The sequence below is a fragment of the Pinus tabuliformis genome, chromosome 6 (assembly GCF_031772625.1).
Source record: "Pinus tabuliformis cultivar Carrire ecotype Pingquan chromosome 6, CPIR1, whole genome shotgun sequence".
NCBI lineage: Eukaryota > Viridiplantae > Streptophyta > Pinopsida > Pinales > Pinaceae > Pinus > Pinus tabuliformis.
Genome location: NC_142292.1, coordinates 1,483,771,908 through 1,483,843,996, shown reverse-complemented (window position 1 = coordinate 1,483,843,996; position 72,089 = coordinate 1,483,771,908). Strand labels below are relative to the sequence as shown.

Sequence of the window (72,089 nt, the reverse complement as noted above, 5' to 3'; positions counted from 1 at the left end):
TAGGGAATTCCAGGGTGGAGAGAGAATTCTCTCCCCTTCCTTCTACTCTGCGACCTCCACCGAAAAGTCCTTCATTGTTATCCTCCATTGGTTGTTTTCCTGATGTGCTTGCCCGGTCTTCGGAGTTTTCTGTTGGAATTTCAATGTCCTGCACTGGTTCCTCCACTTTAATTTCCTCTATTGGCTCTTCCCCTGGTCGTTCATCTTCTTCCACCGGTTCCTCAGTATATTCTGATGGTTCTATAACCCTCTCTGGTCCCACTACTTCCTCTGTCTGATAGTCTGTCTAGGAAGAGTGTTGGGTTTGTGGCCTTCGAGAGCTTAACCTCTAGGATGTCTCAGCTTTTGAAATAATATCATCAATAAAAGTTTTTCTTCCTCCTCTTTTGTCGTTGCCGCCTGAATGGTTAGCCTTTTTGCGTCCTCTCATGCATCATGCATCTCTAAAATAAAATCGTTAATACTTTTAAAATCTTCAGTCGCATTCCCCGGCAATGGCGCCAAAATGTTGGTCACTTTAATTGTTTATTAATAAAATAGTCGAGTGCCACATAAATTATCAACCCGGGAAAGTCTGATTATTCCAAAGGTGACCACGTACTGTATGTACTCAATCTTAATAGTATTAAAAGCTGTAGTATAAACAGTTCACTATCTATTAAACCCCTACTCTGTGTTACAGTAGTTACAGCAGTTACAGCCTATTGCAGGAATGGAATAAGAACAGATAATTAAAGGAAACAAATCTGCAAAAGGGAGTGATGGCTGTCCTGTAACAAAGGATCAGGACCCTATCCTCAGAGTAAGGACTTTCAGCACCTGCCTCTGTTATCCAGTTCACCAATACACTCTGTAAATCCTAATCACCGGTGAGGCACTCATATACAGCATCAATTAGTTAAAAGGAAAACAGAGTTTCAGCAAAAGTAAAATATCATTAGAAGCAGCACTCGTAAATAAGATATAAACAGAAATCACACACATGACACACAACAGAAAGAAGATGGGTGAATCTTGTGATGAAGGTGGGCCCTGTCCTTCTCACAAGATTCCCCAGGACACAGAAACTAAGATAAAATACTCAGAACAGAACTTTATTCCTCTGTCAATATACCATATTACAAGAAAGATTCAGTCTCATCCCTTCACTACAGTTTCTGTGTTACAGCTTGTTCCTCCTCTCTCTATTTGTCCCCTCTCTAATGTAGATGTCTCCCCTTTATAGAGGAGACGTCTATTACAAAAGATTTTCGTTATACATTTTGGTTCAACCCTTTGTACCAAAAATAGGAAAATCAGTTCTCATTAACAGAATGTTGTTACAGTCATGTGGATCATGATCATTACGACCAATATAGTAATCGGCCGGACTCCTTTGCCGATGCAGATTTATTACACAAATCTCAACTGTTTCCTCGAAGTTCGCATGCTATTCTTGTTGTTTTAGCTTCGAGGTTCATGCTGTTCTTGCTGTTTCAGCTTCATGGTTTGGGTTGTTTCCGTTGTTTCAGCAACTGCAAAATGTGGTCCTGCCAGTTAGGCAGTTTCAACAATTGTTCAACAACTTAATCAAATTCAAGGATCAATTATAAAGATAGCATGATTACATGTTGAATAATTAAACATATAGCAATGAGGAGAGTTACTATATACCTTTTGGAATGATTAAGTCAAAACACTAGCAAAGGCTTTCAACTAAGGGTTGAAGAGGGCAATATAATGACAAAATATAAGGTCAAAAATAGGCAATATGGGATCCTAACAACATCCAAGAGACATTTGACAATAAGCTAGATTTTTGAGTTCACCCATGGTTTTAGGGTCGAGGACTTAAATTTTAGAACTCTTACTCACACCACCAAGTATTTTTGGGACATTTCCTTAGTATTCTAAATGACAACGTCAATTCCCAACACCAAATAAAGGAGGAACATATTATTCTTCTTGAGACTATGATTTCTTCTCCTCTTCCTTGCTTTCTTAGATACCTTTTTAATCACAACCCTTTCTTGTCCATAAGAGGGTTTCTCCTCAAAAGCCTCGACACCATTATCAACATCAGTTTGACCTTCCTTCACCATTGAGGCAAGGCTTTCCTTCACAAGTTTTTCAAAGGAGGGTGAGGCCAATGGCACTTGAGATGAAGGACAAGGAAAAAACCAAAACAAAGAAAGTCGTAACTTTTGAAACTTATGGAAACCGTAAGAAAGTCATAACACATTGTATGCATTTCTCTAATCTCTAGGATGAAAGGGAAACCAAAATCAAAGCTATAGAACCCCAGGAAGATTTTTGTATCCCCTGAAAATTGGCCTCAATCCTTGGGCTAGCCAAAACTAGAGGACCTAAACAATGTGAAATTGGATCAGGGGTTAGCGCCTCTGAATTGCTAGATGATTGCCCTATCAAATTCTTTTCTTTCTAAAGACCTAGCGAGTCTAAAAACTAAGACATGGTGACCTTTGGATCTAACCTCTAAATGAGAATGGATTAAATCCTTGGGAATAGCCCAAATTTGTTGAAAACCCCCTCCTTCAATGCATAATCCACCAACTCCTCCTCCTTCATGTGGGTCCGATAATAAGAAACCAACATCTCATCTTAAAAACATATTTGATGAGTAGTTGTGTGTATTCAAAGGGTTTATCACGACGACCATATCTATACATAAAAAATATACATCATGTGAATAAAAAATTCATGGTTATCATTTAATTTGAGTTTGCATTTTGACAAGGATATCAAAGCCTGACATTGTCTAAAGCCCATACACTCATCGTCAAAACTATGCCTCATTCTAGTAGGAAACACCACACCCCTTTATCTACCTACAATTTTTCCATGGCCCTATAGGGTTTCTCCATTATTGAATTCATCTCCCATGGTAGAGAGGTTGTAATTTCCTCTTTGACATTTTGATTACATTAAAAAATTAAAAAAATTATAATGATAATGATAATTAATAACTAAACCAAACTAGATCCATCTTAACTCTGGATCTACCAAGCACCGAGATGGAGGGATCAAATCTCTTAAGGTGCAAACCTCTCTTTTATAGGTGAAAGAGATTTGAATCCTCTCAGTCCAGAGTTAAAATTAATCTAGACTCATCATATACAATGAAAAAAATAAAAAATAAAAAATGAGAAGACAAAATGGCTGGCAAATTCAATTACTGTTCCTTTTGAAAAGCATTAAAACATTTGTTAACTTTTAAAAAAATTAAAATATCTGCTATATTCAAATAATATTTTTTTACATTATGGTAAAAGTTTTGGGGCCTTCAATTAAAATTCTGTTGACTCATTTGGAATTTCATTTTCCCACTACATTTAAATTTAAGAAGGTATGGCCAAGGAGGATTGGTGGGATAACCAAACCGATAACATTCCATTAACAAAAAAATAGAGCAGAGCTCTGAGAGGGGAGCCTTAAGACTCTATCCTAGATACAAATGGTGCATTGTATAGTTCGACTCTGGAAAAGATTATGAAGCAATGAGAATTGACTAAGTAGTTGTGATGGAATCTATTGTGTGATTTATTTTTTGGTTGGGGTAAATGAACAAGAGAGGTGAAGTGAGTAGCTCAAGAAGACCCAAGTCAGTCCTTCTCAAAATGTTATCAAAGCACGGGCTATGCACGTCCTCAAGCAAAAAAAAATGTATGTATATATGCTCTGCATCAATTTGTTCAAGGTTACTATGTTTTAGTCACAGGAAACAAAATTATTCACAATTTAATATTAGAATTTGGATACAAACTGTAGAATTGGTTGGTGCTTGAAGTGTTGTTTGGTTGGTGGGGATTTCTAACCAGTAGGTTTTGGGATTCGAATATTGTTGGCAAAAAAATAGAACTCATAAGCTAAGGAGGGTGTCTGAGGCTGTGTTATGTGGGGGGTGTTGGGAGTTTGAATCCAACTGGAAAAATATGCATATACTCATAAGATAAGGTGGTTATCCATGCTTTTATTATGCAGTGTTGAATATATCAAATGCATCATAAATGGGTGAGAAACAAGTGGAATTGGAAAATGGAGAGAAGCCTAACTTACTTGAGAAAGTAAGAGGTACAAAGCTTGAAGATTTATCTTCAACAAGGTGTTCTAGAACTTCTTCTATAAAAGAAGACGAGTTTCTGATACATAGTGGAAGAGGAATATGCAATGGAGTGTCCAAGAAGGGAAGATGTAATTCCCAGGGTGAGATTGAAACTGAATGTAAGAAGACTAATTTTCTATCTAGTTTCAATGATATAAAAAATGGCCAACCATCTAACATGGAAGGCCATCAAATGAGAAGGGCATCTGCGAGGAAAAACAATGTCCTAGCCAGTGTTTCTTATGATATCATGAAAAATGATTCATGTGCTCAAGGGTCTTCATGTAATCAAACAAAGGGTTATTCTAACAAGAATGTTTTAGGGATTTGTGGGGTTGAATACATTTCAAAAATTGATCAGATCAAACTAGCTGAAAGTCCTGCTTTTACAATCTCAATGGCAAAGGGTGATGGAAGTTCAACCAATTTGGGAGGATGTGATTTGTAGCCCCAAAACTTTAGGTCAACTGGGAAAGGATGTAATTGTTGGCATTATGGTACAGGTTTTTTCCTTGATGGCAACCCAATCACAGGTTAGTTAAGATTTGATAAAGGGAAACTCACATTATAACAGGTCAATTCAGAGGTAACAGGGTGATGGTACAAAAGAACAGGATGATGGGACAAAGGACTATAGATTAGAATCAATAAATTGAAGAAAAAAATGTTTTAATTTATTTTAAGTTGTATACGTGGGTTCACCTAGTATAAGTAGCATATACAAGCAAGTTCATGGAACAAAAAGAGCGTATACTTATGCATGCACTTTCACAAGAGGAAAAGCGCATATGGGATAGAAAATTAAGGAAAATTAAGGTGAAATAATACCAAGGGTACATACCATGGTATTAGCCTAGAATATTGATCGGAATAACGGCTACTTGATCCCATCCAAGTAAACCACAAGCTCTAAGTGTTTTCTTGGTCCAAGGTATTGAAAAAGTCTAAAGTTATATAAGGAGGAGAAGATCAAAGGGATATGTGTGCAATTAAAAGGGTTTTTCATGAATACTTCTATATGAAGTATATTTTATGTTGTAAGGGCTATGGTTATTATATGATCTAAAATACCTTGTGCACCTTTGGATACAATGTTGGATCAGGATCATGAAACCTGAAATGACTTATCATTGTATGATCTAATAATTGTTGGGCTGGATCTAAATGTTATCGCATGTTTTATCCTGTAAATGTTATGATATAGGTGTTATCACTCAGATTTTTTCCTCAGAAGTTATCAAAGAAGGAATAGTCCGAGGTAACCACAAACCTAATCTTTTAAACTTGGGTTCTAGCGAACCTAAGTTCAGAGAGGGCTCTCTCTTTATAATTTAACTTTGTTTTGAATAAGATTTCAGGCAAGTTCTTAGTGTTCATGATTGTTTTGTTTTGATTGGGTAGTGGAATTAAGGAAACAGACGAGCAGAGCAAGTATTCAGTCCATTGGGATATGGAGTCAATCAAGAGTGGCTAAACTGGATCTGATCAATCACTAAGGTAAGAGTTCACGGGGCAGGCTAGCACAACAAAAGCAAATCTGCAGGTTCAAATGGATGAAGTAGTCCTAACCAAGGCAAAGGGCAATGAAGAATCCTTAACCGGGATTAAGATGAAGGAAGGAAGGATGATCAGTAGCAAAGGGAAATGAAGAATCCTTTACTATGGACCAAAGAGGGGGTAAAATATGGAAGTAGGGGAGCAATTAAGAATTCCCAGACCAAGACAATTTAGGAGAAAACAAATAGAAAGAAAACAGTTAAAACAGAGAGCATTTAAGCTAATTCTGATGATATGATTCCTTGTTTGCTTTTAATATTTCATAAGAGACACATATGAATATTTATAACATGAAGAGAAAACAATATTTAAACATGAAGAGATAATACTTATTTGTTCCAATTGTGCACAAGAATCCAGTAAAATGTCCTCAATTTTATTTCATATCCAGCAAAACTAGTCCAGTCTTGAGTATAATAGCTCCTTGGCTCAAAATAAAATTTCTACAGAAATTTATTTTAATCCACACTAATTAATTCAATTTTTGAAGTATTTATACAAAAAAATGATACAAAATATCTCATAACAATATGAGAATTATTCTAGGAAACCGAAAATATCTTCAACACGAAGATAGAGACAAATGGAGAACTGTCTTCTTGTTGTCCCTTTTATTGTGACTGTGATGGTTGTTGTAATTCGGATTTGGCTCTTTTAGTTACCTTGTAGTTGTGTGTTGGAATCACTTTCTATCTTATACCTACTGATACTCTTTACCTATTCTGCTTTGACTCTGTCTTACTTGTTTTACCTGGAAACCATGTTTTACCATGTAGATTTACTATAGTAACTTTATAGTAAATCTGTAAGTTTTTTCCACCATTCACTATCAGGTAACTTCATTATTATCATCTTTCTATAGATTTCATCGGCTTGTATATACTTAGCAAAATTTGGCCTGCTGGTAAACAAGTGGTATACCTCATACTCTATGTAAATAAAATTTTCAAGACCTTCATATAGTACCTTCCCAGTGGGCAAAGATTTCACCCCTGAAGTACTAGCTTGGTTTATGGCCAGCTTGTTTAATCTCTCAATATAATCCTCTTGAGTCATCAGTTTGTCATTTATTACTAGAGAACTGGGAAGTCCTTTTTCTCTTAAGATGCCATACTTTGTCATAAAACTATCAATGTCTTCTTGGATGCTTTGACACCTTTTCTCTAGATTTAGCATCAGGTTCCTTTTGGTGAGAACCTTCTTTATTTCAATGATGGTCATTGTTCTATCATCAATTTCTAGTTCATCAAGTTTGTACCCGTTTCTGTTGTTCAAAAATGTGATCAATAGGTTGGTTGCTTTAGGCATATCCCCCAATTCTTCTCTTGTCTTGTGGACTGCTTCTATAGCCACTTTTACTAGTTCAGTCTGTTCAAAAATAACTTGAATAGAAGGCCAAACATCATTGATGGAATCAATGATGTTGGCCCAAAAAATTTCTATCATGTCTCCCAGTGGCTCTTGCAATGTCAAGTCCTTTTCAAGGACTTTTATTCTTTCTACCATTCTTTCGTTCTTCTGAACTTCTTCCTTTTTTTGTATCTGGGCAAGTTTACAGTCAGTCTCTAGATTAGACACTTTTTCTATGAGTTTCTTAAGTTCAGTGGCCTAGATGCTCATTTCCTCTATAGCCTTTACCAATTTAGTTGTTTGTTTTGTGGAAGTACCTACTCTTGTAGATGCCCCTATGCCTGCTGATGTACGTGTAATTGCCAAAGCTGTAGCTGGTGGAACTGTGGGTGCTAAGACAGTAGCCAATGTGGAGGGATTATAGTCTGAGTGGTGGCCAACTCACTCTGCTTAAACTGTATCAAGTTATCCAACTCCTTTTATGTCTCTTTTAATTGTTCATTCAGCTTGAGGACTAAGTCCATAAGCTCTTCATCCTTCTGTGTTTCCAACACTTCAGATGTCTGAGGATAATGTAGAGGAGGAATTTTAAGTTGCTTCTTCAGTGCAGCTATGTCATCGTTTTTCTTCTTGATAAGATTTTCTGCAGCTTTCCCATCCTTGGCTCTGGCCAGTAGGAGCCCTGAAGTAGGATACTTCCACGCTCTGTTACCTTTCTCGTATTTAAGCCTATGAGGTGGAAGGCTCTTGTGTACCTCCTGAAGGTGTGGTCTGCCCACTTTCTATTCTTTTTGCACTTGTAGTTCCTGATGTCTCCTCGGTATACTCCTGTTCTGAAAATGGGTTCAACCTTTGCCTTTTGACATGAGTTTGGGCAACATGTCTACTAGAAGGAGTGGCCTCCTCTCTATCTCTTTTAAGGTTCCTCTCCTCATTTAGAGGAGTCTGCAAAATAGGAGGATTGCTCATGATTTGTTCTGGTTGAGAAAGTTCTTCTGAAATCTCAGGTTGTTTTGATGGCCCTTCTTCTGTTGTTTTCCCACTATGTTCCTGTGATTGCCTTTGAGATTGAGACTCTCTTGGAACCTGTACAAATGAATTCTCATCAAGTCTTCTATCTAAGTCAATCAATACATTATTGACAACAGTTTCTTTGCTATCCCAGTCTACCAAAGTGTTTTCCACCCATTCAAGCTGATTAGCATACTATTCAATTTCAGGGATTCTATGGTGGATGTAAGGAGATAATTTATTCTTCTGTCTCCTATTGCAAATGAAGTCTAAAGGGTCATAATTCCAGATAAAACTTTTTTTCAGTCTCAACCTTTGCAGGATTTCCTCTGCTTCCTTTCCTGTTTCTCTACTATTACATATAAATGGGCCAAGCTGATCTTTTATCCTAAGTTAAGATTTCTTCTTGGCTTTCACAAAATGCACCTCATCTCAATCAATCATTTACCTGTAGTACTCCAGAGCAAACAATCTCATAGGGAGGTATCTGGGCAATTTATAGGGAGCCAGCTCACATCCATAGATTCTAATTTCAGTGTGGTTTTGGTACAAGTACCAATCCCCCACTCTATATTGTTTTGATAACTGAAGGATCCTCCTGATGTCTGCACTGATTCTGGGGGGGGAGCTTCCTAGTAGCATAGTTGTCACTGGTTACACAAAGAGATTTATGAAATCATTATAAGAATATTGAGAGTCAAATGGATGGATTAATGAAGTCCAGAAGATCACTGATCTGGGGTTGCCTCTGGTATCAAGCTTTTGGAGGGTGATTAGAAGTCTATCAGCTTGATAATACAAGAAAAATTGATATAGAACTAAAGAATATTTAAACACTCTTTCATTATCCAACCTCATGAATTGATCATACATTTTATCATCAACGAACTTAGCATAGTCAAACATGATGGCTGGTGGTTACCTAGGAGAGTAGATGGACATAAAGGCAATAATGATTTCATCAACAAATTCACTTGTAGTATAGCCTAGCACACTAGATATCATGTCTATGATGTCTCATCCAAGGTTAGAGAATATAGTCCACATGTAAGGGGGAGAGTCCTTTGGGGTGTATTGTTCTTCTCTGATGAAGGCCTGGTATAATCAAGCAAGTTTGATTGAGGTGAGTGTAGGGTATCTATTCAGCAAATCTCCAATAGAAAGAGGAGTCAGGCTTTGGCTTGGTTGTAATTGCAGCATTTCATTTATGGACTCAGCAGTGATGGTAAATAATACAGACTGGTCAAGGGTTCTCACTGCCCTTTGGCTGGGATCATAGCTCATGTGGCAATAATGTACAATCTTTGGGAATATGTTAAATCTTAGGAATTGGTACTTGGGTAATCCTGATTCCCAAAGTACAATGTAGTCTACATGGTTTAGGTACTAGTCTTTGTACCTGCAGAATAGTTCCAAAGGGGATTCTTGGATAGAAGTATCTTTAATCTAGAAATCTTTGTCTGCTAGTGGGAGATGATCTAAATCCCTGTGGGGAGTAGAAATGGGCATGACATTCAATGCAATTGGGGCATCCACCATTGGTTCTTGTGGATTCAAGGATGGGGATGAAGGGTTTTCAGTGAATTTTGGGAAAAAATGGTCTAATTCAGGTATTTTGGAGTCACCAGGCAATTTTCTTACTAAATTACTTAGGAATTGGAAGAAATTTAGTCCAAGTTGTAGAACAAAATAGGGTTTTTTCAGTGAATTGGGATAAATATCTGGTTTCGGCTTTTGGACTGAGTAATGGCGACTGTGCTCTATTTGCAAGAAGCGCATAGGCCCACAAGGTGGTATGGAGTTCAACAACTTTGATAAATTGGTAGTTGGGCGTAGGTTGATGGTTGCATGTACTCTAGTGCTTGCATGGAGGTCAGAGTGCTCCTTTTCACGATAAAACAAAAAACAATGTGTTTTTTGGTTTTATTCGTAAAGTCAATAATTTTGGCAGGTACACTAGGAAAAGGACACTTGGCATTTAGGTGGGAAGTGTGACCGTTTGTCATTTAGTGGGAGGCAGTAAGCAGGATCCTATCGCACTGCTTTTGGGATAAAGTGGTTTTGGGGGGAGGCCAACCGATGCCATTCATCAAGTGCCACGTAGTGGCAAGGTGAACAGTGAAACCACTCACATCAGGCGGGTAAAGGTCGGCCTTTGGAGGCCGCCCGATATGAGTGTCGACCTTTGGATCTGAAGGGGTCAGATCACATGATGATCGGGGCCATGATTTGATATGAGGTTTAATGGATGGGCCCGACAGGGTTTTAATGCACGGAGGGATTACTTAAATTGCGGATTAGGGAGGCTTAATGACGTCGGGAGGGATTTTATTGGCAGGAATAGATTATTAATTAATCACTGATTGATTAATTAATTTCTTTATTTGGCGGTGGGTCATGGTTATTAATTAGTCGTTGATTGACTTAATTAATCCCATTAATTAGTTTATTAATAAGTTTATGTTTCAAACTTTGGGGTGGGATATTATTAACATATGGGTTTTTAATAAAACATACGGGAAAGGGGTATTTTTTGGGATTTAATAAATAATGTTAGAAGTCAATATGAAATGAAAGCGGAAAACAAAGTGCGCTAAGTATAATGTATGTTGAATTTATTTGCTTTTCACATTAAACATTATAACTTAGGCTAAATGTGTATTTGTGGGTTTTTATGAAAAAAGGGTTTTGCTTGGGGGGATTACTTTTCCCAGGCAAATAGTGATTTTACCTTAGAAAAAGGGATTTTTTAGGGGAAAATGAATTAATTTAAGGGGGCGAATGTTGGTGAGGGGAATTTTAGTATGTAGACCCTATAAGTTATTGGGCCGAAGTTTCAGTCCCTCCAGAAGTCAGAGAAATGCTTTGAGCCCCTTTAACTTAAGGTTTTAGGTACTTTTGACTTTGCTTATGGGAAATTAGTAAAATCAAAGGTAAAATGAATGGGGAAATTAATCACTTGACTTTGTGTAAATGTCCAATTATCATCCATACTTTAGCAACTTGTTGATGAAATTAAATGATATGATTTTATCTAATCATTCATCATAATTCTGCAACCATTCAACTACTTACCCATCTACTCATCCTACCATTTTTTCTACTCTTTATTAGGGTGCACTTAAGCTAGAAAACCCTTATCAAAACATTTTTCTTTTCTTTTACAATAAAAATCTATCTAGGTCTATCCTTATTACATCCAAAGGCTTAGATTAAACTGTTGAGCTCCTTTTATTTACTCTACCTATCTACTTATCTACCAAGATTAAACAGTTTGGTCAGATTTTATTTCTCTATCTAAAACATGAAATTCAGAACATGGAGTAACCAAGATTAAACTGTTTGATTACCATGAATTGCACATAATCATTATTATGCAGAAAAGTAAATAGGAGTGGAAATTGGGCTTGCACACTTTCATGGTCTTTTTCTTTTTCCTTGGGGTTCATTTTTCATTTTTTTGACCTTTTTTATGCTTTTTGTCCTTTGATTTTCTTTTAGGACATACCCTCTTTACATTTTTTAATTTTTTGATTTTTTGAATATGGAAAACATTTGCAGAAAGCAAAGGTATGTACATATTATAGATTTGACCTCAGCTATTCAAAAATTATGACACCTATTGGTATAGGAACATAATAGTGGCTCCATTTGGGGATGGCATTTCCTGGTGAAATGTCAAGAACAAGTAGATCAATGGCCTTCTGAATTACAATGATTTTACTCTGCAACTTTCCATTTTACTCTGCTACTTTATTGATACTTATTGATAGTGAAACTTTTTAAGCTTAGGGCCTTCTCTTCGGGCTTCAACTTCAAAATTTACCATCCAATCCACACTAAACTTTGTGAAGGATATATTATGTACAAGTGATCAGTGAAATCAGTGACTAGGATCTATTTAGTGCTTAAGCATCTGACCATTGACTGGTCCTCCTTCTATTTCTGCACCATCCAATTCTTTGAGGAAATAAGCATTATTACCTCTGAAAGCATAAATAATGTAAGGGCCTTTCCATAGGAAGTCAAACTTCCCATGTTTACCTTTATCCTCCCTTCTTGAGTCCCATTTCAAAACTTTATCTCCTAGATAGAAATCTTCTACCTTGGTTCTTTTGTCAAAAGCTTTCTTGATTCTCTCCTGCACAACCTAGGATCTGATATACACCTCCTCCCTGGTTTGTTGCAAGTGAATTGTCTGGTTGATCCTCCTTTGAATATCATTTGGCTCAACCTGTGCTTCTTGGAGTAATTTCATCACTGGTGTTCCCAAAGAATATGGGAAGACAACCTCCATTCCATAGACTAGCTGATAGGGACTGGTACCAATGGATTTCTTTGTGCTCAACCTATCTGCCCACAAGGCATTTACTAGTTTCTTGTTCCAGGTTTTCTTGTTATCTTCCAACAATTTTTTGATGATATTCATTAAGCTCTTATTGGAAGACTCTACAAGTCCATTTCCTTGGGGATAGTAGGTCGTGGAGTGACCAAGGGTTATGTGATATTTGTTGTAGAAATCAGTCATCCTTTTTTATTTAAAGGCTACTGCATTGTCTGTGATGATTTTGTTGGGGCAACCGAATCTGGATAGAATGTTGGCCTCAAGGAAACCTATTATGGCAGTATCAGTAGCTTGCCTTGAGGGTATTGCTTCTATCCACTTTGTAAAATAGTTTATGGCAGTCAAGATCCATCTATGTTGGGCAGAGGAAGGGGGATTAATTTCACCAATGAAGTCAAGACCCCACTGTTGAAATGGTGTTTTAGTAGATATAGGTTTCAAAGGTAATGGCAGTAATTTTCTTTTTCCTTCGAAAATCTAACATTTGTGGCATGAGGTTACAAACTTTTTCACATCAGAAAATAGAGTGGGCCAGTAAAAAATAGCTCTTAAAATCTTATCAGCTGTTGTCTTCCAATAAATATGCCCCCCATAGTCACCTGCATGAAACTCTTGTAAGGTTTTGTCAGATTCTTCCTTTAACAAACAATTTAGGAGGATGCCTTCATGATTTTTCCAAAATAAAGCATTGTCAATTATGCAAAACTTCAAAGATTTCATTTTTAAGAACCTACTTTTAGTCTTGGATAACTCTGGAGGAGCTTGAAGGTTTTTTAGAACGTATATAATGTCAGCATACCATCGTGAATCTATAAAGGCTTGGCTGATCTGTGGAGTTGCCATCTCCTCTTTGTTATCCAATTCTGCAATGAAATTTATGTCTAGGGCCTGACAGTTTGACTCAACCATGAGCTTGGCTAGACCTTGGCCTTTGATCAATTTTGTAGGTTTAATTTCTAAATCATATTCTAATATGGTAGCTATCAAGTTCCCTCTCTTTCCATCAGGTCCGTCCTGTGTTAGAATGTCCTTGACTACAGCATTGGGAACATAAGCTACTATATGAGAGTACAAGATATAAACTCTGAAATATTTAATAGCTTTAACCACAACAAAAGCTTGCTTTTGCATTATATTATACTTTAAAGGTGCATCTCTCAGGGCTTTACTGAAGAAGGCTATTGGTTATTCGAAACCCTGATCATTCTTCTACAGTAGGACTGCATCAATTGTGTGTTCTGAGGCGAAAGAAGAAAATGATGAAATCCCTATCAAACACTGGACTGATGAGAACTGGTGTTTGTGTTAAGGCTAACTTTATATCTTCAAACAACTTTTTAGCCTCTAGAGTCCATTTAATAGTCGAATCTTTCTTTAACATGTTGTTTAGTAATATAATTAGTTCAACTAAGTTAGAGATAAATCTTCTCAAAAAGTTTATTTTGCCCAAAAATTCTTGAAGTTCTTTGATTTTCCTGGGGTGTGGTATCTGCAAAATGGCTTCAATTATTGTTGGGTCAATCCAAATACCATTTTTGGAGATAATGTGTCCCAGTAATTTCCCCTCTTCCAACCCAAATAAATATTTTTTAGGATTCAGAGAAATTCCATACTTCCTACACTTGGTGAAGACCTGCCTAAGATGATCCAGGTGTTGCTGATCTGATTTAGAGAATACTGTGATATCATCTAGGTATATTACCAAGAAGTCATGGATTTCCTTAGCAAAGGCTATGTCCATTGCTCTTTGAAAGGTGGCCCCTGCGTTTTTTAACCCAAATGGCATTTTCACATACATGAAAGTGCCCCATGGTGTAGTGAATGCAGTTTTTGCCTAATCATTTGGGTGGACTAGGATCTGGTTATAACCAGAAAACCCATCTAGTAGTGAGATTCTGGTTGAACCTACTACCCTCTGCAATATATGATCCATTTTAGGAAGAGGATAGTTATCCTTAAGTGAAACTTTATTTAAATTCCTAAGGTCAACACACAGTCTAATTTCGCCAGTTTTCTTTCTTGTAGGTACCAAATTAGAAACCTAGTCAGAGAATCTAATTGGTGCAATAATCTTAGCTTCATACATTCTTTTTATCTCTTTTTCGATGGAAGGCAATAGAACGGGGTTAATTATTCTGAGCTTCTGTCTAAAATGCTTTTGATTTTCTTTTAATGAATGGTGTTTTGTATTATGCTGGTATCATAGGATTTCAGGTCCTCATAATTCCAGGCAAAAACATCTTGGAATTTTTTTAGCAGTTCCATATATTTCACTTTTTCAATGGGAGGTAATGATTTCAAAAGTTTTATCAGTTTGGGATCTTCTTCAGAGCTTATATTACATTCCTCAATGTTTGATTTCAAGGGTTCCATTTTAGGCTTTTTAGGAATATCGTTTGAATCAAATAAGTCCTCCAAAGGAGTTAATCCTTTGGGCAAAAAATTGTCTTTAAGGTTGATGACTTCAAATTCTTCATCGTCTGCTTCATCAATTTTCATTTGTTTTAGGTTTTGAATATCTAATTTTGTAAACTTTGTGGTATGAAATCTATTTATCTGATCATCTTCTACTTTGTTAATTTCTACTTTATCAGTGCAATCAAAATCTAATGCTATGTCTGTGTCTATGTTGTTATTTACAAATTCCTCATCTAAAGTCAAAAAATTGTTAATTTGTTGATCATTCTCGAATACTTGTGAGTTCTTTAAATTGTTAGGAATAGCAAGTCTATGCCTAACCTCAGCAGTGTACTGATGGTTGGGCTAGAAAGGCAACTTACAAGTACTAGAAAACATGGCTAAGCTATGAGCTTGCATGTTGTGTTTTCTTGGGATGACAGCAAGCTTGGTTTCTAAAAAAGTATTTAGTATTTCTACAACTGTCCCTCTATAAAATCCTAACCTAGGATCCCTAGTCATATAAACAACATTAATTTGTTTGATTACCAACTCAGAATCTCCCATAATAGAGACTCTTATGGCTCCTAACCTTTTGACCAGTTTCAGACCTAACAGAAGTGCTTCATATTTGGCTATGTTGTTTGTACATTTAAAGTTCAATCTATAGGCATGACCCTCTGAATGATCATTTTCTAAGTTGTAAATCCATACACCTGCTCCTGCACCTAGTTTGTTACCTGACCCATCAAATTCAAGATGCCAAAGAATTTCATGTTCATAATTCTTACTGTTTGGGGGTACAGAATCGTCTTTGACTAAGGTATCTAGGTCATCTTTATCATCTGAAATTTCTTGAATTTGGACACTTTGGTTTTCTTTTAATACTGCAATTTCTTTTGGTTCTGATATTATGTTGTTTGAAGTGTCTTCTTGATTATATTTAGCATTCTAAAGTATGAAAGAATCAATGTTAGAATGTACTAAATATATAGGAAAGTTTTGAGGCCTCTCCAGGGTACTCACTACATACTTCATCAAAGTCTCTCTATACAGTTTCTTAGGATGTCCAAAGGTTGATATGGTAGCATATGACATGTCAAGTTGTAGAGATCCCTGGAGTTTAGCACCCCAAGATCTAGACAACACCATACCATACTTAGGTGGTATATCAGCAACAACTATGTCCATAAGTATGGTCTTAGCAGATTACTACACAAGGGAAACACCCAGATCTTTTATAAGTACTAGGCATTTAACTTGGCTTGAATCAAAGGAAAATAGGTTCTTGTAAGGTCTAGTGATATCCAAGTTTAGCTTCTCCATAACAGACTTAGGCATAAGATTGTGTGAAGCTCCAGAGTCTAGCATGGGATTATGTAGGATTTTATCGTGGATGTTAAGGCTAATGTAGAAGGGTGGTATCCCTCCTTCCACTGGCTTTCCACTAACATCGGGTTCGAATATTTACTCAGGTTGATCATCAAATAGGTTCACAGAGTCTTCATTCTCACAAAAATTTAAAGATTTACTTATTTGAGATCTGTAAGTTTCATGTTTAACCAATTATGTCAGAGGCACTGAGATTTTGAGTTTGGCCACCTTTGCTCCCAAATTGAAAGGCAGAGGGGATTTGTCTATTTGAACATTTGAAATTTTAGCACCAAGGTTCTGAGTAGTCTTTTCTTCTTTTTCATTGTTTGGAGTGTTTTTAATTGGATTTTCTAATATGATTTTTGGAGGTTGTTCCACTGTTCCCTTGAGGGGGACTAAAGTGGAAGGTTGCTCATTAGAAGGTTGGTCATCAGTTACATCTTCAATAGTGGGACTGGGAGGGTTTTGATGTGATCTAGAAAGGATTTGTAGGGTTTTTGTAACTTGAGGATTCTGATTTGCAGCTTTTACTTTCTTAGGCTGATTAGGTACTGCTTTTTTATTCTGGTCTAGAACATCAGTGTTCTTTTTGCTTCTTAAATTGTACTATTTATGCACTTCGAAAATAGCATAGTCATACCCTTGCTTATAGTCAAAAGATTCTCCAGTTTGGGTCTGTAACTGTTGAAGCATGTATAATTCCTGATCATCCTAAGTCAGAAAGACTGTTTCTTCATCATCTAATCCCATTAGGTTGATTTGGGTGTCTATCTCAGGGTCTTCTTGGTGGGAAGTTTCAGCATAATTTTCTTGGAAAGGTGGTCTAATGTTCTGATCAGGCCCATTTTTACCATCTTTTTGGTTCTGGTTCTTCCTAAAGTTTGGATTCCTTACTGGATTCACTTGTTGCTTATCCCAATGAGGTTTCCTTTCAATGAATACTATCCTATCCATCAACCGTTCCATTCCTTTAGCTAAATCATCCATTTTTTTTATCAAAGGGTGAAGTTTCATCTTTCAAGGGTGTTCTTCTCTCGTTTCTAACCCTAGCCCTTTTGGATAGCAGATTAGCTTCTACACTAATTGCTACACTTTGCATATCTTCAAGTGTAGGGGGATTCCTTTCTCTAAGTTGAAAAGCCATATCTGTGTCAAATCTGTCTAGAAACTTAATCAGGGCTAAGCCAGGTGGAGGCCTAAGGTCAAGTGGGATTGCATTATATACATTGTTAAACCTAGTACAGTAGTCCTGAACAGTTTCGTTTGGTCCCCTTTTAAGGTTTTCATATTCAAAAAGAATTTGAAGGGGGTTCTTTTTCTTCTCCCACCTATTTAAAAATTGTTGGTAAAGAACTTCTAAACTATCTATACTCTAAGGAGGCAAATATCTAAACCATGTTCTCACTTCTCCAGCTAGAGTTTGGACAAAGATTCTCATTTGGACATCTCCTATGTCAATTTCATGTAGTTCAAAATAATCTGTCATTTTCTTTGTGTGTTGTTGTGCTGTGTAAGTTCCAGTGCCATCGAATAAGGTAATTTTACTTTGATAATCTGCTGGTAAGGCACCTTGAGGAGCAGGCATCACGAGGGGGGCATATCTAAGTTCCATAGCTCTAAGTTGGACAGGATTAAAAACAGGAGTTCGGGTAACAGGAGAATTTGGGACAACAAGAGGAGTTGGGGTAATAGGGGTAATGGGTATTTGAAGGGTAGTGATAGGCTGATGGGGGAGTGAAGGTATGAATGGAGATGAGGGATGATCTTCAGAGGTGTGAGGAAAGGATGGTGAGCTGAAAGAGGTTGAAGTTGTTTCAGAAAGTTCAAGGATTCTATCAATGGTAAGGGATGACTGAGGGGAGTTCAGAAGGTACTGATCAATTGACAAGTTTGCTCGTTGGACTTCAAGTTCTACTGTAAATTCTGGATCTAGAACTGTGTCCTCAAGTTCACTCTCAGACTTGGTTCTAAATAGGGAATTATCAAAATACTCGTCAAAAGGGAGGCCTTCTAGGAACAACACTCAGCAGGGCATGAATTGGATCTGAATAAAGGTCTTGTGTTTACTAAACTTTCTTGTTTCCTGATTATTCTCGGAATAAGGTTGGGATTTTCAAATACAGGGGGAGGATTTGGATCAGGGTTGGCCCTGGTATAGTGAGTTCTCCCTGAAGCCAGATTTCAAGCTTTTTCTAATTATTTTTCTTTTTTATGAATTTTTGAAATAACTTCTAATAACCCTTTAAGAGGCTTAAAAATAAAAATTTGAATTTCTCAAAGGTTTATTAAGACTGAAGGTTTTGAAGTCCCCAGTATGGTCACCACTATGTTATCACTCAGATTTTTTCCTTAGAAGTTACCAAAGAAGGATTAGTCCGAGGTAACCACAAACCTAATATTTTAGACTCAGGTTCTAGCCAACCTAAGTCCATAGAGGGCTCTCTCTTTATAATTTAACTTTGTTTTGAATAAGATTTAAGGCTAGTTCTTAGTGTTCATGATTGTTTTGTTTTGATTGGGTGGTGGAACTAAGGAAATAGATGGGAAGAGAAAGTATTCAGACCATTGGGCTGTGGAGTCAATCAAGAGTGGCTGAACTAGATCTGATCAATCACTAACGTAAGAGTTCAGAGGGCAAGCTAGCACAACAAAAGCAAATCTGCAGGTTCAAATGGATGAAGTAGTCCTAACCAGGGCAAAGGGCAATGAAGAATCCTTTACTATGGACCAAAGGAGGGGTAAACTATGGAAGTAAGGGAGCAATTAAGAATTCCCAGACCAAGACAGTTTAGTAAAAAAATATAAAAAGCAAAAAGTTAAAACAGAGAGCATTTAAGCTATTCTGATGATATCATTCCTTGTTTGCTTTTAAGATTTCGTAAGAGACACATATGAATATTTATAATATGAAGAGAAAAAAATATTTAAACATGAAGATATAATACTTATTTGTTCCAACTGTGCACAAGAATCCAGTGAAATGTACTCAGCTTTATTTCATATCCAACAAAACTAGTCCAGTCTTGAGTACAATAGCTCCTTGGCTCAAAATAAAATGTCTACAAAAATGTATTTTAATCCATACTAATTACTTCAATTTGTGAAGTATTTATACAAAAAAATGATACAAAATATCTCATAACAATATGATAATTATTCTAGGAAACCGAAAATATCTTCAACACGAAGATAGAGACAGATGGAGAACTGTCTTCTTGCTGTCCCTTTTATTGTGACTATGCTGGCTATTGTAATTCAGATTTGGCTCTTTTAGTTGCCTTGTAGTTGTGTGCTGGAATCACTTTCTATCTGATACCTATTGATACTCTTTACTTGTTCTTCTTTGACTCTGTCTTACCTGTCTTACCTGCCAGCCATGTTTTACCATGTAGATTTACTATAATAACTTTATAGTAAATATGTAAGTTTTCTCCACCATTCACTGTCAGGTAACTTCATTCTTATCATCTTTCTATATATTTTGTCAGCTTCTGTATACTTAGAAAAAAATTTCCTACTGGTAAACAAGTGCTTTACCTCATGCTCTATGTAAAACAGATTTTCAAGACCATCATATAGTACCTTCCCAGTGGGCAAAGATTTCACCCCTGAAGTACTAGCTTGGTTTTTGGCCAGCTTGTTTAATCTTTCAATATAATCCTCTTGAGTCATTAGCTTGTCATTTATTACCAGAGGACTGGGAAGTCCTTTTTCTCTTAAGATGCCATACTTTGTCATAAAACTATCAATGTCTGCTTGGATGCTTTGACACCTTTTCTCCAGATTTAGCATCAGGTTCCTTTTGGTGAGAACCTTCTTTATTTCAATGATGGTTGTTGTTCTATCATCAATTTCTAGTTCATCAAGTTGGTACCTGTTTCTGCTGTTCAAAAATGTGATCAATAGGTTGGTTGCTTCAGGCATATCCCCCAATTCTTCTCTTGTCTTGTGGACTGCTTCTGTAGCCACTTTTACTAGTTCAATTTGTTCAAAAATAACTTGAATAGAAGGCCAAACATCATTGATGGAATCAATGATGTTGGCCCAAAGAATTTCTTTCATGTCTCCCAGTGGCTCTTGCAATGTCAAGTCCTTTTCAAGGACTTTTATTCTTTCTACCATTCTTTGGTTCTTCTGAACTTCTTCCTTTTGTTGTATCTGGGCAAGTTTACAGTTAGTCTCCAAATTTGACACTTTTTCTCTGAGTTTCTTAAGTTCAATGGCCTGGATGTTCATTTCCTCCATGGACTTTACCATTTCAGCTGTTTATTCTGTGGAAGTACCTACGCTTGTAGATGCCCCTATGCTTGCTGATGTACCTATTACTAGAAAAGCTATAGCTGGTGGAACTATGGGTGCTAAGGAAGTAGCCAATGTGGAGGGTACTGCTGTAGAGATTGTAGGGATTACAGTCTAAGGAGTGGTGGCCAACTCACTCTGCTTAGACTGTATCAAGTTATCCAGCTCCTTTTCTGTCTCTTTTAATTGTTCATTCAGCTTGAGGACTAAGTCCATAAGCTCTTCCTCCTTCTGTGTTTCCAACACTTCAGCTGTCTGAGGATGATGTAGAGGAGGAATTTTAAGTTGCTTCTTCAGTGCAGCTATGTCATCATTTTTCTTCTTGATAAGCTTTTCTGCAGCTTTCACATCCTTGGGATCATGTCCCAGTTCTATGACCAAGTCCTCTAAGGACTTTATTTTGGTGTCCTTGGCCTGTGAAGAGGCCTTCTCCAACTGGAATTGTGCTGATATATTATTCAGTGAATTCTAGAGTTGGTGGGCTACAATTGCCTTGCTGGTCAAGGTGGAGTAAACCATTTCCCCAGTCTGCTTGTGTAACTCAATTTGGTCAATAGGATGGATATCCTTTGCCAATACTTCAAAGTCTGTTTTCAGATAATCTGCCATTGATCTGGGTTGTTGTGTAGTTGGTTTCAAAAACTCATCTGCATCTTACCTTCCTTTATGTCAAAGGCTGACATTAGCCTTGTTTGATTTGTTGGAGCCATTTTCAAGTAGTGTGCATAACTTTGGGCTTTTAATCTTTCATTTCTTGCCTTTATTTCTTTGTATTTCTCTTTGATATCTTGGCTCTAGCCAGTAGGAGCCCAGAAGGAGGATAATTCCACACTCTGTTGCCTTTCTAGCATTTGAGCCTGTGAGGTGGAAGGTTCTTGTGTACCTCCTGAAGGTGTGGTCTGCCTGCTTTCTATTCTTTCTGCACCTGTAGTTCCTGTTGTCTCCTCAGTATACTCTTGTTTTGAAAATGGGTTCAACCTTTGCCTTTTGACATGAGTTTGGGCAACAGGTCTACTAGGAGGAGTGGCCTCCTCTCTATCTCTTTTAAGGTTCCTCTCCTCATTTAGAAGAGTCTGCAAAATAGGAGGATTGCTCATGATTTGTTTTGGTAAAGCAAGTTCTTATGAAATCTCAGGTTGTTTTGATTCCTCTGGCTACTCTGATGGCCCTGGTTGTTATGATGGCCCTTCTTCTGCTGTTTGCCCACTATGTTCCTGTGATTGCCTTTGAGATTGAGACTCTCCCGGAACCTGTACAAATGAATCCTCATCAAGTCTTCTATCTAAGTCAATCAATACATTATTGACAGTAATTTCTTTGCTATCCAGGTCTACCAAACTGTTTTCCACCCATTCAAGCTGATTAGCATACTATTCAATTTCAAGGATTCTATGGTAGATGTAAGGAGATAATTTATTCTTCTGCCTTCTATTGCAAATGAAGTCTAAAGGGTCATAATTCTAGATAAAAATTTGTTTCAGTCTCAACCTTTGGGGGATTTCCTCTGCTTCCTTTCCTGCTTCTCTACTATTACATATAAATGGGCCAAGCTGATCTTTTATCCTAAGTTGAGCTTTCTTCTTGGCTTTCACAAAATTCACCTCATTTGAATTGATCATTTTCCTGTAGTACTCCAGAGCAAACAATCTCATATGGAGGTATCTGGGCAGTTTATAGGGAGCCAGCTCACATCCATAAATTCTGATTTCAGTGTGGTTTTGGTACAAGTACCAATCCCCCACTCTATATTGTTTTGATAACTGAAGGATCCTTCTGATGTCTACATTTATTCTAGGGGGAGGGCTTCCTAGTAGCATAGTTGTCACTGGGTACACAAAGAGATTTATGAAATCAGTATAAGAATATTGGGAGTCAAATGGATGGATTAATGAAGTCCAAAATATCACTAATCTGGGGTTGCCTATGGTATTAAGCTTTTGGAGGGTGATCGGAAATCTATCAGCTTGATAATACAAGAACAAATGATATAGAACTGAAGAATATTTAAACACTCTTTCATTATCCAACCTCATTAATTTATCATGCATTTTATCAACAATGAACTCAGCATAGTCAAACATCATGGCTGGTGGTTTCCAAGGAGAGTAGATGGACATAAAGGCAATAATGATTTCATCAACAAATTCACTTGTAGTATAGCCTAGCACACTGGATATCATGTCTATGATGTCTCGACCAAGGTCAGAGAATATAGTCCATAGGTAAGGGGGAGAGTCCTTTGGGGTGTATTTTTCATCTCTGATGAAGGCTTGGTATAGCTGAGCAAGTTTGTTTGAGGTGAGTGTAGGGTATCTGTTCAGCAAATCTCCAATAGAAAGAGGAGTCAGGCTTTGGCTTGGTTGTAATTGCAACATTTCATTTATGGACTCAGCAATGATGGTAAATAATACAGACTGGTCAAGGGTTCTCACTGCCCTTTGGCTAGGATCATAGTTCATGTGGCAGTAATGTACAATCTCTGGGAAGATGTGAACTTTGGGGAATTGGTACTTGGGTAATCCTAATTCCCAAAGTCCAATGTAGTTTGCATGGTTTAGGTACTAGTCTTTGTACCTATAGAATAGTTTCAAAGGGGATTCTTGGACAAAAGTATCTTTAATCTGGAAATATTTGTCTGCTAGTGGGAGATGATCTAAATCCCTGTGAGGAGTAGAAATGGGCATGACATTCAATGCAATTGGGGCATCCATCCTTGGTTCTTGTGGATTCAAGGACGAGGATGAAGGGTTTTCAGTGAATTTTGGGAAAAACTAGTCTAATTCAGGTATTTTGGAGTCACCAAGCAATTTTCTTACTAAATTACTTAGGAATTGGAAGCAATTTAGTCCAGGTTGTGGAACAAAACAAGGTTTTTCAATGAATTGGGATAAATACCTAGTTTCGACTTTTGGACTGAGTAATGGCGACTATGCACTATTTGCAGGAAGTGCATGGGTCTGCAAGGTGGTCTGGAGTTCAGCAGCTTTGGTAAATTGGCAGTTGGACGTAGGTTGACGGTTGCACGTACTCTGGTGCTTGCATGGAGGTCAGAGTGCTCTTTTTCACAATAAAACAAAAAACAATGCATTTTTTGGTTTTATTTGTAAAGTCAATAATTTTGGCGAGTACACTGTGAAAATGACACTTGGCATTTAAGTGGGAAGTGTGACAGTTTGTCATTTAGCAGGAGGCGGTAAGCGGGATCATATCACAACACTTTTGGGATAAAGTGTTTTTGGGGGGAGGCCACCCAATGCCATTCATTGGGTGCCGCGTAGTGGCGGGGTGAACAGTGAAACCACTCACATTAGGCGGGTAAAGGTCGGCCTTTGGAGGCCGCTCGATATGAGTGTCGACCATTGGATCTGAAGGGGTCAGATCGCACAGTGATTGGGGCGATGATTTGATTTGAGGTTAATGGAGGGGCCCGACGGGGTTTTAATGCACGGAGGGATTAATTAATTTGCAGATTAGGGAGGCTTAATGACGTCGGGAGGGATTTTATTGGCGAGAATAGATTTTTAATTAATCACTGATTGATTAATTAATTTCATTATTCGGCGGTGGGTCATGGTTATTAATTAGTCGTTGATCGACTTAATTAATCCCATTAATTAGTTTATTAATAAGTTTATGTTTCAAACTTTGGGGTGGGATATTATTAACATATGGGTTTTTAATAAAACATACGGGAAAGGGGAATTTTTTGGGATCTAATAAATAATGTTAGAAGTCAATATGAAATGAAAGATGAAAAAAAAGTGCGCTAAGTATAATGTATGTTTAATTTATTTTCTTTTCACATTAAACATTATAACTTAAGCTAAATGTGTATTTGTGGATTTTTATGAAAAATGGGTTTTGCTTGGGGGTATTACTTTTCCTAGGCAAATAGTGATTTTACCTTAGAAAAAGGGATTTTTTAGGGGGAAATGAATGAATTGAGGGGGGTGAATGTTGGTGATGGGGCTTTTAGTACTTAGACCCTATAAGTTATTGGGCCGAGGGTCTAGTCCCTCCAGAAGTCAGAGAAATTCTTTGAGCCCCTTTAACTTAAGGTTTTAGGTACTTTTGACTTTGCTTATGGGAAATTAGTAAAATCAAAGGTAAAATGAATGGGGAAATTAATCACTTGACTTTGTGTAAATGTCCAATTATCATCCATGCTTTAGAAACTTGTTGAGGAAAGTAAATGATATGATTTTATCTAATCATTCATCATAATTCTGCAACCATTCAACTACTTACCCATCTACTCATCCTACCATTTTTTCTACTCTTTATTAGGGTGCACTTAAGCTGGCAAACCCTTATCAAAACATTTTTCTTTTCTTTTACAATAAAAATCTATCTAGGTCTATCCTTATTACATCCAAGGGCTTAGATTAAACTGTTGAGCTCCTTTTATTTACTCTACCTATCTACTTATCTGCCAAGATTAAACAGTTTGGTCATATTTTATTTCTCTATCTAAAACATGAAATTCAAAATATGGAATAACCAAGATTAAACTGTTTGATTACCATGGATTGCACATAATCATTATTATGCAGAAAAGTAAATAGGAGTGGCATTTGGGCTTGCACACTTTCATGGTCTTTTTCTTTTTCCTTGGGGTTCATTTTTCACTTTTTTGACCTTTTTTACTCTTTTTGTCCTTTGATTTTCTTTTGGGACATACCCTCTTTACATTTTTTAATTTTTTTGATTTTTTGAATATGGAAAACATTTACAGAAAGAAAAGGTATGTACATATTACATATTTGACTTTAACCTTTCAAAAATTATGACACATATTGGTATAGGAACATAACACTGGGTATGACTGAAGTCTGAAATAGATGTGAAGTTATAAGTTATTATTTTCATATATATATACATTGGTTCACCTTGGTGAAGGCATGTATACACACCATTTCAACTCTTCCAAGTAGCGTATGCAAAAGAAAAGCCCGTTGTTCAGAGATGACTAATCTATCTGATCAGTGTTGTTGTTTTACTGCAGTTTGTCAATGATGTCTTCATTAGATCTGAAAGTAGAACTGAATGTATAAGGAGATTGAGTCTAATTGATAGATTGATTAAGTGAGAAGGGTGATCTTTGTCGTTGTCTTTTTAGAACTCTATAATTTGACAGTAGATCTTCAGAACGTTACTGGTTGGTACAATTTTGATTCAGAGGTTTTTATGATTCAGTATTTTTGGAGGTATACGCAGGTTTGGTTTAAGGAAGTAGCGTATACATGCAGGTTCCATTCACTAAAGTAGCATATACATTCTGACATATGATTTTTGAGGTTGTAGTTGGTTCTAGATGATGATGCAGGTTTTCTGGGTTCAACACAGTGTTCTGGTGATAGTGATCTAACTATTCAGATTGATTGATTGTTGGTAGATGATGTTATTGCAGTGGTGATTGTTTTTGAGCTTCAATGTTATTGATGGGTCAATTATGAAAATTTGATGAAACGTGACCTTCATATTTTGTTGTTATGTACTAGGAGTATCCAGTCTGAAAATTTATGAAATGTGGTCCTTGGAGAAAGAGTGAAGGCAGTACCCTTTTGTAGGCTGGCACCTACATACTGGTAAACATATCAGCGAGCACAAGAGCTAGGGGGTTGGAGCTCCCTTCCAGTAGAAGCTGGAAAACAAGAGAAGGTTGTAGCCTTCAGTAGGTAGATGCCTATGTACTGGAAAAGTCTACACCAGTACAAAATTTGTAAACATTTTTTATTATAAAAAGATTGAAGACTGAGAAGACATCAGCGGTGGTTTTTTCCCACATTAGGTTTCCACCTGAAAATTCTTGGTTTTCATGTGTGCTACTTATGTGTGTTGATTTATTCTGTTATTACTGCATCTATTTACTATTGAATGCATCACACTCTAATTAAAGACTATGAATTAGTTGTTTATTACATATACGTTGGTTTCATTCTTTATAGTCATGGACATATGCTGGTTGGTTTCAGTAAAGTAGTGTATACTATTTGAAAAGGAAAATCATAATTGTGAAAGTTAAAATACTGATTCACCCCCCCCCCCTTGTCAGCATTTTTCCCAACAGTTGGTATCATAGAAGGTCCTTCATAAGAAGATTGATTTCTTGAAGGGAGATCTCTCAAGATGAAAAATCATGAAGGCATGGGATCTATCAGACCACCAATGTTCAACGAAAATAAATTAGCATATTGGAAGATACGAACCAGAGCCTATCTTTAACCACTTGGAGCTGATGTTTGGGCAATTATGGAAGGAGGATATCAATATCCAACAACAGTCCCCACAGATCTAGCAGAAGTTAATATAATAATATTACTATTTAATTAATACAATAATATTACTATTAATAATAATTTAATATAAATTTGGTATTAATATAATAATATTGCTATTGATAATATTACAAAAATATAAATAAAAACAATTAAAATAAATAAATAAATAAAAATAAAATAAAATAAAATTTACGCTAGGCTAATATTATTAATAATATCAATTTGAAATTAATATAATAATATTACTATTAACCTGAAGTTAATTTAATAATATTACTATTAACTTAAAGTTAATACAATAAATTAATAAAGGGATTTGAAACGTTGACAGAAAAATGGTTCGTACTGTGGATTCTTCGGTAACTAAGTCAAAAAATAATAATAATAATTTTAAAAAATTAATATTGCTAAATTAATTAATTAATTAATTAATTATTTAATAAATAAAATAAGATAAAATTTAGTCTATTATTAGATTAATAATATTTATTTGAGAAGTTAATAATTGTGATAATAAGATGAAAAATTGTAATATTATTTGATTATTTTAACTAACCTTGACCCTTTCCCCTAGGCCCTGATCTAATCTAGCTGTTAAGAGTCTTTTTAACCGTTTCCCGGTCAAATATAGCCGTTGGAGGACCTGCATGCACTATTTAACTGATCGCTAGGATTTGTTCCTCAACTTGTCCTAACGATGAACCACACTAGTTGGTTCAAAACGCGTCGACAAATGATTCTCTATATGATTTTGCCGAAATTATTCTCACAATCAAAGTATGGATCACAGAAGTCTAAACTCTTTAATGCCAAATCCGTCAATGCGTTATTGGGAACTCTATCAGAATATAATTCGTCAAAGTCATGCAGCTCAACATAGCCAAAGCAATATGGGACAAAAGAATTCAAAGCTACAAATGAGACTCCCAAGTAAAATGTGCTAAGCTCCAAACTCTCAAAATTCAGTATGAAACTCTCAAGATGCATAGTGATGGAAGAATTGCTAGTTACTTTTTATGAGTAGATGAGATTGTAAATTGTATGAAGAATCTGGGTGAAGAAATAAAGGAGGCTATTTTAGTAGAGAAAATTTTGATATCTTTGTCCTCTAAATTTGAGTCAAAAGTATTTTCCATAGAAGAGAAGCAAGATCTTCAATCTATTACTTTTGTTCAACTTCATGGAATTTTAACTACCTTTGAAATGAGGAAAGGAGGCCCGTCAAATATTAGAGAAGCCACTTTCAAAGCTTCAGCAAAGGGAAAAGAAAAGGAATATGTCAAGGAATCAGGATATATTTCAGAAGAAGATGAGGTAAACTTTGTAAAGAAGCTTCAACGTGGTTCCGGAAGATTCAGAGGTAAGCTTCCATTCAAATGTTTTTCTTGTGGTAGACTTGGCCATTATGTTGCTAAATGTCCTCATAACAATAATCATGAAAAGGGAAAGGATTCTGCAAAAGGTAATAGAAAATGGTTTGTTAATAGAAGAAGTTATTATACTCATGAAGATAGTGATGGCTTGTCTAATAGCGATGAAGATGAATCTGAACAAGATTTTAAACTACTCATGGCTTATGAAAATGATGATTTTATGGATGCCTTAGAAGAGGAAGATGATTTTCTTGAAGAAATCACTAAAGTTAAAATCTGTTTGGAAATAATATGGTCATAGACACTTTGACACATCAACTCATTGAAAGAGAAAAGCACAATGAAAAATTAGAATGTGAAGTAGTAGGTCTAAGAAAAGAACTTGAGAAGACAAAATATCTTAATCTTAGATTTGCTAAAGGATCAAAAACCTTAGATGAAATCATCAAGGTTCAACATTCTCCACTTATAAACACTGGTCTTGTATACACTGGAGAAACATCGTAACCACAAAAGCCTTCAGTCAGAACGAGAAGCTATCTTGATGCAGTAAAAACCAATGAACAATGCGTCAATCTTCAGAAAAAACCTAAAGGTACTCCCTAGGTAAATCATGCTCATTTTACTCCGAGGGTGAACATCAATAGAAGGACCAATCAAAAGGTGAACAACAACAAAAGATTTTATGATCACATAAACTTTTTCTTTAATGGAAAATGTTTCTCGTGCCATAAATTTGGTCATAAAGCTACTCAATGTGTTTCTTACAAGACTATCATGACTAGAGAAGAAAGAAAACAAAGGAACATGATAGGAATGAAGACAAGCTCTTATAATAACTTTTCTCTTCTTGAAAATGAAATGGAATGTTCATTTTGCAATAACTTTGGTCACAAAGTATTTGAATGCAGGAGAAAATTTCGGCCAACAATTCAAAAGGAACAAGCACCATCAAATTCCAAGGTATGGAAAAGGAAGGAATTTTAGTTAGAAAGATGCATCATAGCTCTATCTACAGAAGGACAAGAAAAACAGTGGTACTTTGATAGCATATTCTCTAAAACCATGACAGGTGATAAAGATAAAACTCCTTCCTTACAAAGCTTTAGAAAAGAAAAAGAATGTCTCTTTTGGAAATGATACACCCATTGTCATTAAGGGTAAGGGTTTTGTTTATTTAAAATAAAAGGTTAAAGTTGGAAGTGTTATGTATGTTGATGTTTTAAATCATAAATTGTTGAGTGTTAGTCAAATGTGTGATAAAGGAAATGAATTTGTATTTCTATCAAAAGTATGTGTGGTTCATGAGCTTGAAACAGGAAAGACCATAATCAAAGGTACAAGAATTCCTAACGATATATATATATATATATATATATATATATATATATATATATATATATATATATATATATCTAAAAGGAGGTCAAGAACAATGATATCTAAGAAAAACATAAGAGAACTGGTTATGGAACAGAATATTGGGGCATCTAAGTTTTTCTCAAATAAGAGAAGCATGTAAGCTCAAGGTGGTTCATGATCTTCCAGATATCATCCTCCCATAAAATACCATCTGCAAACCATGTCAATTCGGTAAGCAAACCAAAGTTCATTTCAATGTCAAAGAAGGATCAGCAAGTAAGCCTCTTGAACTCATTCATACTGATTTGTGTGGGCCAACGAGGAAAAAGTCACCGCGTGGAGAAGAATACTTCCTTTTATTCATTGATGATTTTTCTAGAATGTGTTGGATTGGTTTACTAAAGCATAAAGATAAAGCATTTGAAAAGTTTAAAGCCTTCAAAGATTTAGTTGAAAATGAATTAGATTTAAACATCAAATGTCTCAGATCTAATCGAGGAGGAGAATTCATATCATATGGTTTTTTTGAATTTTGTGAACAACATGGAATAAAAAGATAGTTCTTTGTTTCCAGAACTCCTCAACAAAATGGCATTGTGGAAAGAATGAATAGAATAGTTCAACAAATGGCTTGAGCTATGCTTGATGATTCTAGAACTCTTGCCACCTTTTAGGGTGAAGCTACACATACTGTTGTAAATATTCTCAACAAAGCTCATGTTCGGGTAAATAGTGATCAAAGTCCATATGAAATTTGGTATGGTAAGCCTCATATTGTAAAATACTTCATATTTTTTGGAAGTAAATGTTTCATCAAAAGGATTCATGAAAAACTTAATAAGTTTGAACCCATAGCGGACGAAGGAATACTTCTTGGTTATTCATCTAGAAGTAAACGATACAAATGTTATAATAAGAGACTTCAAAAAATTATTGAATGCAATGATGTTGTAATCGATGAAGCATGTAGAAATCCAGAACAGGTAAAATCAACAAAGGAAGATGACAATGAGGAAGACAGTGAATTATTTCCCGTATCAAATCAAAATGATATAGAGAAAGAAACCAATGAAGCATCAGAAGAAGATACAACTGACAAGGAAAAGGCTCCATCCAGGTATGTTTAAAAGAATGATCCTGAATCTCAAATTCTAGGAGAAAAAGGGTCTGGAGTACAAACAAGAAGAACTCTTGCAGGAACTTCCAGTAATCTAGCATTACTATCCTCCATAGAACCACAGAATGTTAATGAAGTTAGTAAAGATGAATGTTTGGTTAAGGCCATGGATGAAGAACTTGACCAAATTAAAAAGAATGATACTTGGGAATTAGTTCCTGGACCTCATGATAAAAATGTTATAGGAACAAAATATATATTCAAGAATAAGTTGAATGGAAATGGAGAGGTTATTAGAAACAAAGCAAAACTTTTTTGTAAAGGGTATGCTCAACAAGAAGGTATAGACTTTGAAGAAACATTTGCACCGGTTGCCAGAGTTGAAGCCATAAGAATGTTTCTTTCTCTTTCAAGTTTTCGAAAATTCAAAGTGTATCAAATGGATGTAAAATATGAATTTCTCAATGGAGATTTAGAAGAATAAGTTTATATTGAACAACATTCTAGGAAATGATGCAAATCTTGTATGCAAGCTCAAAAAGGATGTATATGGACTGAAACAAGCTCCAAGGGCCTGGTATTATTGTCTTGACAAATATCTACAACAATAAGGTTTCACAAAAGGATCTGCAGACAACAACTTATACACAAAGATTGAGAATGATAAACTGCTAATTATTGTTGTTTATGTTGATGATATCATCTTAGGTAGCAATGAAGAGTATATGAGTTAGAACTTTGCTTCTGTTATGCAGCAAGAATTTGAAATGTCTTTACTTGGTGAACTAACTTATTTTCTTGGTCTGCAAGTACAACAAACAAAACATGGAACTTTTCTTTCACAAACTAAATATCTCAAGCAGATTCTGAAGAAGTACAGAATGGAAGATTCTAACCGAGTATGTACTCTAATGGTAATAGGATGTAGTCTCAGTTCTAATGATGAATCATCTACATTGAATCAACCAACATATAGATATATGATTGGAAGACTACTTTATCTAACAAGTACCAGACCAAATATCATGCATGCAGTAGGAATTGTTGGAAGGTTCCAAGCCAATCCTAAGGAATCACATCTTCAGGCTGTAAAATGAATATTCAAATATCTACAAGGAACTCAAGACTCTGGTCTATGGTATCCTAAAGATATAGATCTCACTCCTCATCCATATACAAATGTGGATTGGGCAGGAAATATTGATGATTGAAAAATCAATAGTGGAGGTTCATTCTATATGGGATCACGATTAGTGTCTTGGTTCAACAAGAAAAAAAGTTTGATTTCCTTCCCTACAGCTGAAGTGAAATATGTGGCTGCTGCATATTGTTGCACACAACTACTTTGGATGATTCAAACATTGCAAGATATTAAAATCACATGTTCTCCACCCATCTCCATTCTATGTGATAATACAAGTGCCATTAGTATTTCGAAAAATCCAGTCATGCACTCCAAGACCAAGCACATACCCATTAAGTACCATTTTCTACGAGAACAAGTGCTTGAACAAAAGGTTAAATTGGAGTATGTTCCCTTCAAAGAATAGGTTGCTGATATATTTACCAAACCGCTTCCCAGAGAAGCATTTGAATATCTCAGACAAAAGTTGGGAGTAGTTTCTGCATCATCCTACTGTTAAATCCAGTTTTCAAAGGAATGTTTCCTATACGCGGGTTTCATGAAGCAGAGTCACGTATATACGTGAGTTTCTGTCGCTGCAAGAGCATATATTTTTTTCTGATAGAAAAACAGTGGGCCAGACTCAAAATTAGTTTCTGACATGGGTGTTCATTGTTATTTATTTGATTGATGAAGATGCCTTGATGAATGATTTGTTGACAATGCATAGGTAGCACAGGTTCAAGGGGAGCATTAGCCTTCAAAAACATTATGCATTGTTGGCATCATGGTTGCTGAATTCAACTATGGTTTCAGATATTCATATCATTTGTTGTAAAGGTCATGTAAAGACCTATGGTGTAATAATATGTCTTTTTCTATCATAGTCTATTAATGAGTCATTTTGGACATATGATGTAATTTGTACCCCCACTATGCATGGGAAGGATGATGTAATAATTGCAATTTTTCAGTCATGTATGAACATTTGGTATATCCCCACTTGGTTGGGTGATTGATGTATGTATGAGTCATTGGTGATAGGAAAGTCATACTCACATAGTTGAGTTATAGATTCATGTTATTTTTTTTGAAAATCATCTCTGCAAACTCTGCATGTACTTAGGGGGAGCATGGACAACATAGTGTATCTCAAAGGGGGAAGAATATCTTGGTCCTCCCTTTTCCCCTGGTGTCAAAGGGGGGGAGTATCTTGGTGTTTCTTGATATATCTAACAGGTTCTAGACCTAGTTTCCATCAAGTCCAAAGGGGGAGATTGTTGGCATTATGGTACGGGTGTTGTCCTTGATGGCAACCCACTCATAGGTCAGTTCAGATTTGATAAAGGGAAACTCACATTGTAACAGGTCAATTCAGAGGTAACAGGGTAATGGTACAGAAGAACAGGATGATGGGACAAAGGACTACAGATCAGAATCAAGCAATTGAAGAAAAATAATTTTTTAAGTTATTTTAAGTTGTATACGTAGGTTCACCTAGTCGAAGTAGTGTATACAAGCGGGTTCACAGAACAAAAAGAGCGTATACGTATGCACACACTTTCACAAGAGGAAAAGCACGTATGGGATAGAAAATTAAGGAAAATTAAGGTGAAATAATACCAAGGGTCCATACCATGGTATTAGCCCACAATATTGAGCAGAATAGCGGTTACTTGATCATGTCCAAGAATACCACAGGCTCTAAGTGTTTTTTTGGTCCGAGGTATTGAAAAAGGCTAAAAATATATAAGGAAGAGAATATCAAAGGGCTAGGTGTGCAAGTAAAAGGTTTTTTCATGAATACTTCTATCTGAATCATATTTTATGTTGTAAGGGCTATGGTTATGATATGATCTAAAATATCTTATGCACCTTTGGATACAATGTTGGATCAAGATCATGAAACCTAGAATGACTTATCATTATACGTTCTGATAATTGTTGGGATAAATCTGAATTCTAACACATGTTTTATCCTATAAATGTTATGATGTGGGTATGACTGAAGTCTGGAATAGTTGTGAAGTTATAAGTTATTGTTTGCAGATCTATACGCTAGTTTGCCTTGGTGAAGGCATGTATACATGCTAATTTGACTCTTCCAAGTAGCGTATGCAAAAGAAAAACCTATTGTTTGGAGATGACTAATCTATCTGATCAATGTTGTTGTTTTACTACTATATGTAAATGATGTCTTCATTAGATCTGAAATTAGAACTGAATGTATAAGGAGATTGAGTCTGATTGATTGATTGATTAAGTGAGAAGGGTGATCTTTGCTGCTGTCTATTTAGAACTCTATAATTTGACAATAGATCTTTAGAATGTTACTAGTTGGTACAGTTTTGATTTAGAAGTTTTTATGATTCAGTATTTTTGGAGGTATACGCAGGTTTGGTTAAAGGAAGTAGTGTATACATGCAAGTTAGCTTCACTGAAGTAGCATATACATTCTGACATATGATTTTTGAGGTTGCATTTGGTTTGGATGATGATGCAGGTTTTCTGGGTTCAACACAGTGTTCTGGTGACAGTGATCTAACTATTCAGATTGACTACTTGTTGGTAGATGTAGTTATTGAAATGGTGATTGTTTTTGGGCTTCAATGTTAGTGATGGGTCAAGTATGAAAATTTGATGAAACATGGCCTTCATATTGTGTTGTTATGTACCAAGAGTATCCAGTCTGAAAATTTATGAAACGTGGTCCCTAGAGAAAGAGTGAAGGTAGTAGCCTTTTGTAGGCTAGCACCTACGTACTGGTAAACATATCAGTGAGTACAAGAGCTAGGTGTTTGGAGCTCCCTTCCAATAGAAGCTAGAAAATGAGACAAGGTTGTAGCGTTCAGCAAGTAGATGCCTGCATACTAGAATCTCCACCACTAAAAAAATTGTTAACATTTTTTTTATTATAAGAAGATTGAAGACTAAGACGACATCGGCGTTGGTTTTTTCCCACATTGGGTTTCCACCTGAAAAATCTTGGTTTTCATGTGTGCTTCTTATGTGTGTTGATTTATTATGTTCTTACTGCATTTGTTTACTATTAAATGCATCACACTCTAATTAAAGACTATGAATTAATTGTTTATTACATATACGCTGGTTTCATTCTTTATATTCATGAACATATGTTGGTTGGTTTCAGTAAAGTAGCATATACTGTTTGAAAAGGAAAATCATAATTGTGAAAGCTAAAATATTGATTCACCCCCCCCAGCATTTTTCCCAACAATAATAGACTGGAGAAAATAATTCAATGAAAAATGACCTGAAGAAAATGGCATAAAACAGTAAGCAACTAAAAGATATCTCATGAACAAGGCACTGCTTCTAACCATACATTTAAAGAGATTTTCCCAAGAAATTCAAGGTATCTTAAGCAATTTAAGTGGTTGTGTTACCTTTCAAGAGAGGCTTGAACTCAGGTAATTTCCAACCCTTTGAAGTATGCTTATTATATATTTCTTTCTTTCATGATTTCTCAGACACATTCATCTCTTTCATTGTTCTTTATTTTCTTATTCGTGTATTTCCTTAACCATATGAAATTAAATTTGGTTACATGTTAACTTTAAGAGTGTATGGTATCTCATTAAATGCTAACATGTCATATCTAACATCTTTGCAGAAGGTTAGAAATCCATTTCCCATTGTCTTTTAAATTATTTATAACTTTCAAATATCATTACTTCCTTTCCATAGAAGGAATTTAATTTTAATTGTCATAGTGTATTCATATATACAGTTTTTTGTCAACATAAAGGATCCTAAAATTGCGTAAATTATTATTTATAAATGTAGTTGATAGCGTGAAATAATAGGAAGCTTCTGGGTGAAAATACATAATGAAAGTGATATGAGAAGTGCAGCTATGTTTTCCTAATATTTCAAGTGTGATTCAAGAAGACATAATTAGTTTTAGCTATTTTTCTTGGGACAAAGGAAAATATTGAGTAATTTTATTAGAGGGATAACAAAATTACATGGCAGAATACCATGACTAGTATCTCCATAATCCATCCCTGCTGGATCAAAGTCTGAAGAGAATGAGAGGTTGAAGTCTAAACAATGGTTGGTTGATTGTGAAATCAATATGGAGCCAAAAAATAAAAAGGTGCATGAATCTATTGTTGTTCTAGGGGCTATAATGTGTCTCTATTGGTAGCTATAACCAAGAAACATCGATACCACAATACAACAAAAACATCAACATAAACCACACATTTTCTCTTTGTAGCATTCAAAAACATTATTTAAGTTCTTCATGGTATAAACTCAACTCAAACACAGTTAGAATCCTAAAGCCAAGATTGAGGAAAATAAAATAAAATAAATTGTTGGGATTCTTTGATCCCCCAAGTGTCTTCTTTCAACTCCAAGACACTCTTGAATAGATTATCAACTTACCTGTTATTTTCCTTGTATACATGAGTGAAAGTGATGTGAATAAAAAAATATTGCAATTTATTGATGTCTTGAAACAGGGGTTTTAACAAGAATTTTCTTAGCTCAACGTTACCTTTCATTCATTGGATCACGAGGAGGGAATCCCCGTGGACTTGTAATTTAGAAATTCCTTTTTCAAGAGAAAGTAGTAGAACTAGTGTAGGGGCAGTGAGTTCACTATGGTTGTTTGAAGATTGTCCAGTACCATATTTGAAGTTGAGGAAGTGATTTTGTGTGAGGTAGATTAAGCTCCCTACTCCTCTTAAAGGTGGATCTTTTTAGGAGGATCCATCAAAAAATGACCATGGAATTTGAGTGTCTATGTTCATATAAGAGGTATGAGCATGATGAGGGGTGGAGGAGGATTAGGGAAAATTTATTAATATATTCAAACTTTGGGAATTTCATTTGAAGGGTAGAGTGTCCTTGTTCTCACTTTTTTCATTTATTGCTAGCTAGACTCCCTAGGCCAAGGTGATAGGCAAGATTTTTTAAACTTTTGTTGTGTTGTCTTTATGCCAATTCCTTAGAGAAACTTCAAATGAGTCCCCTTACCATTTGAATTTCAAGCTTGTAAGTCATTCAATTTCATTCCAGACCTGCTTAGTGTATGGCTAGGAGAGGATGAAATTAATGTTTATTTCCAGATCAGATTCACATAAGCTACATCTTCTAGGGCCCTTGTAGCTTCTTTTTTGAAGAAGATCCTAGTTTAAGTCTCTATTGTTAAGAAGAAGACACATAAAAGTTATAGCTTTTTCAAGGGATTTGTATTTCCAGAGTCCTTTCCACCATTGGTACAATGTCCAATCAAAGCCTTCTATGGCCAAAAATTTGAATCTATGTCTAGGTTCATGACCTCTCGAGGGGCTTATCAACCAACAGAGTTCATCCTCCTCTTAATTAATGGAAACAAAACACTTATTAGGATAGTATGTATAGGGCTTTATAGATGTAGCATATTCCTCTTTGAGATCTAAGACTCTTTGATAAAGCCATTGTTGTTGTCTAGAGTTCAATGCTTGACCCATTGCAATATGATGGAGGGTGTAGAATCCTTTTGATTTGAGATCATGAGTGAGGGGGATGGTAAATCTATGTTGATATTTTCTTCCAATCCATGGGTCACAACAAAGTTGGACCTTATCCCTATTCCCAGCCCTTCAAATTAGTGAATTCCCAGTTAAAAAGAAAGAAATGATGGTGGCTTTCCAAATGATAGAATATTTTTGGAATTTTTTAATTTTAGTATTGAAACCAGTCTTTGTTGAATAGGGGTATGAGATACTTATCTTTTATGATTTGTGCCCAAAATGATTTTCCCTAGATAAGTCTTCGAATTTTCTTGGTTTTGAAGGCTTTGGAGAAAATAAACAGGTTTTCAAGGCCATAAATCCCTTGGATCTTAGGGATGGCTAGGTTTCTCTAGGAGGCCAATTATATTCACTTCTTCTCCTAGATTCCTATCTAATAAAACAGTAGTAGAGCTGGAATATTTTGTCGATGATCCCTTTCAGTGTCCAAGCAAGAGACGTCTAGTCAACTGGGATGGCCTGAACGACTAATTTTACAAGAATTAGGTAGGTATTGTGTGGAAACCATATCTTGCAGTGAGAATTTAGTTCTTTTTTTATCTTGGCTATGTGACATTGATGGTATCCTTTAGATACAATCTAGAATTTATGTGGAAACCCAAATACTTAAATATGACTTCGAAGGCAGAGGTCATGAAAGATAAAATACGATTTATATAGTGATTTTTGGGTTTAGACAAATCCTAGCTAATAACTAAAGACTTTGAACATTAATTTATCAACATACCCCTCGTTGTGAAGAGTAAGTCTACAATTTCTTTGAGTTTATCCACCATACACTTGGAATTATTGTTAAAGATTAAGATTTCATTTACAAAAAGTGAGAAATGGAGTAGGAATTGCCAATTAAAATTCCTTTAAAAGATTCATTTGTTGAAGCTACCCTAAGTGCCTTGTTTAAGCCTTGTGCTACAAGCAGGAGGACCAAGGGGGAGAGAGGGCATACTTAATAAGTGCCTCTTTCACAATTTAAGAATTGTGAAGTTGACCTATTGATTAAAATTGAGAAGGTCATAGAGTGAGTGCAAGAGATTAACCAAGCCACAAAATGTAAGTTAATCCCCAAATGAATGAGAATGAGTCGAAGAAAGAACCAACTCACTCTATTATGCAACCAACTCACAAAATAAAAGAAGAGATAGATCAATGACTTCAAAATTAGCCTCTTCGAGGGGGCAACCTCCTTTACATTACACAAATGAACAATTCTTGGATGATTCAAATGACAAAACCTCCTTTCTATATATAGGAGTCTAAGGGGTCACAATATAATCAGAGCCGACATAACAATAATAATGTAAGGGCACAACAATAACAATAGTGGGCTTCTATGGGGAACAATAATAACAATATGGGGACTACATGGGCACAACAATAACAATAAGGGGGCTACACTAACAATAACAATGAGGGAATACACTAGTATTATAAGGACCTAACATGCCCCTCTCCTTCAAAAAGTGTTTTCATCAACACTTGAGTAGTTCTGGATGCTTCTGTATAAAATTCTCATCCTCCCATGTGGAATCTTTAGCATGTAAGTTCTTCCACTTGATGGGATACTCTGAAATTGATCGATTTCGTAGCTGTCGAGTTCTTGTTTCCGTGGCTACTTCAGGTTCCAATATTATTTTTCCTTCCTCATCAAGTTCTAGCAATATTGTTTGAACTGGGAGCTTGTCACCTATAACATTCTTTAAGCATGAAACATGGAAAAATGGGTGCACTCAAGAAGATGCAAGAAGATCCAATTTGTATGCCATAGTACCAATATTTTGCAACACCTTATAAAGACCATAATACTTTTGTGATAATTTATTATCCTTCTTAGCTTACTTGAGGGACATTTGTTTGTATAGATGTAGCCATAAAAATACACAATCACCTATATCAAAACTTCTTTCACTACGATGTTGATAAGCATATCGTTTCATTCTATTATGGACCAAAGTGAGGTTATGATTTTAAGAGTTGGAGAACTTGTTGTTGATGCTCAATTTGATCTTCCACTACTTGAACCTTAAAATTTTCTATTAAATATGATGTGATGGATGATGGATGATATACTGAAAGAAGATCCAACTTGGTGAAGTAAATTTCTCCATGTAATTCATCCAATAATTCATCAATGACACGAATGGGAAATTTATCTTTAATAGTGAGCTTGATGAGCTCCTCATAATATGGACCCATGTGCCATGATCAATCCTTCTTGTGCACCAATACTACTAGATCAGAGAAATAACTTTGAATAGGTTTGTTGGGAACGGGGTCCCCCAAGGGCAATTTTGGGGCTTAGAGCCCATATTTTGGTCCAATTTTTTAGTACAAATGTAAAAACTCCGCATTTTGTGGGTGCGAAGTGCATAGTTGTTAAAGAATCATAGGGTTTTCCACCCTTATTTTGATAATGTAATGTCGGTAGTAAAAGATCTACCCATGGTCCACAGACCATGGGATTTTATAAATAGAGTGAAGCTCTAAGTAGTCAAAGGCATCTAAGGAAGAATCAATGAAGATGTATGCAAGATAGCTCTCAAGTGTAAGTCTAAATTTTGGGTCGTAGCGTAGGTAGAGGCTCTGTAGTTGAGTGCGCAGAGGCTTAGTAGTCCGCAGCTGAGTGCGCGGACCCTTGGAGCTGAGTACATAGGGTGAGTCGAGTGTGTAACCATTGGGAATCATTAATAAATAGAAGTTTTCTACCATTCTGCGTATTTATTTCCTATTTATGAATGTGTTATATTGGGTATGAATTTCACTTCTAATGCTTATATGATGCACGAATGTGCATAAATATATTGGTTAAGTGAACGCAAGTAAGAACATCTGTTTATGCAAAGCTAACTAAGATCTGCTAATAGGATAAGTAAGATACTTAACCTAGTTTGAGAGACAACACAAATCGCTGATCTAGCAGGGTGAAAGGACTACAACCCCTCGTTGGGGTTGCACAAAAGCCGATTGTAACACTTCACGAAGGTACTGAAGGATAGAGCAGAGAGCAAAGCCACCTACGCACAGGCAGGTATAGTTGGAATAAACCCAACATCACAACCATCTCAAGGGTGCAAAAACTTGGTTCTAGCATCCCCCCATACTGCTTCGGGTGACACTTCAGTCCGCACTCCATGGGATGATGCCGAAAGGGCCAGTAGTGTAGGGATTTATTTGGCTAACTAACGCTGAACCTGGGTCAGGCCGCCTCAAGCCAACAAATGGTTCCGTTGCCACGGCCGGAATCTGCATAAGAGATGTGTGATGTCATATCACTGGAATCCAACTAAGAAAGAAATTGAATGCTAGTTGGACAAAAGAATTCACGAGTTCGAGGCACAGGAAAATGGAAACCCGTAATTGTCAAAAGAACAGTGGTTAGATAGCTACCTCTAAATGGAAATCCATGAAATATTTTTCGTGTCCTTCCCTATTGAGCTATATGATTGGATCGCAAAGCTAGAAGATAGCCAAGGAAGATGGAAAATTGACCATCCTATTGTGTGCACCGTCGATCACTGGCTCGATTGCATTATAGGAGGATTTGTTACTAAATTCGCGGTTGACACCTCAGTTAGCTATAGTGAGGCAAAGCAACACTTTCTCAAAGGACCACGAGGTAAGTGCGTAAAGTCTTTGAATACTTGGATTAAAATGCTATTGTGTGAAAAGCGGGTTATGCATTTACCTTGATGTTTAGGGATACGCGAAGTGGAAAGGTTTACAGGAACAAAGAAATAAGGTTCCAAAAAATAGCCCCTTGATTTCACCTCTGCGAGGGGACGAGGAAGAGCTTGCAAAGGTCTCTCCGCGAAGTGCTATTCATCTGAAAAGACAAAGAATTCTGTGAATACCACCTCCACCCACACCACCACCGCCTTCACCTCCATCACCTCCAATTTCACCCGTACCACCTCCACCACCACCACAATTCAGTATGGCAAACACAGTGAAGTTTCCTTTGTTCAAAGGCTTGGGAAATGTGGATCCAAACCAATTTTGTTTCGTAGTGAAGGCTGTATTGGAAGCTCAAGGTGTTACAGATGACCATATAAAGAAATCAACACTAGTTAGCGCCCTATAGGATCATGTGCTGACTTGATATATTAAGTACTCCAACGATAACCCGAATGCGAGAGTAGCAGACATCGAAGCAAAACTGAATAGGAAATTTAGCAAGCCTAAATCTGAAGCTCGATTGTTGGATTCAAAGAAATCATGATGCTACCAGATGAAATGCCTTCGGAACTAGATCACAGGCTGAAATGTATGATTCACGAAGTAAACATGAATCTAACGGATGGACAACATCGAGAGTGGTTTGTAGCTTTGCTACTACCACACTTGAGGAGTGAGTTTTCGCATTAGAAGATAACAACTCAGGCAGAGGCCCTGGATATTTCCATGAGAATACATGAGACACCGATACAAGATCCTAACCTTGGAGTTCAGTAGATCCATGCGCAGCTGAAAAATTTGTGCCTTGAGATGCAAAGCTTGAAGCAGGTTAGGACGGTTTGACCAGAAGTGCACGAAGAAGTATGGTGCATGAAATGCAAGAGTCAGGGTCATGACAAAGACCACTGCCTGGTCTTTACAAATTACCTTGCAGGAGGAGGACTGATGCCTCTAAGGTTGGAAGCTCAACCAGGACCTAACATGACACCTGCTTTGTGGTTCGCTATCTGTCAAGTAGTCAAAAAGCATGCCACGAATAACTGCCACTTGTTACAGAAGTATACACAAACTCCGCAATAGTTTTTCTGTAACTTTTGTACGTTGGTGGGACATGATGAGCATACTTGCAGAAGCTATGAATTGATGATGGATAGAATGCCTACCTACAGAGTTCATGCTGAAATGCGGCCCCTTGATTAGAATGCAGGAATGGCGCGGACAAGATTTCAGGGGCATAGAAGAGGCCGAGTTGGAGGAGGACCTGGTAGAGGTCACAGACTGTTGATTTTCTACAATTTCACAGGGCTAGGACACTATGCCTGTGATTTCACTAATCTAACGTGCCCTTCATGCAAGTATTACATGCTGTTTGACCATGAGAGAGAAGATTGTCCTACGGTAATAACTAGGATTCGTGACAAAGGAGCGCTACCACCTCCCCTGACTCAAAACCTGTATATCATGAGGTCTAATCTGTGTGAGGAAGATTTGAACATAAATATAGTTCTCCAAAGTGGAATCGCGATAGGAGATGACAAGGGGAAACAGTCGGAAGACAACACCTAGTTTCGCAAAGCCCCGGCAAAAGAAGCTGAGTTTGAGTTGGAGCACGCTTGGGAAACCCTCATGGAAGCTAAGAAGAGCTTCGTTGAGGCCTCCACTTTAGGAAGCAAAGATCTGTTTTAGCCGGAAATGGATCCCTCCATGCTCACAACTTTCCTGGAAACCTGTATGAAGTTACTGCGCAAGATTAAGGTTGTGAAAGGGTTACACGAACTCATCAATGGATGTGATGAGATTGCACCAGGAGAACTGCACGTATTTTGAAGGATCGGAAAACATAAAACAAAGACGGGGCGTGAAATGAGACTCACCACGCAGATCAAAGAATACGAGATGGATCAAGTCATTTTGGATTTGGGAGTGAATGGGAGTGAATGGGAGACCTACGCTACAATGGTCTGCGGTTAAGCTAAGAATGGCGAATCAATAGAAACTCATACCCATGGGGTGATTACAGGGAATAACTGTGGATATTGAGGGAGCGAACGCGTTGGCAGATTTTGAAGTGATAAAGATTGTTGACAACAACAATCCCTATCCCACACTCCTAGGAATTGATTGGGCCACTGATATGAATGGGGTAATTAATCTAAAGAAGTGAAAGATGATATTTTAGAAGAAGTCATTACGCGTAAAAATACCCCTAGATCCTACTGAGGGATCTCGCTATACGAAACTAGTCCACAACTATGAGAGTGATGATGATCAAGACTGCATCTACAAGATAAAAATGTGAGACCAAGACTGGGTGAATCCCACCACGGATGGGCAGATTACATGGAGCGCGAGATTTCCTGCACTTTGGATTCCAATGAAGAAGTAGAATGATGGAATAATCGGTTACATGAAGTAACTACATTGAATTACAACATGATGACCCAGTCGTTGTGCTGTGTGTCGATAGGAGTGAGAGATCTGCCTACTTATGATTGTCTAAATGAGGTAGATACCTTCTTGGATGCATTCGAAAGGGAGGTGCCAGAAAAGTAACACTTCCAAGACTTAGACTAGGTACTGCGCACTCCGCCTGCAAGATGGTGGGGTACGCACAAAGGAAGATTTGATGATTGGCACGAATGTAGGAGAATGATGTGAACACAATTTGGGAAGCCTAAGGTGCAATTAACAGACAAGTATGATGGGCAGGATGATCCACGCACGCATCTGGCCAAGTGGATGCAGGCCTATGGAGAAAAGCCCCAACCTGAGCAAGTGCACCTATACTCCACGCTAAAGTACCTGGTCAATAAGCCTGTTTTGGGGGGTTGAGTTTGCAGATGGATTTTATTGTTCCAAGAGTATGACTTTGAAGTTTTTGTGAAACCTGGATGATTGAACGCAAGACCAGAGCACCTGTCATGCATCAAGACTGGGTAGGAACCTACTAGTTTGGAGGATGGATTATCTGATGTGCAGCTCTTTGCTGTGCACGTAGTAGATGGACATTTCGAAGATATAATACACTTTCTAACAATTGGAACTACGCCAAAAGGATACTCTATCCAGCAGAAGAAGGAATTAGTGGTACGTGTAGTATATTTCTCTGTCATTGTTGGGCATCTATATAAGATGGGGAATGATGAAATACTGTGAAGGTATGTACCTCAGTTCGAATGAAGCATAATCCTCATGGATGCTCATGGGGGCGCCACGGGGGACATTATGCAGGAAGAGCAACCGTGCAAAAGATTCTACACGTCGGGTTGTGGTGTCCAACCCTTCATCAGGATTCGAAAGCATATTGTAAGGCATGCGATGTATGTCAACGAATAGGAAGGCCATCGTGGAGGGATGAAATGCCTTTGAATCCAAAAATGACGTTGCAACCTTTCAAAAAGTGGGAAATAGATTTTGTAGGACCTATTAAACCTCAAGGAAATATAGGCATGAGGTATATTATCACTGCAACAGAGTATTTGACTTGTTGAGTAGAAGTGCAGCTAGTGAAGGATTGCATGGGCGTAACTGACACAAAGTTTCTACTTGAACATGTATTGACGCGATTTGGATGCCCAAAGATTTTGATGAGCGATCATGGTACACACTTCCTAAATGAGACGATCAGTGCACTAACGGAGGAATTTCAGGTGTATCATCAAAAGAGCACACCCTATCACCCACAGGCTAATGAGACAGTGGAGGTGTTCAACAAAGTGCTTGAAAATGCACTGAGCAAGGTATGCAATGCACAAAGAAGTGATTGGGACCTATGCATACCTGCAGTGTTATGGGCTTATTGGATGACATACAAGAAACTGACGAGATAGACACTTTTTAGGCTTGTCTATGGAGTGGAAGTCGTAATACCTATGGAATACATTGTGTCTAGTCTGCGCATAGTAGCGCTCACAGATATGACGGATCATGGAGCCCTGGAGGAGAGTCTCACAAAGTTGGATGAGCTTGAAGAAGAACGATTTTTGGCTAGATTTCACTAGCAGGTCCAAAAGCAACGTGAAAAGGCATGGCACGATTGGCACGATGGTTCAATGTAAACGATCTGGTTTTGTTGTATGATATTAAGTTTGATAAATTCCCTTGAAAGTTTAGGATGCAATGGTTAGGGTCATATATTATTAAGGAGATTACCGACGAAGGCGTGGTATAGTTGGTCAAGTTAAATGGAGAACCCTTCCCAGGGAAGGTGAATGGCAGTCACTTGAAGCCATACACCAACGATCCAGCGATGTGACTATATGAAAGTGGCACAGTCTTATTGCCCTATGCAACTGAAAGGAGGTGCGAGACTATAAACTACACTGCCCTGGAGCTGCGCAATGTCAGGACTACGTGCAATAGCGAAGTGTCATAGGGTCTATGCTAGCGCGAAGATAGTTGCGCTAGCATGCAAGTTTGCCGAAAAGTGACTGTTAAAGTCACTATTCACGATTTGATGGTTGGTTTCGGGCCAAATGGAGTGAGCAGCAGGCATTTAAGGCGTACTTTGTGGGTTAGATTCTTAGAAATCTACCTTCAATCTAGCATTAATGGACCATATGTGGGGGCAACGGTCGAATTCAAATTCAAAAGGCACTCAAGGAATAGGTGGATGTTGCTCGGCACAAAGAAGTGGTCTTAAAAGCGCACCTACAGCCATGGATCGATGAGGCGTATACAATTACAACCTCCATTGAAGCAAAGCTCGTGCAACTGCAAGAAAATTAGGAGAGGATTCAGGGCAGCAGTTCAATAGCAGTAGTCACCGAACAATGTGTGGATGAAGTCTAACAAGCAGTTGCTCAGTGTGCTGCCAAAGTTGTAGCGATTCAAACAGCGCTGGGATTTCTTTGCACTAAGATCTCTACACATGTAGAGTGACTCGAGGGCGACTCATGATGTTTGTGTTGGGGGCCTGTTGGGTGCGAGATCCCCCAATGGAAGTTTTGGGGCTTAAAGCCCAGATTTTGGTCCAATTTTGTAATACAAATGTAAAAACTCTGCACTTTGTGGGGGCGGAGTGCGTAGTTGTTAAAGAGTCATAGGGTTGTCCACCCTTATTTTGATAATGTAATGTCGGTTGTAAAATATCTACCCATGGTCTGCAAACCATGGGATTGTATAAATAGAATGAAGCTCTAAGTAGTCAAAGGCATCTAAGGAAGAACCAATGAAGATGTATGCGAGATAGTTCTGAAGTGTAAGTCTAAGTTTTGGGTCGTAGCGTAGGTAGTGGCTCTGCAGCTGAGTGCGCAAAGGCCTAGTAGTCCGCAGCTGAGTGCGCAGAGGCCTAGTAGTCTGCAGTTGAGTGCGCGGACCCCTGCAGCTGAGTGTGTAGGGTGAGTCGAGTTTGTAACCATCGCGAATCATTAATAAAGAGAAGTTTCCTATCATTCTGCATATTTATTTCCTGTTTATGCATCTGTTATATTGGGTATGAATTTCACTTCTAATGCTTATATGATGCGCGAATGTGTATAAATATATTGGTTAAGTGAACGCAAGTAAGAACATCTATTTACACAAAGCTAACTAAGATATGATAGTAGGATAAGTAAGATACTTAACCTAGTTTGAGAGACAGCACAGATTGCTACTCTAGTAGAGTGAAAGGACTACAACCCCTAGTTAGGGCTACATGAAAGCCAATTGTAACACTTCACGAAGGTACTGAAGGATAGAACAGAGAGCGAAGCCACCTACACGAAGGCAGGTATAGTTGGAATAAACCGACATCACAACCATCTCAAGGGTGTGAAAACTTGGTTCCAACATCCCCCATACTGCTTCAGTTGAGACTTCATTCTGCGCTCCACGGGCTGATGCCGAAAGGGCTAGTAAAGTAGGGATTTGTTTGACTAACTAATGTTGAACCTGGGTCAGGCCCCCTCAAGCCAACAAGGTTGAATTATACCAGACTCTAGCATTTCTACAACCATATGTTCAATTTCACTCTTTTGGGCATAGGGATATCTATAAGGCCTGATGTTTAGAGGAACACTTCTTGGAATAGCATGATCATGATCACGAATAGGTGGGAGCCCTTTGGGAGTCTCAAATACCTTGGAATGATTGTCCAAGACTTTATGGATATCTGTAGAAATAGATGATTTCGATGTTTGAACATCTAGTGAACATAATTGTGAAATTACACCCCATTTTTCTTTCTTTAGAAGCTTTGTCATGCCATTAGAGCTTATTATATGTCTTGGTTTCCTTGTGATACCCCTTAATTCAACTTCCTTTCCTTCCTAAAAAAAAATCAAGAAAATTTCTTGAAAATTAAAAGATATCATACCCAAAGATTGTAACAATTGGACTCCTAGTACAACATCAACACCACCCATTGGAATGGAAAGAATTGGAATATTAAATACATATTCCCCCATGGATAGCTTGATATTATGGAAATTTCCAGAGCAATTTATGGTTCCTCCATTTGCATCCATCACTTGACACTCTGGTGCTGGATATACAAAGAAATTCAATTCCTTGGATATCTTAAATGAATAAAATTATGGGTACTACCTGAATCAATCAACACTATTATCTTATTTTTCTTGATATGCCCTTCTATCTTGAGATTTTAAGGAGTGGTAATTACTGCCAATGCATTACAAGATATGGTCAGATTCATTTCTTCTTTCTCTGGGGTTGGTTCCTAGTGTATATCGTCTAGTTTTTGTGTTTCTTGTTCCTTTTCTTCCTCCTCTTCACAATCTATGTAAATTAATTTCTTCTCAGCACACTTATGACCTTTAGTGTATTTTCTATCACAACTGTAACAAAACCCTTTTTCTCTTTTTTCTTCCAATTGTTGTGGTGTCAACCTTGTAGGTTGTGGAAGGCTAGGAGCAACAACACTTCCATATTTATAGTTGTGAGTGGTAGGATTCCTTATTGCCATAATTTTTCTTTCAATTTTTCTTGCCAACCTGAATGCCTTCTCCAATGAATTAGGTTCCCAAAGGCGAACCTCATGTTAGATGTTATCCTTTAAAGTCCCTATGAAGACATCAATCCTATGCTCCTATAGAATATCATTTACCCTTATATTCAACTTTTGGAAGTCCTCAACGTGCTCCACCATTGAAGCCTTTTGTTTGAGATTTATTAATTGGCTAAAGAAAGTGTTTCTCTTTGTATCCTCATATTGTGTTATCATTTCCTCTGTAAAAATAACCAAGTGACAATTTGTTTACAAGAAAAAATCCATCGATACCATACAAACTAATTGGGTTCTAAATATAAAGTCTTAATGCGTACCTTTTGTGCGTTTTGCACATTATGGAGATCAAAACAGTGCTCCATATGAAGTATCCATGTTACAGGATCATTTCCATCAAACTTCCTCATATCCATCTTTGGAATATGGTGGGTCTTCAATCCAATGTTAGAGTCTATGAAATCATGATTAATATTTCTTTTGTTCTCATCATGAGTTTCCTCTACTACCTTCTCACCATTAGGAAGCATTTCTTGTAGCAAATTTGTCAAACCTTCCATGTCTTTATTCAAACCATCCATATTAGATTCTATTACTTTTTGCGAAAGAGAAATTTGTTGCACTTGGTCTCATAATTTTGATATATCATGTTGAATTTCTTCCTCTTCTTCATGTGTCATAGTAGAGATTTCAGGTTGCTTACTAGGTGTTTCCATTTAATTTCTTCGGGGCATAAATTAATGATAATTATGCTTCACTATGCCCTTTGAATCACTTCAAACTAATTTTTCAAACAAAACTTATGCAAATTTTACAAACTATACACCTTTTTTCTTGCTTTATAGGAGCTCGATATTGAATCTGTTGTATATTTGTAATTTTGGATCTCCAAGGTTTGAATTTTTTTACCTATAGTATTCCTCTAAGCCGTCTTTCCAACTCCATAAGTCAGACCAATATTTGAGTCTTCAGGAAAGAGTTATGCCTAATCTCCCATGATGGCCTAATTATAGACTATTTCCATAGAGTGAACTTGTACAGAGTTCCACGTGTCATTGTTTCGACCTTCGGCCCTGAAATTGCTACAAAACAAACTAAAGTCCATTCAATTTCAACCAATTTTTACAAAATTCAAATCTGATGCCTGAAACTAAATTTATGACTATTTTCCCTAGATCATCTGTTTGAGATAGAATTTTGGAGCTTGCACAAACCCTAACCTCCCCGGATAATATCTCCAAAATTTTGACAAGAATTACACCAAGATTTTGGCTCCACGTGGTAAAATTTTTAGCTTTTGAAGCCTCATACAAAACAATTTACAATGAAAATTCCAAGATGACCTGTTTGAAGAAGTGAAACCCTATAATCCCAAGCTCTGACACCAAATGTTATACAACCATCTAAAAAAATAGAAGAAGAGATAGATCAACGACTTCAAAATTAGCCTCTTTGGGGGGAAAAACTCATTTAAATTACACAAATGAACAATTCTTGGATGATTCAAATGACAAAACCTCCTTTCTATATATAGGGGTATAAGGGGTCAAGATATAATCAGAGCCATCATAACAATAATAATGTAAGGGCACAACAATAACAATAGTGGGCTTCTATGGGGAACAATAACAAAAATATGGGGACTATATGGGCACAATAATAACAATAAAGTGGCTACACTTACAATAACAATGAGGGAATACACTAATATTATAGGGACCTAACAGACTCTATTGAATACCTTGTATAGGTATAATTTAGTTATCATGGCCGTCAAGTTTTTTGTTTTCATAGTGTATCTCTTCTTGAATAACACCAACCACCTTGTGAATTTGGTGCCCTTCAAGGAAGTTGAATTTCTTAAGAGAGTCATTTTAGAAAGTGTTTCTTTCAGTCCTCATGAGATAATTTATGAGACAATGTTATATATATTGTTACATAGTCAAATTGGATGAAATCTCTCAAATTTGGTTAGGTTGTCCATCTTCAAAATAAGTGCAACAAAAGTGGTGTTGAAGGTAGCAGGCTTACACTACCTTTTGGAGATCCGTCGTTATGAATTCATAGTAATCGTGGAAAATTTAATGGGTAATCCATGTAGATTAGGGATCTTTTCTTTCTGAAATTTATGAAGGGTTCTGAAAATTCCTCCTTCCTGCCTTTGCAATCGAGTATTGATTGTCTTCTAGGTCTACAAATATAGGGAATAAGTTGGGTAGTCTTATAATTGCATTGATGGCAGCTTGGTTATCCTCTTTGAATAGAGTTTGGGAGTATGGAAATGGGAGACCCATTCATGGGTAGTCTTATAATTGCATTGATGCCAGCTTGGTTATCCTCTTTGAATAGAGTTTGGGAGTATGGAAATGGGAGACCCATTCACAAGTAGTTTCAGTAAACTTATCAACCCATGACTCATCCCCTCAGTCTATTTTCTAGACCAGGTTGATATTTTTCCTGTAATTTGTAAAATAATGGAAAAAAATTATATTATCATCTCCAACCCCAAGCCAAATTTCCCTACCTTTTAGGTTCCATTCCTTTTTTTTTCTACAAGAAGTTTTCTTCTTTCCTTTTGGGCTGATAGAGTCACTTCTTCTATGAATTGGAGAGGATTCCAAACCCTTCCATTGAGAGTAAGGAGGTAATGACTTCTTCTGATTCTTGAAGGAACATTGTTGGTAGATTATCAGTGAGTGGGAGGAGAATTATTTACCATGTCCCAATTCCAATTCTAAATCACACAATGATGAGTGCTTTATTAACCATGATGCCCAAATATGTTTGAACCTCTCACACCACGGGATCCCCGGTGTGGGTAGAAGACCCCGAAGTAGCCTATATTGATGGGAAGGTTATTAAAATCAATGGATAGGAAGCCAAAATTCAAAATACAAATGGGAAGAATGTAAGAACATCATGACACCTCTTACACATATGACTCACTCAACAAGTATGCTCAGATGTGTTCCTTTTCTTACAAATAATGTTAATGTTTTAGAATGAAATGATATTTATATGCCAAGAAGATTTTAGAAAATAGTAGGTCATTGTGTCACATATTTCTATGCCATGAAGCAAATTTTCATAAGAAGCTATGGTGAGCTAGATTATGCTGGTAGAAAGAATGGTCGATCATTTTCCATTTTTATGTGTCACATACTGAAGTTGTTAGCAGGCAACAGTGATGTTCAACTCAAGTCTTGTCTATTTTATTAATTACAGATTGTTTGCAAGAAAATTTTGTGTTTTGTGAAAATATTAATACTAATAAGTTTCTTTACTATGCCCATCAACCTTGTATAGTTCTTGTGTGAGAGAAATTTCAATTGTCCCGCTATATTTCTAGTGCATATCTCTTTTACAACTTACAAGTATCATGAAATTGATGGAAGGATGATTAGCAATAACAATTGATGTGCCCTCTATTCAGGTGGTGGCTCATTTTTCAACCATGTATTCGAAAGATGCAAAAGAAACTACTGTAGGGCTAGACAACAAGAAAAAACTTGCCTATTTGCATGAGTTAGGGTGTTCTACAAAATTTATATGCTATATTTAATCTTAATGAAATTTGTGTGAGGGGCCCTACTTACTATGATGCTTTGAGATGGTATTTTCAATTCGTTTCAAGTAAGTTAAGAAATTGTCGTGCTTTTTTCTAACTAACATGTATAGTTTTTGGATTCTTTTAGAAGCAACTTATTTGTTTAATACAATGGTACTCTATAATTACCTATATCTATTACGGTCTAATGGAACAACATCTTATTGAAATACATACACAGGGAATATATTGATTGTTGTCAATCCTTTCTGAAGACTTACACACTTGTATAATGCCCACATGATGGAACAATATAAGGGAGCTGCTTTTGGAGAGCTAAGCCCACATATTTTTGCAGTGGTAGATGCCTATTACAACTACTATCATGGATTTTGTACTATTTGAATTTGTTCATTTTGCTAGAAATAATACACCTAGAGAGTATATTTAATGAATATATTCTTGCTTTGCATAGAAGATGAAATGTATTTGAGCTATTGGTTAGAGGGTACTATTTCCTATTAGTAATCAATACATGAAAATGATACTGTGGGTTCTAAATCTAAATGTGGATATGCTTTCCACCTGGAAATGGGAAAGCTAAGCCTGAACCTCCCTTAGGGAGGCCACCCTTACAGTAATTCTAATGGTTTGCATGTATGGCCACGGTCATGGAGGGGAAGAGCCAATCAATCATAGTCAGCAGAGAAAGTGGAGTAGGAAAAATAGAAACAATGAAAATTCTTATGCATTACCTTGCATTAATGGGTGCTCAATCAAGAACAAAGGGAAGAACAATGGAGCAAAAAGTCCTGGAAGTAAGAAACAACTAAATTCTTTGTCATACATATGGTTGTGGATAAATTCTATACAAATTATAGTGTCCTTGCTGTTGTATTACTAAAATAATGTCTACTAGTTATGTCTTCAGTCAAATTCTATTCTTGAGGCTTTTGGTAATTCAAAATACGTCAAAACAACAATTCCAGGTGCTTCATAAAAGCGTAACTATGATTTATTTTGTAACTATAAAACTAAACTAAGCTCAAAAAAATGGACTGGGGGATGCAAGTGAAACATATGGTGCTTCTGTTTCTCATCTGATAGAAGATCTTTTGTGATGTAGTCATTTTGGAAACTTTGTTGAGCTCTAGTTCGAAAAAATGGAAAGATATCAAAAGTTGTTCTGAGGATGTACCTTCTAGAAAGGTCTCGTGTTTTCCATGTCTCTGATCCATAGAGAAATTATCATTGTTTCTACATTCTTTTTTTCGCACCACGATAGGTACATCCATTCATTATGCCTAACAAATGTCAAGGGGAATTCTAACAAAACTGATGATGCTCATTTTAATGGAATATTTTCTTTTTGAATTGGTAGATAATAATCTGCAAGACTTTCATGTTAGCAATCTCATATTCATGAATCTTACCAATGTGGTTCCTTATTTTTAGGATGTTTCTAAATAAAAGTTGGGATATCCTAGTACATTTCATTATGTTAATCAAACTAACTGCATTATAGATGATTCTAAAGAGTATCTTGAGACAATAAATGTCATGGATGTGGTTGGAATTAGTCCAGAAGAATAGGTATTCTTTGCCAATGTAGTCATCTATGCCTTAGGAAAATTTATGTCCACAACAATAGCAGTTCGTTCATAAATCCAATAGATATTATGCAATAGCATAATCATGCCATGTATTCAAATATATAGAAAGTGACAATTTGAATGATTGGATTTCTAGGAAGCAATTTCGAGTAGTAGCAGCAATTCTCCATCTTGGTAATGTTGCTTTTGTCAAAGGGAATGAACCAAACTCTTCTAAACTAAAAGATGATAAAGCTATTTTCCATCAAATAGCAGTTGAACTTTTCATGTAAGCTACAAATGTATCACACATAAAAAATTATTGGTTTTTCATGTTTATACGTTCTTTATAGGTGAACTGTATCACTTTGTTTTAACATAAAACACATTAAATTCTATCTTAAGTGTGATTTCAAGGGCCTTGAAGACTCTCTTTGTAAACATGTCATTGTTACATGTGATGGAAACATAATAATATTGCTTCAACTCTCAACCAAGATTCTTTGGAAAAAACAATATATTCATGGTTATTTGATTGGTGAAAATTAGTTGCAAAAGTTTTAACTAGGATATTTTATTTTTTATTAGCAAATCAAGTGTTGCTTTAGTTTCTATGGTAACATCTCCTAATCCATAATATTTACAAGCTGGTAAATAAAATCAATATTTCAATTGGTTAGGATCCAAATTCAACACATTTGATTGGAGTTCTTGATAGTAATGGATTTGAATGTTTCAAGGTCAACATGTATATTTCCTTCATTTGCAACTTGTAGGAGTAACTTTAAAAAAGGTTAGAGGCTATTTGACTCAACTAATTTGTTTGAAAGTTTGAGAGAACAATAGATATATTTCTGAAGGTATATGGGAGTTCTTAAATGTTGATCCAAAACTATGGCTCTTGGGTCTTAGAATTCAAGTTTCAACACGAGTTGATAGTTTATGGAGATTTGTTATTTTTCATAAATGAAAAAAATTACTGGGAAGAGTACATGGAAAGTGTCATATATTTCCATTTCCTTACTTGGTTCCTGAATACTAATTTACAACCATAAAAAATTCAGAGTGTTTATTTGCAAATATAATCAATGTTCTCATTAACATTTGCAAATTATTTTGGGGAAAAGATCCTGTTGAATAAATTATAAAATGCAAAAAGATTGAACTTGCAATTCTTGAGGTCAGTATTCCTTATAATTTATTTTATTTCATGTCAATTTTGAGAAAATATGTAGTAATCTTACAAATGAGAAGCTACAACAACATTTCAATAAGGTTTTGAAACACTCTTATATGATTGAACTATGTTGGGAATGAATCTAATTTATTTTTTCTTCTGTCCATGTTTATAGTGGACAGTATCCAACCCCCTACAATTCAATGATGTTTCATTTTTGTTGGCACAATCAGTGCATGTGATGCAACATGTATTTAAGATGGAATAGAAAAAATATATAAGGAAAGGTATCAAATGGAGTAACATATACTTTGTGGATAATCGAGACATGTTGGATCTTATAGAGAAGGTTTCCATTGTTTCTCCTTTATGTTATATTCTTTGATATTATTCTAAAATTGAATTGCCAAAATCAAATTGTCTTTATAAATGCTCTGCATTAAAAGAAGCAACACAAAGTTTATATATTGACTGTGACAGTGGGTCCTTGAGATACAAAGTCAAGGGAAATGTTCTTTTATAGTGAAACAAGGAAATTTTGATGTATCTTCTAATCTTCTTTCAAGATTTTATGTTATATTATTTAAAAATCGAAGTGGATATCTACCTTGAATGACATAATAAATGGGATTTGTGCATGGTTTTGCAGAAACCTTGGGAAATCATTGCACTTTTGGATGAAGCTTGGTATGATTACATTATCTGTCTTTGATCTTTTGATCCCACCTATTACAGATCCATTTGGGCACATCAACTCTGACTTACAGATCAGTACTATTAGGGCCCATCAAACCATAATTCATTTGTTACATGCCCTAATGAAGTCAACCATCAGAATGCCTCCTTCCCAAGAGATTCCATGGCTGAAATCATCCAAAAATTGCCTCTAAGAAGATCAGCACAGGTAGGCCTTTATTAGGGTGCACTGCAGTGCAATCCAGTACACTTCCAGGGTGCATTGCAGTGCATTTGAGCCCTCTTTGGCCTACGCTGGGCGAATTTGAGTGAAATATGCATTAGGGTTTGGAATATTCTTATTCATAGGATGCCTCTAGAAGTTTCCCAAGGCTATCCACTCCTTTGGGCTCAAAATTGGATGAGGGAGGAAGTTAAGGAACATCAATCCATTTATCCCTTCCTCCATGGAACTAAATCCTAAGTTTGGGAGGGCATTCATTGTCACCATTTATGGCATAACTTCCTTCATTCACCTATAAAAAGACCACTCATATAAGTGATCAAGGGCTGGAAATCATTGAATTATAGGGAGATGTTGTTAGTATGAGACTTGAGTTGGTTTCAAGTACTGTAATGATGTCAAAATGTCTTTCTTGTTATGAGGAGAGGATGGGATTGAACTGGAGGACTGGAGGAATGGCACTGAATCAAGCAAATTGGGTTGTAACTCTTCCTTTTACTAATAAAGCGTTCAAAGCTTTTTCCATATGTTTGTATTGTTTATTGATGCTTTCATTTGTGTATTATGTACTTGATTCCATTTTATCTTTAGTCAATAGATCATTATCATATGCTTTGATCAATTTTTGTCTTCGGTCTGTGTGCAGGTACTTTTCAAGCAGATTAAGTACGAGAAGGAGCAACAGAATTGGTCAAGGGAGATAAGGAGTAAGTGAAAGCTTCAGGTAGGCTTCTTTACTGTCTTATTTAATCTATTGGTTATAGAAAAAGTAGAGAATTCTTTGCACTGTTGTTCTAGACTTAGCTACTAGTCTAGGGGTTTAGGCATTTATCCAAAGACACTAAAACTTCCCAAAAAAATTGGCAACTCCGCTAGGGATCGATTATTCATCTTAGTAGCTTATCAGCCTCTTAAGACATTTTTACATATTGTACTTGTGGTCGTTGATTGAATTTCAGTCTTATTTCATTGAAAATTGAGTCAAAACTGTGTCAAATTGCCTTCAAAAATGGCTTACTGTCACCAGCGCAGCCCAGTGAAGGACACAGTGCACTATAATGCACTTCTTGCATAGAGCCAATGCACTGAAGCACATTGTCTCTCACTGCAGCCTACACTGATCCCTTGAGGGTCAGTTTCCCATCTAGGAGCTGAAGTTTTTTGCCAATTTTCTCCTATTTGAATGATTTGTTGAATGTCAATGATGTCTTGTCTCTGAAAATAGTTTTTCATCTCCTTAGCTGGCCCTACTTAGACTAGGATTGATAAATGTTTCTTATGTATTTACTTTGTCATTTTCAATCTATAGTCAAAAGTTAGTTTTTTGGTCGATTGATCTTTGTTGAAAGAAAGTGTCGTAAAATCGTCTTTTCCTTCGAAAATTGAATTGTTGTAAAGTCTTCATTCATGAAAGATCGATTGATTGATGTGTGCATATGATTAGTATTTTCGTTGAAAGTGTCGTAATTCCTTATTTATTTGAAAACGAAAGTGTCATAAAGTCTTCCTTTCCTTGAAAAGAAATTGTGGCAAATTTGTCATTTTTATGAAAAGAGTTTATTGATCGATTGTGCATTAGTTTTCCTTTTTATTCATTCACATTAAGGGAAATCGAAAAGAAATACATGCATGTTGCATTTAAAAAGTTTGTGTGTGCTGATAGGAATAGTGTAGGGAAATTGCATTAGATGTGCTCTTTTCTCTTTGTCAAAGATCTGATTACTCTATCCCTACTAGCTAAGGATTTTCATTGTTAAATTGAATGGAAAGAATGCTTATCATATTAGTTTCATTTTAGGAATTGCAAACATACATCACGTGGTGAACCTTGAAAGGAAAATTCTAAAGAAGATCAACTTAAATTTTTTCTAAATTTACCTAGTTGAGCATTGTCACCTAACCAAAAACATTTAGAGGTCTAGGCTAGAGATGTGTTCCGGCATCGTAAAAAAAAGTAGCTATCATTAACTTCTCTGCAATACATCCCGAGTGTGATACCTCATTCAATGTACGTGAGTATATTGTAGCTCGTCCACTTACCTTTGGGTATATAGGGCGGTGTTACAGTACGTAAAGTATATGGGAATGCTCTCACTGTGTGGTTTTACATTAGACAACACTTATACGGATTGGTCCTCCATGTACTTTTGGGTATATATGGGAGGACAACACTAGGTTTCTATCCATCCTTAGGTAACCGAGTCGGCCACCTTATACACTATGATACACCAAACACAACATTCGAGGATATTGCCTGCCTGTACTTCTTGGTTCGCCAGGAGATATTCTGCAGTTCACAGTTCCCTGGTAAAACTTTTCCCTAGATTATCCCTCTTTTGTTTTGTTATTTTACTTTGATTAAAATAAATTAATTGACGGTGGATAACATCCTCCACGCTCACTCCTTAGTTGATCTTAGGTTGAAACATATGGCGACAAATCCAGAGTCCATCGATCAAGGAATTCATTTTGATGGGAATCCTAGTCCTTTTCCTTCTTTCAGAAATATTGGTGCTCCTTACATGGCTACATTATACCTACCGGGACTTACCATTGGTTTTCCAGTATGGTTGTTTTCAACCTCCTTTGTTCAAAATTTCGTGATTTCTCCACAATCAAGTACACCTCCAACTGGACAAAATCAACCTCCAGTTGATCCTAAAGTTGACCCTTTTCCTTCTTCCTCGATTGTTTCTTCCTCCCCTTCTTCCTCTTCGCCTGGTGAAAGTATTGGTACTAGTAACTAGGTGGCTAAGAAGAAGAAATGGAAGAAGAAGAAGAAGAAGCAAATTCAGCAGAGGGGCAACCAAGCAACCATTTCTTTGAATGCAACATCTAATGAGCAATCGTCCATCAAGCCACACAAAGTTTGATATCCATGCAAACTTTGTTCAGGAGACCATCTTCTTCAAAATTGTCCTGATATTCCTCAGATATTAGAAGAATGGTCTTCTCGTTCACATCATCCTTTGTCATCAACCTCTGGAGATCATGTTGGTGACACACCATCAACTAGTGGTAATAAAGTTCATGGAAACAAGGGTAAAGTTAAGTTTCCTTATAGGTTATGTGAAGGGAATCACCCCATTCACCTTTGTCCCTATCTGGATGAAGCCAAAAAAGTGTTGGATAACCATCCTACTTCACCGCAATGACTTCCATCTGGTTACAGGAAATTATCCCTAAATGCTTCACTAGTAGATGAATCGACTGACCAAAATCGATCGTCAGTCAAACACACTCTCTCTGAAATTGAATCCTATGATTCTATACCCTACCCAAAACAACAGGTCGAGGTAACATTTGACCCGATTTTACCTTCGTAAATCATACCTTTCCCGAAGAGAGTGAATATGATACCACTCAGGTTCTTTTTGTTTCTTCAGATTCTAATGAGCTTGGGGGAAATCCTCCTGTTCCATCAAGACAAGAGGAAAATCCTCCCACTCTCGTAATTCAAGGGGTTAATTCTCCCATTTCTATGGTACCCCCTCCAAGTAGTCTAGTCACTTCCTTTAATTGGAATCTACTGGCAGGATTCCATCTTCCTTCTTATGTGCCTTTCTAGATCATAGTACAGGTTCGTAATATGATTATATATGGCACTATTATATATGAAGGTGCATCTATGAGTATCCTTTCCTCAACTGCTTAGCAAGTGCTCGGTTCACCACCACTTGTGCCAGTTACCCAGAATCTGTTATCTTTTAATAGAGGAACCATTCAACCATTAGGGATCTTCCCTAAGTTGCCTATTACTTTGGGAGGAAAAATCGTTTATCTAACGTGATGGTAGTCCTAGGCCCTTTAGATTATAATTTACTTCTTGGGCATGACTATGTTTATGACATGGGAGCTATTGTTTCAACACTCTTTCGAGTGATTTGTTTCCCACATGAAGGAAAAATTGTCACCATTGACCAGCTTTCATTTCCCAGTCCAAATATGGCTTCCAGTCAACCATCTTCCCTAATTGGTCCTTTTGTACCAATGGTATCATCCCCACCATAGGTTAATTATGTGGCAACCTGTTCCATACCTACATCAACCAACGATCAATTCAGTGATGTTGTACATCATGTATTGGGGGCATTAGAACCAGATCTCTCCTTCATGACCACCTATGGGTTGTGATCGAATGAATTCGAGGATAGTTCTTTTACTGTGTGAACCTCGATAAAAAATGAAAAAGGTCCATGAGGACAATTCCTTGTCTTGTGTCAACCTCATTAAAAAATGAAACAAAGGGAATGAGGATAGCTCTTTTACTGTGTCAACCTTGTTAAAAAATGAAACAGGTCCTGGAGGATAGTTCCTTGTCTTGTGTAAACCTCGTTAAAAAATGAAACAAGGAATCTGAGAAAAGTTCCTTGTCTTGTGTCAAGCTCATTAAAAAATGAAACAAGGTCCCCTAGACCAAAGTTCCAAGTCGAGTCTTTAAGTAGATCTCGTAAAATCCCAGTCGAATCTTTCACTTGATCTCATAAAAGACCCTTCATCCCATCCACCTGATAGCCACGAGTAGTCTACTTAGGTGAATATAATGAAGCTTTGGGGGCATGCACCTAATGGTAAAGTTAACTTTTCCTGTATCTTATGTGAAGGGAATCACCCCATTCACCTTTGTCCCTATCTGGACGAAGGCAAAAAGGTGTTGGATAACCATCCTGCTTCACCACAGCGACTTCCATCTGGTTACAAGAGACTCTCCCCTTCATCATGTTGGGGGCATGTAAACCGATCTCAAGCATAGTTCTTCGTTTCAAGCTTGTGTAAAAATGAAACTGAATTCAAGCATAGTTTTTCGTTTCAAGCTTGTGTAAAAATGAAACTCAATCCAAGCATAGTTCCCTATGGTTTAAGCTTGTGTAAAAATGAACCCATTTCCTTTTTTAACCCTCGTGATTTCCATTCTATCAACCTTTTTTGACTTTCACTTGGTTGTTTTACCTTTTTTAACTTTCACTTGGTTGTTTTACCTTTTTTGAGGAATAGTTGCAATGAGTGGTCCTATTAGCCAACATCTTCACATAAATCAACATGTTTTGAGAAGTTCCAACATCACCGGAACTAGTTGCTACCCTAGACACCATTCATTCCTCAAAGTGGAGTCCTTTTTAAGCTCTTTTCAAACTCTCTAAACATGAAAATATTGTCGAGCGCTTGTCCTTTCCAGCTCGTTAACGGATTGGAATTGATATCTCTCTTGTATTATTTTACGCTTTTTTGGACTTGAGAGATTAATTTACGAAAAGGAACTTGTGGAGTTTTCATTTTGTACCTTTTCAAACTCTCTAAACATGAAAAGGACCAAGTTATCTTTGTTGTTAAACTCATTAAAAACATCAAATAGCGACAAACTTTTCCATCTAGACAAAGATCGAGTTTCACCTTCGCTAGTCTCGTTAAAGCATCAAATAGCGATGGATTCACCCGAGCTTGATAAAAATAAATAGGTACTAGTTAGCAATGACTGGGGAAAATGGGAAAAGGGGGAGAACACTTTATGGTAGCAAGTAGCTCTTGAACATGACACTTTCACCTCATCACCGTGACTATGTGGGTTGGGTCATTTAGCTTGATGGTTATCACATAGTTGGTGTATCATACCATCCATTACTTTGTTTTGGGTCAATTCTACCAATTCATTTTAGTGTCACCAACATGTTTAAGAGAAATCATTTAGTTCAAACTTCATCCTTTGCAATATCGTAAACCTTCATTTTCATGACCACCATTCTTGAACCTTCTGTCGTCAATCAATTTTCATCTCCAAAATCATTTACCTTATTTCATTTGTTAATGTGGGATACATCAAGGCCCTCCTGCGACGAGTCATTGGTCATTATCATTATTGGTGATTCCTCTCACGTTTGTTAACGGCTTACACCATTGGCTGGTAATTGGACGATGTCTTCCCATGTTTGACTTCAGATCATCTATTCACATGGTTAGACTTGTACTTGAGCGAAATATTGAATGAGATTGAAGACCCTGGATCTAGTTTCATCCATCCAGGCTATGATATTTTCAAGAGTACTAAATCAAATGTACAATGGCCTTACATCATGGTAATACATTCATGGGTCTATATCTATAGATGACTATATTTGTACATGTAATGAAAGTTTATAGGTTGTGCATAGGTATGCCTTCCCTCAGCAAGTTCATGAGAAAAACTCAAATTATCATGATATATGTATTGTAATTGATGCAGGTCACCTTCCACTTTGAAACCTCCTCTCCACATAGTAAATTATTTCGGTGGACATACATATTTACGACTTCATACTTTAGGGGGCAACTGTTACAGATCCATTTGGGCACATCAACCCCGACTTACAAATCAGTACTATTAGGGCCCATCAAACCCTAATTCAATTCTTACATGCCCTAATGAATTCAACCATCAGAATGCCTCCTTCCCAAGAGATTCCATGACTGAAATCATCCAAAAACTTCCTCTAATATGATCAGTGCAGGCAGGCCTTTATTAGGGTGCACTGCAGTGCAACCTAGTACACTTTTAGGGTGCATTGCAGCACACTTGAGCCCTCTTTGGCCTCCGCTAGGCGAATTTGAGTGAAATATGCATTGGGGTTTGGAATATTCTTATCCATTGGATTCCTCTAGAAGTTTCCCAAACTTAGGATATAGTTCCATGGAGGAAGGGATAAAGGGATTGATTTTCCTTAACTTCCTCCCTCATCCAATTTCGAGCCCAAAGGAGTGGATAGCATGTCACCATTTATGGCATAACTTCCTTCATTCACCTATAAAAATACCACTTATCTAAGTGATCAGGGGTTGGAAATCATTGAATTATAGGGAGATGTTGTTAGTATGAGAGTTGAGTTGGTTTCAAGTATTGTAATAATGTTAAAATGTTTTGCCTGTTATGAGGAGAGGATGGGATTGAACTAGAGGAGTGGCACTGAATCAAGAAAATTGGGTTGTAACTCTTCCTTTTATTAATAAAGCGTTCAAATCTTTTTCCATATGTTTGTATTGTTTATTGATGCTTTCATATGTGTATTATGTACTTGATTCCATTTTATGTTTAGTCAATAGATCATTATCATATTCTTTGATCGGTTTTTGTCTTATGTCTGTGTGTAGGTACTTTTCAAGCGGATTAAGTACGGGAAGGAGCGACAAAATTGGTCAAGGGATATAAGGAGTAAGTGAAAGCTTCAGGTAGGATTCTTTATTGTCTTATTTAATCTATTGGTTATAGAAAAAGTAGAGAATGCTTTGCACTATTGTTCTAGACTTAGCTACTTGTCTAGGGGTTTGGGCATTTATCCAAAGACACTAAAACATCCCAAAACACCACTTAAGAAGAATTTATTTCATTAATTCTTTGTTGCAATTGTGACCACTTATTTATTCATTTGGAGTGGATTTTAAATAGTGGATGCAATTCAACTGTCATATATGTCAAGATGAAGCATTCCATAGCAACAACTTTGGTATTGCAATTATACTAGTCTTCTTGAATGTGGTATAAATAAGATAATGTGGCAATTAATTTTCTATATTGCTTGATTGTGCAATACATTCCCAAAATTGACACATGAAATATTCGCTCAAAATATGTACCAAACCTACAAAAACCACAAACATTTTTCCAAGCCAAAACTAGCTTGTACTGAATTCACAATTAATCACTATCTTGGTGATGTAATGGTTTGATTTTTTTGGCCAAGTTAGATGACTTAGGCAGTGCTTTTAGGATCTTGTAAATGCTCTTACTTTGAATTTTATCTACTATGTAGGTTACTTACATGGCGGATTTGTTCCTTGATAAGAACAAGGACTTTGTTATTCCATAGCATCGAGATTTGTTGAATGCTTCACGATTTCCGTTTGTTGCATATTGTTTTCTTCCTCTACCAAAAGGAATATTCAAATCATACAAATTATCCTCTATTAGCACACATTTTAAGGTAATGGCATGATGATCTAGGTTTTTTACTTTTTTTTTTGAAAAGTAGGCATCTTATATTATGCCAAAAATTTAAAATAGTAAAATTGCATCAAAAATAACATCCAGGATCATATCATCTCTCAAATCAAGTGAAAAGTGCCAACATGTCAGTATTAGCACCAATCTATAGAAAAAAATAGATATTTTCTATAATGTTTCATCCTAACTAAAATTTGTGCAACTAAATCCAGATTACAAGTGGCCCTACATCTTTTTCTCTGGAGAATTCTTATCAGATTGATTGTGTTTTTTAATTATTCCATCATGTTTGTTCATCCACATATCTCTCAAAATATCTACTTTCCAAATAAGATTCCCAACAAAAAGGCTTCCATATTTTGAAAAGTCGATCATCATATACTATAGTTCCCTTTTCCCTCTACACCCCACAAAGACGTACCCAATTGTCTACTCCTTTAGACATATTTCACTATAGCCATTAGTTAGTCCAGTCCTAAGAAAAGTAGCCTTAACTGTTGGACCTCGTTTATTTACCATCCATCCTGAATTTCAAGATTTGAAAGACACTCTTGTTTTCTCTTTTGCATGACACCACTAGAATGGCATATCATACATTGTTGGACAAGAGAACCTATCTTTCCAGCCTTCATTCATGTTGAGGATGAATGAAGGTCCAATTTTAAACACTCCATTTGGTGCCACCTGAATTATATTCCAACTGATCATGTCATTAGAATAAAAAACATACTTAACTAAATAAATGTGAAACATAGTATGAGCTCTATTATTATTAGGCAATGCTAATCTATATGCAATTAGCATATCTTCTCAAGAATATTAAATGGACCAAAAAATATCAGAGCTAGCTTGGAAAGATTCCCCAATATAAATGAACTCTTCTTAGGTTTCACCCTAATAATTACATGATCATCAATTTTCAATGCGTTGTGATTTCTACTCAAATCTTCTTAGATTTTTTGCTTATATTTGGTTGCCTTCAAATTTTTCTTATTTCAAGAAACAATTTTTTCCATCTCCTTGAGTAACGTTGGCCTGAGTAAGATTATCTCCACTATATTATCTCAATGCACTTGTAGAATCTCATTTTTTCCATGCAAATCTTTAAATAGATGCATCCTAAATCATGCATGATCTTATTGTTGTATGAAAGTTCCAACAAGTGCAGATAACATCCCCATGTGGATGACTTATTCATCACATACATTTGTGGCATGTCCTCAACAACATAATCAACCCTTTCACTCTTCCCCACTATTTTGGATGATACAATGTGTTGAATTTCACTTACATTCTAATGTTTGGAACAAACCTTTGTAAAATTTTGAGTCAAACTTCATGTCTCTATCTGACACGATTACTTTTGTCTTTCCATGTAATTTTACTATATCTCTCATAAATTTCCCTACCATATCAAGAACTTTATGGGTAGAGTACACCAAAAAAAAATATTTCTTCATCAGATTAACCCTCAAATCAATGATGAAATCATGTTGCTTTTTATTTTTGCGTAATCCTATGATGAATTCCATGGTTACCACATCTCATTTCCTCCAAAATTAGTGAACAATGTAACGAAATCTTATTCTATGGAACTCGGGGAACTTGGATACATACTCTTCTTAACCAAGAATATTGTTTTCTCACACCAGCAATGAATTTCTGATAGCCCATATGCCCAACATATGAAACATTGTGCATTTCATCTTGTTATTAGCTTCCTCCATCCTATGGAATTGAAAACATATTAGTTTTTTTTCATAATGATGTAGCTCTTCAACACGCTACAAAACCCTTTTTTCCTATTTTTTCTTGAAATCCCTCTTAAGTCTCGACATGCCCAATGCTTAACTAGAAGTTTTACTTTTCGTATGGCCAAATAACCTTGCTTTCAAACCCCGAACATATTTCCTCATTTTTGTGCTTGTTCATTTCTTACAAATCCCCACCATATCTTCTTGACGTTGTCCATTCAAGTATAATATGATGAATGCATATTAATTAACACATATTTTCCACCATTGTCATCCTACCAGAGTTAATATAACACAGACTTGAAACGCACGATTTAATATAGAAACACCCACAATATGCTATGTATTTCAAATTTTAGATAATTACATAGGCAGGTTGATATTTCATAGGCCCAAGGGAGACCCTGAGCACCATATTTTTATATCTCCCCCCTAAACAAAATATCCCCTTAAGACAAAAATTGGCTGCAACTAAAAACATCTTCATTTGATTACATATGTCCCTAATTCTAGAATCTAGATGCCACTTCAAACCATTAACTAATTACATATGTCCTCTAGGGACACTTCATATAACCAACATATTCCTATGGCTAGAAAAGGAAAAATTTTGTGGGATACTCTTGCATCACAAACATAGGTTCATTTTCAACGATCCGATATCCTTCCTACTTGTGGTGCACTTTTTTTTCCATTTTTGCAACTCCTTCACTTGAAGGTGGTATTCAATGTTCATAAAAGTTTCCATCACATCTCACATCAAATTAAAAGATGTTAATGAAAACTAAATGCCTCCTTTTGTTGAGTGCATCCACATCATTTTTCTCCGTTCCTTACTGTGCTTGATCTCAAAACCATATTCAAAAAGGAATTTTATTTGATCACCTTTACTTGATTTGCCACGTTTATACTTACATTTACTAGTTTTCCATATAGCTCATTCTCTCTTGGCATACTTATACTTGATTTTCCACATAACTTATGCTCTTTTGGCATACCCATACTTGCTTGTCCACTTCTAATACAACTCACAAGTGTTTTGCATGTTCTTCTTCTAATTTGGAATAAACTGAAATATCATCTAGATAGACAAGTATTTGTCAAGGTTTTTGCTAAACACATTGTTTATCATGCACATTAATGTATTTGGCACATTAATGAACCCATTTAACACCACCACAAATAATAATGCCCATAATGAGTTTTGAACATTGTCTTGAATAATTCTTTGTCTTTAATTCATACTAGATTTAAATCTATCTTGGGTAAGATTTTTGTACTTGTCATTTGGTCAAACAAGTCATCGACCCCTGGAAATAGGTACTTTCTCCTTTATCATGGTTCTATTTAATTAGTTTTAATAAATACAAAATTGTGTCCTTTTTCACAAAAACTTTGCCTCCCTACAAAGAAACTCTTGGACTCACATAGCCTTTGTAATTCTTGCATTTACATTTTTAGCTCCAAAAGGTTTGGCATGCTCATTTGATACACAAACTTAGATGTTGGCTCAACTCCTAGAAATAGAATCCATGGAAAACATCACTTTCCTCTTAGGAGGAAGTATGGGGAATTCCTCTAGAACTACATCTTTGAATTCCTGTAAAACTAGAAATTCTTCCATCTGAGGCCCTTTATCCTTAGACTTTATCACATGTTGCAAATATTTGACATCCTTTTCTAAAACACTTCTTCATCTACAAAACTAAAATCTACCTTATAGATATATTCCTCAATATGCTTTGCACCATTCTCACTTTCTTCTCGAGATTGAAATAACCATACTTCTTGTTTTAGCAATCGATTTTGTTTGAACACAACTCTAACCAATCCATCTCAGTAAATATATTCATGATAATCCTAGTAATAATGCACGTGAGTCTGCATGGATGAATACTTTGTTCATGTCCAAAGGACAACCCTTCACTACCATGACTTCTTGTGCTTAACTCTTAAGACAACTTTAAATCACTTTAATAGCAATGTAGCTATGGTCAGCCCCAAGGTCAATTAAAATAGAAATAGTATGGTTTGCAATGTTACCTTGGATCTCAATCATCATGGACCGGTGATCCAACTGTTGGTGCTCTAGAACTGTACAAATACTAGGTTTGTGTGTCACACCATCCATTGTAGCTGATCTTTGCACATTACTGAACACTCTAGCATTTCCTTGCCATCTTGAGAATCTATCATAGTGACCTTCTCTACACACAAAGCATTCCAATCTCTACCAAAGTCATTGAATTTCATCTAGTTGTCTCAGTAGTGTATGTTCTTGAGATGGTTGATTTTCTTGTGAAACATGTTGAGTTTTTTGGAATAAAGGAAGCTTAAATCCCTGCTTCTTGTTTTATTTCTTTCCTTATTCCTATCCTTTTACTTATGAATTAATCACTTATCCTTCATTTTGTATTCACTAAGCTTGGATTTCCTCGCAACCACTTCCAATTTTTTTGCCTCCTTGACTTGGATCTTACTTTTATTTGGAATATGTAATCCACTTAGAAATCGGTTTAGTTTCAACTACTCATCGTTAATGTAAGATACATAATTCAAAAGTTCTTATAAATTTAGCTTCATACTCACTGGTATTGTTCATAGCTCTCTACTTGAGGTCATGAAAATTATTGAACTTCTTCACATTGTAGAGCAGAAAGATATTTTTTCTCTAAATATTTCTTAAATTGCTTCCAGGTGGTTCTATTTTCTCGTATTATCTTCACTTGTTGGTGATGCTCCCACCATAATTATGTTTTCCCTATCAAACTATAGATAGACTATCTTGCCTTATGATTTTCAAAATAATCTCAAATCTAGAAGTACTCCCACCTTACCAGCATCCAAGCCTATGCTTCTTGATTGTTTTTATCTTCTTACACCAACTAAAGAAGAGATTAAGTGCATGAATCCAAATTAAACAAAGTTCAAATTTCCTCAAATCAAAGTACATTTGTGGCACAAGGTGTTGGAAAAACCTTGTCTTTTCACTTCATTCATGTGTGGGGTCTTTTTTATGTTCTGCATCTAGTGAGAGAACGTTCTATGACACAAGGTGGTGGACACTTGTTGTATTCACTGTGAAAGTTATGCATATGTGAAGTGTTTTTGGTTGTGGTTGTCGTAAGTGTAAAAGTAATTATTAAATTCCACCTAAATGGGGATGTAGAACAAAGAGAATCATTTTTCTAAGCATTTGTGACTCTTTTTCAATATCTTCTTATTGTTTCCCATTTGTTACAAGTATTTCAAGAAAAAATGCCACTAGAGGCAGTGGATCTTGTATCAAGGCTACTCCAGTATTCCCCAAATCTGCATTGCACTGTTGTAAGCTCTCTCTTACCCTTAATGTTTTAGTTGAATCTGGCCTTCATCTCATAATTTCTTGACATTATGAACATGAACTTCTATGTGATTGTTCCTGCATGAAAAATTGCATTCTCTAGTTGAATTTCTCCTTGGTTATCATATTTTTTTGTCCAAGTCAAATATCAACTATAATTATCCTTAGCCAGACTCCCTTATGTTTATTTTTATATGCCCTTGCATATTGCCTCTATTGAAGGCAATGGAACACTCTTGTATTTTCTGTTCCAACTAATCATTGTTGATCCATTGTCAAATACATAACTATATATCTGTGCTTTTGACTCAATCAACCAATGTTATTTCACCTCCTAGGGTATTTAGGTTGCAACTTATGCCATAGTATCCTTTAAATGACCTCTTCCAGTGACTCACTTTTGGTTGTACCATATCAACATTTCCTAACGACATGGTTGTTGTATGTCTAAGTTATAGTAAGTTAAATCAAATTTGCCACTAATTGTTTGCACAAGATTGCATCAACAAGTTTCCCTGCTTCATATTTGATTACATTTATGCTAGGAGTCATTGGAGTGTCTATAAAATATTTAAAAAAGGAATTTGGAATAGCTGATAGAGTGTCTTAAACATAATGATCATATTACGACATGCATCATTTTGTATATGTCGTAGTAATTTCAATTTAGCATTAAATGAAGTGGCTAAAGTCATAAGAACTCAATAAAATCACTTTCTTTTATTCATGTAATCTTGTTTGTCACCATCATAATCCCTCTTAGAAGACATGACTTCTATATCTCTTATTACACATTAACTAATGCATTTCTCTCTCTTCTCTCTATAATTTTGTGTACTATTGTGTTTGTGCATATTTTACTTGAGTAGAGTCAAGTTTATTGACAACCAGTAGATTCAAATCCCAACTCTGTGACATTTGTGAAGTCAAAGTGAACATGTAAAACATTGTAGGCACATAAACAATTTCTTGTGGCTAGGAAATTGTGGACACAATAGTTAGACTTGATGTCACACTAGCCTTGTTCTAAGTGAGAAGGTTGAATACTAAGTTCCTAAGGTGTTATTTTCTATGGTGATGTTTTATTTGCTTTTTTTATACAAGTCATCTAGCCACATAGTGGCCACTATCGCCCAATTGAAGAAAACTTGTTCAAGTTTCTTTCTTTTTTGGGGAAAAATGACATTGACATTGCTGATGTTGAAATATATGTCGTATAAATATTTTATAGTCTATTTTAGTTTATATTTCAGTGTTCATCTTCTTTCATGTCTTATACTCTACATTGTATCTTCTTTCATTTTTAGAAGAGGAACTCAGTATTTATGGTAACAAGAAAAATTTGAAGAAAGAGGGGAACAATAACATTAGGATGACAAATGTAGAAAGAGAGAGAGAAGAGAACAGGTCTGGCAATACCCTTAAATTCAATATCTTACATGAGACACACACATACAAACTTATGATCAAGTCTTTAAAGTTAGTGAATTCACTTACAATGCCTTGGCAACACAATGATAATGTTTTGAAGCGATGAAACAATATTTCCTGTGTAAATTGTAGTCCAACCAATATTAAGTTGGAAACTCATATTGTAATACTTGACATTTCATATAATATAATTTATGTGGTTGAAAATATTTATATTTGTACTTAATATTATTTAGTATTGTAATTAGCATATGTAACTTTGTGTTTTCATATTACATGAACATGCATAATGTATGAATTTTGTTATAATTTAGTCACAAAATCATACTAATTAATTTATGTTGATTAATAATGAATACATAAAATCAATCTAAAACTACTAAATTAGTAGTTTATATTGATTAATCATGAACACAAATAAAATGAATATACAACAACTAAATTGATTGTTTATAATTATTATTAATGAAAGTAAATGAAATGAATATAAATAACTAAATTAGTCATTTATATAATGAACAAGAAACTAACAAAAAAAGATAAATGACTATTAGAAATGATAAATTTGTGATTACAAATGATGACTAAATTTTGCATATATACGACTATTAGTAGCTAATTTACAGTATCTTATAACACGACCAAAATTTAGTCATATTTCTTTGGTCATTAATTGGTTTCAAATGACAACACAAATTTGCATATATATGACTATTAGTAGCTAATTTATAGTAACTTAAATGTGACCAACATTTTGTTCATTAATTGGTTTTATTGAGCGATCATGTAGCAGTATATTTTCTTTTGTATTTTGTTGTTACTTGTAGCAATTAATGACTAAATCAATGACTAAATTAATGACCAAATTAATGACTAAATATACTACTAGACAATAAAATTTAGACACCCAATTAATGATTAAGCTAAATATGACTAAAAGTTGGTCGCATTATAAGATGTTGTAAATTAACCACTATTGGTCATCGACTGAAAAATGGCCATTTATATGCAAATTTTAGTCATTTTTTAGTAATTAATTAATCATTTTGTACAACTATGCATTGAGGTTTTGGCTAGAATTATCCTTTTGGTTCCACTTGCAATACATACCAGTCAATCACATTATCAACATCCATCACATATATGTTAAGAAATGACACATGGAAAACACCATGGACTTTCACTATCGGAGGTAGTTCAAGTCGGTAGGCCACTGGTCCATTCCTATCAAGGATCTTGAAAGGCCTGCAATATTGAGGTGTCAACTTGGCCATGATCCAATCCTTAAGGAGATCCTCTTGGGCTTGAATGGTAGGTACACATGCTCCCCAACTTGAAACTCCTTAAATACCTTGGGTTGATCTACATAAATCTTTTTCCTATCCTGTGTTGCCTTTAGATTCTTCTTGATAACCTACATTTTTTGTTCCATCTCTACCAACACATTCAGTCCAATCAATACCCTATTCATTGGATCACTCCAGCTAATAAGAGTATTACAACTTCGCCCATAAAGTGCCTCAAATGGAATCATCTTCAAGGAATCCTAATACCCACCAGTGGAAGATACTCTTCCCGCTTCTATTGTTGATGCATGGCATACATCCTCAACATGTCCTAAAGAATCTTGCTAAATCTCTTTTTCTATCCATCTATCTATAGATGATAAGTTGTACTAAAAACTAACTTTGCCCCCAAACCTACCAACAACTCTTTCCAAAACTTGGAAGTGAACTTGGCATCTCTGTCTAACACAATATTCTTAGGAATACCATGCAACCTCACTATCTCCCTAATGAAAATCTAAGCTATGTCACTATATAAGTTCGTAGACTTCACTGGAATGAAGTGAGCTACCTTGGTCAACTTGTCAACCACAACCATAATGGAATCATGTTGCCTGGATCTCCTTGACAAACCTGTAATGAATTCTATGTAAATGACCTCCCATTTCCATTGGAATCAAAATCGGCTACAATAAACCACCTGGATGCTTACACTCTACTTTTACATGTTGACAATCCAAACATCTCACAACAAACTCAACCACCTCTTTCTTAAATCTCGGCCAATGGTTGAATTCCTTATTTGTTATCAATGTCTTTTGATATCCCCGGTGACCTTAATATGGCTTGACATGAAATTCTTAATATAAGCCTATTGAGCTCGTTTTTGTTTGGCACATAGGTCATGTCCCTAAATATAACCAAACCATATATCATAAGATGATAATCCACATCCTAATAACATATACATCACTATTAATATGTTCCTTATATGATGGTACCTGTCGTCCTCCTTTCTTGCCTACAAGATCTATTCCAGTAAGTCTGTCCCATATGAAATCATAACTGCAATGTGATTTTCCTTCACTCTTCTGCTAAGAGCATATGCAACCCTATTCTCTTTACCCTTAATGTACTTGATCTCGAGGTCAAACTCACTAAGCGTGTCCAACCACATAACTTGCCTGGAATTTAGATTAGGTTGGTCAAACAAGTA

General features: G+C 36.1%; 2 pseudogenes; both read left to right on the top strand.

The window, feature by feature from the left end:
• The first annotated feature begins 23,111 nt into the window (after window positions 1–23,111).
• On the top strand, window positions 23,112–52,687 carry LOC149264237 (myosin-12-like; annotated as a pseudogene).
• Window positions 52,688–53,470: 783 nt separating this feature from the next.
• Window positions 53,471–63,051, top strand: LOC149264236 (myosin-12-like; annotated as a pseudogene).
• The last annotated feature ends 9,038 nt before the right edge of the window (window positions 63,052–72,089 follow it).